At 37.7% G+C, this 72,089-nt stretch overlaps 1 protein-coding gene and 1 long non-coding RNA gene across 3 annotated transcripts; one reads left to right on the top strand and one right to left on the bottom strand.

The window, feature by feature from the left end:
* Nucleotides 1–31,028: 31,028 nt before the first annotated feature.
* On the bottom strand, nt 31,029–47,765 carry LOC136219273 (E3 ubiquitin-protein ligase UPL1-like). Of its 2 annotated transcripts, none has more exons than XM_066006604.1 (17): nt 47,577–47,765; nt 47,000–47,113; nt 44,865–44,960; nt 44,543–44,749; nt 36,450–44,354; nt 36,057–36,374; nt 35,480–35,681; nt 35,110–35,393; nt 34,406–34,689; nt 33,085–34,210; nt 32,841–32,987; nt 32,645–32,725; nt 32,286–32,511; nt 32,058–32,197; nt 31,795–31,901; nt 31,534–31,704; nt 31,029–31,315 (listed from the first exon to the last, which is right to left on the bottom strand). In XM_066006604.1, the coding sequence occupies exons 2-16, from the start codon at nt 47,030–47,032 to the stop codon at nt 31,602–31,604; spliced, it is 11,259 nt and encodes a 3,752-aa protein (XP_065862676.1). In that variant the 5' UTR covers nt 47,033–47,113; nt 47,577–47,765; the 3' UTR covers nt 31,029–31,315; nt 31,534–31,601. The 2 variants fall into 2 exon arrangements, with proteins under 2 accessions (XP_065862676.1, XP_065862677.1); XM_066006605.1 differs by having other exon boundaries at nt 36,450–44,351.
* A 136-nt stretch (nt 47,766–47,901) lies between these two features.
* LOC136219274 (uncharacterized) lies at nt 47,902–48,949 on the top strand. Its single transcript, XR_010684118.1, has 3 exons — nt 47,902–48,170; nt 48,352–48,411; nt 48,642–48,949. It is a non-coding gene; the product is annotated as an uncharacterized lncRNA (long non-coding RNA).
* The last annotated feature ends 23,140 nt before the right edge of the window (nt 48,950–72,089 follow it).

Here is a 72,089-nt window from a genome sequence, read left to right as displayed (position 1 = left end):
CAGACGTTTAGGGCTGCTGCCAAACGGCAGCAGCCCACCCTCGGGCCCGGCCCGAGACCCACTTATGTTAAAACCGTTTTAAAATTAGTTTTAAATATATTTATATATATATGTTTCAAAAATTAATAGTTTTCTGTTTTGATTATCGAATGAAAATTTATTTAAAAGTTTGTTTTACCTATTTGTAAATCAAAAGTATTAAATGAATTGAAATCAAAATAATTGGAACATGCATAAATTAAAGTTTTGTATAGTTATATTAATCTAAAAGGTTAATATAGAAGATACGAAACTTTTAGAAGTAAAATTGGATGGAAGTTAATTTGATGTGTTAATCTAATTAACCTAAATATTACATAAAGTATTTATGTAATCAACCAATTAAATTTATTTAAATGAGTCTATGCATGTTTGGAGTTATGGACATATTTGAACCATCTTTTAGTCTTTTGGTATTTTTGAAATAGGGCCTGCGAGTCCTGCCTTTCTACTATCTATTGTAATTTCTCCTCTCATCTAATTCCCTTCAATTTAATTGAAGTTTTCTTTAGTAGAATAGAAATTAATATGTAATTTCAAGGCGCCATGGAGAAGACGGAGGACCTAAAGAGAAATATGTAATAGTTAGTATTTCCCTAGGTTTGGCCTTTTATTCCGTCTCTGGCTCGACGGAATAATTTAGATAATATGTCCATAACACCAATGTATGTGTCTGATGTATGCTAAAGCAAATCAAGACTAAGTTAGATTATGAGACTTAAAATAAAAATCCCTCACTAATTAAAAGTTAAGTAAATAAGCAAGTTACTAAAATCGGTTGTCCCTCCCTAATATTATAATTCAGCTGGTAGTACTGGGGGCCTTTGGGTTGTTGAGTAAACTCAAGCTCGGGGTCTTATGGTAACACCTGAATTATTGAAAATAATTTGATAACTCGTGGAGAATTTCCGATTAGCTTTCGTCCCTGTAGGGGCGTCGTTGCGTTCGACGGGGGGAAGCTCCGATGCCAAAGTCAGTAACGAGGATCCAAAGAGTAAACTGAATTGACCAAGAGTAAGTAGAAAGTGTGTGTACCTTGATAGACTGATGTATAGGCTATATATATAGTCATGAAGTTGTAACTTGCAGTAACTAGAAAGTCTCCATTAATGTCCCATTAATGGCGGTTACAGGTTACCTTTAAGCTGGTGGTTACTGGTTACCTTTAAGCTGGCGGTTAGCTAATTGATAGCTCATTAATGGCCTTTACTGCCGGGGCGGCCCAGCCGTTTCTAATGGCGAATCGAGGGTTCATGGAGATTCGCCTCATAGGTTCGCCCGCGGGTCTCTTGTGGTAGGTCCTTGGCGAATATCCCTTTTGATCCTTGGGATAATATCACAATGTTATCAGAAGCCCCCCTAAAATGCCGAGAATGCCCTTTAGGGCGTTTGATCTCCCAGGCGTGCTTTTATCACCTTGAATCAGGAGATTTTGATGATGTGTCTAAGGAGGCGAGTGACAAAGCTGATACTGCTGTGATTGACAGCACAGTCCCTGCTATGGTAACCTCGACTAAGGAGAATGAAGCTCCTCCAGAAGGCGTATCTAAGAATGTGAACCTTTTATGAAGGTTTGAACCTTTGTGAAGGCTTGAACCTTTGTGAAGGCTTGTATGCTTGGTATTCCTTTTGAGGGAATCAAGCTACCGTAAGCGTTTGATCTGCTTCCTATCTTTGAGGTGGATCAATTTGCCATAGGTATAGAAAACTCCTCTTTTTGAGACAAGTTTTGAAGGATGTAAAGATCTCACGTCTGAGAAATGTTTTAATCCTGGCGGTGATCAGGGCTTGATCCGCCGTGTTTTTGAAGGATGTAAAGATCTCACGTCTGAGAAATGTTTTAATCCTGGCGGTGATCAGGGCTTGATCCGCCGTGTTTTTGAAGGATGTAAAGATCTCACGTCTGAGAAATGTTTTAATCCTGGCGGTGATCAGGGCTTGATCCGCCGTGCTTTGAAGGATGTAAAGATCTCACGTCTGAGAAATGTTTTAATCCTTATGGTAGCTATTTATTTTATCTTTACGTTTGCGTAAGTAAATATATAAGCGTCTAGGATTTATGTTGGAGTAGGTGGCCAGCCATACTCCATTGCGTGAACCTTTGTGAAGGTTAGAAGCTGTTTTATTCCTTTAGAGGAAGTAAAGCTGCCTTAGGGATCAACTTGCTACCTATCTTTGAGGTGAAGTGATCCGCCTTTAGGACTTGTGAATCCTTCTTTGGGAAGGGTGTAAGAGAGTGTAAAGACCTTGCGTCCAAGGACTGTTTTAACTCTATCTCGAATGGGGATCTATCTTCCAGAGAGGGATCCGCCCATGAGATTTGTTTTCCTATCTTGGAGATGAAGACGAGGCTTCATTGTTTGGAGATGAAGACGAGGCTTCATTACTTACTTGGAGATGAAGACGAGGCTTCATTACTTGGAGATGAAGACGAGGCTTCATTACTTACTTGGAGATGAAGATGAGGCTTCATTACTTGGAGATGAATACTTGGAGATGAATTTCAATATATGGAGAACTTTATCTTCGGAATAGATTTGTTGCATTGATTGAGCCAAGGTTTGAGGTCGGGATTCCTATTCCGCTGACTCCATTGTTTTGTTCTTTGTGAAACTCTATACAATCAAGATTTGGTGATCTTCTGCTTGTTAGAGATCCACGCTCACCGCACCAATTGATAATTCGTGGAGAATTTCCGATTAGCTTTCGTCCCTGTGGGGGCGTCGTTGGGTTCGACGGGGGGAAGCTCCGATGCCAAAGTCAGTAACGAGGATCCAAAGAGTAAACTGAATTGACCAAGAGTAAGTAGAAAGTGTGTGTACCTTGATAGCCTGATGTATAGGCTATATATATAGTCATGAAGTTGTAACTTGTAGTAACTAGAAAGTCTCCATTAATGTCCCATTAATGGCGGTTACAGGTTACCTTTAAGCTGGTGGTTACTGGTTACCTTTAAGCTGGCGGTTAGCTAATTGATAGCTCATTAATGGTGTCACATCTAGAGATAATAGAGAATTGTCTATATAGGTGTTGCGGGAGAATCAGATCCGTCTCTTAATCTTGTGATGCATTTTTAGACCAGATATAGGCCGAATCTATCATGGAGTCCTAAATGAAAGTTCTTTATTATTATCTTACGTTTCCAAGAGTTTTTGGATCGCCTTAATCGGACTCCGTATGAAAAAGTTATGCTGAAAACGGCATATGTTGGTCATTTTAGCGTTAAACCAGAATTTGGTTTTTGCTTTGATTTTTCTCCTTATTTGAGAGACATTGCTACTGGTTTACATGATAAGCTGGTCTTCTTAGGACTATAGGAGATTGAGGAAATGATAAAGTGATCAAGTGAAGATAATAGATATGGGATTGAGAAAGATAAAATATGGAGGTGTCATTTAATGGGTTTGGAGGTTGATTATAAATTGGAGATTATGATAGGAGTTTAACAAGTTATGGAATCTTAATTGGAATAAATAATATCCGAATTCAAAGTGCAGATCTATTGTTGAACTTCATTGGGTTGAGGTTTTATTAAGACTTATATATAAATGATGTTTAGAGAGATACTGATGTGGTGATCAATGATCAATAAAGTGGGAGAAAATCGTAGAGTTCATGATTTGATGATTAATATGAAAATAAATATTGTTTGAGGAAATAATTAAGATATGAATAGTGAGGATAAAATTCTTTGATCTTAAGCACAGTTGAGGATACATATATTGACATTTAAATTTATATAGTACTTTTTATCATAGTCAAGTTATTTTAGTTGAAAGTTGGAGGAGTATAGTGTAAGTTTATATAATGAGAATCAAATGAAGAGTTTATAGGTCAAATAAGGAAATTGAATGACAGTATAAAATTTTAGGCTTTTATTGTGTTTGAGGATATTGCTTGGAGATTTCAAAAACTTTCACATTGCGATTTAAGTAAATCGTATTTGTTATCCATATAGTTTGATGAGAAACGTAAATTTATTTGGAGTTATTAATGGGATGTATGATGATGGGTATAAGAATGATCTATATTGATTTTTCTTATTGTAAGGATTTGATTATAGAGGTTTTACGAAAATAAATAAGTCAAGGTGATATTCATAGAGGAATTATGTGATTGATATAAGGTTTATATTTGATTGATGATGATGACTTGGAGTTCATATTCATCAGGATTGGAGTGAAAAATTATAGATATAAGTATTATTATTATGATGGTATCAGATTATATGCCGATGCAAATCATTATTCGAATTATTTAAAGTTGAAGAACAATATAATATCGTACATATTAGTGGTTCAAAAGTGATATTGTGAAATCTGTAGAACTTGGAGATAAGTGAAATATATTTGATATATATGCAATTGATGGAATCAATTGTGATTTAAATTTATTAAAGTGAGATTTGATGTATGGTAGGAAGATATGAATGATATTTGAAGTTTTATTGTGGATTATGGTGATGGAATTGACTAGGTTGAAATTGAGAGTTACTCATGAAATAATTTTGTGATCTTGGAGATTATTTGAGGAAGAAAATTTAGATAAGAGAACGTGAAGTTCGAGGACGAAATTTTTTAAGGTGGAGAGAATTGTCACATCCGGGTCTAAATTTCTAGAATTTATACCTAGATATTTATTGGGTGTGTGATTTTTATTTGGTGCTATAGGAAAAGTTTGGAGTTAATGTGATGAGTTTATGTGTAAATTAAAAGTTTAGGGTAATGTTAAAATATTATATAAAGATAAAGGATTAAATGTGATATTTAGCGAATTTGGAATATAAATCCCAAATCCATGCGTCTTCCATCATCTTCTTTCTGTTTCTTTTATTTTCTTTTCTGCTTCTTTTGTTTTCCTTTGCCACTTCGTCGTTCTTCGACTGTTTCTCCACCGTTTTTTTGATTTACGAAGATTCGACCGTCCGAATCACTCGAAATTTAAAATATAGTATCCTTATACATAGATCTAAGTCCTAGCCGAAGAGTTTTTGAGTTTCGGTAGTGTTTGGAGGGAAATGGCTTAGACAGAGTTTAGAGGCGAATTGAACGGGTTTGTGGTTTTCAATTAGTAGCCAAGGTAAGTAACTATCAACTATATTTTGAGTTTTATATATACAAATATATATATAATCAAAGAAGTTTCAGAAATTGATATTTTCGGGTTATGCAGGAATTTTATAAAAATGGGGTTTTTCACGATTTTGCTTTTTATTGTGAAATTATGGTTCAAATGAAGCTATTCACTATGCTTCTATATGAATTTCAGATTTTACTTGATTATGTTGATTTAAGGCTTAATTTGGTTGATTTACATATATACATATATGTTTTGGGTTTCAATATAAATCTATATTGAACAAAATGAATTTGATGATTTCTTACGAATTGTGCTTGGATTGAGAAATCTGTTGCGGTTATTATTGTTATTATTTTGGATTGAAGTCCAAATATGATTTTTATCATATAAAAGGGCTAATTGAAGCCAAATGATTTTTGGTTATGAAATAGTTTGGAATTTGATTGTGAAAGGATATTTGAGCACGTTATGATTTTATGATTTTATGATTTTATATCCATCGAGAGCTATCCGGATCGGTGGTTCCATATTTGAAGACCATGTTCAGTGAGGGACTTGGCTTGTGTACACAGTTTGAAAGACCTATTGGGTATGGCAAAGAAGTGTCGGGTAAGACCATATGGGATAGGCAATGTTAAGAGACATCTCGCTTATATATGTGGTTATGGATTGATACTTAAGGGGAGAAACTCGAGAATGGATACAATGTTTTAAGTTCATTTGGATTATGTTTTCGGTTATGATTGATTTTGATATAAGGTTTTACGTTTGATTAAATACGAGTTGGTTTGATAAAACACTTATTTGATTACAATATTGTATAAGGTTTTGAGTTTTGAACTCAAGAATGAATACAAGATTATATATATTTTTTTGGATTTTGGTTTAATCCTTTGACTATATTATGACTTTATGTTTTTAGTATCTTTTATAAGGTTTTGATTAAATCCCTTTATAAATGTATATATGTAGCTATGTTAAGTAAAGTTGATTTTTATAGCTGATAGTTTCTTACTGAGCTTTTTGTCTCACCCTTTTCAAATGTTTTAATGTTTTTAGCTGAGAAAGTACAGGATATTGAGAAGGTTACCGACCGTTTAGGCGGGGTTTGGAAGTTGGCTGCTTATTGTGAGAATTATGGTTAGAACTTTGGTAGTTCAATTGTAATATAATGATATTTGGGTTAAATTGGAGACTCCTAAGTATTGATTATGATCTTTCTATTTCATGCCCGATGCCGATTGAGGTCATTTAGGGTCGGGTGTGACAAATGGCCTTTACTGCCGGGGCGGCCCAGCCGTTTCTAATGGCGAATCGAGGGTTCATGGAGATTCGCCTCATAGGTTCGCCCGCGGGTCTCTTGTGGTAGGTCCTTGGCGAATATCCCTTTTGATCCTTGGGATAATATCACAATGTTATCATAATCTTTTCATGAATATGAGGTAATACTTAAATTAGATTATGATAATTGAATGAGTAAACTCATGTTTTCATAAACTAATGAGCAATATGGTTGGGATTAATATGAATAACATATTAAGTTACTAATGTGGTTAGTAACCCAAGAACCTAGGAATCACATCAAAGATGTGATTGATTACATGAATCTACCTAACAAATGAGACTAGCTTGTTGAGTAAACTCAAGGCAAAATCTCAGGAGTTAGGATCCTAGCTCACTAAAGGATTTGCGAAATTCTTCGAATTAATATGGAGGGCTATTAATTTGGTAAAATAGTGGGAGCAATCTAAAATAAACTAAAAGACCTATAATTTTAGATTGATATACTTTAAAGCAAATGAATAACATATGTTTACTCTTTCTCACTCTCAGGTTTAATTAAACACTCTTAAAATCATGACTAAAACCAATCTGCAAAACATTCCGATAATAAATTGAACGGTTCAAACTTCACCGACTGGTTTCGTAACCTTAAAATCGTTTTGAAGTTCGATAAGATAGGGTATGTGCTGGTCCCTTGTAAGGTTGCAAGTATAGTTCCAAGGGGGGGTTAGGAACTATTTGAACTTTTTGCAATTAGGGCAGACTTCTTTTTCTAAGGAAAAAGGTTTTAACAGTAGCGCTGAGTAAATAGCAAGATACTGGCTTAGTCAACTGGTGACTAGGTCAGTTTCTTAGCTTGAGTCAGGAGACAGCACTTAGAGTCTATTCCTGAGCTCAGACGTTCAACGCGCACAACTCAACTTGACCTCTTTACTTGGACAGTTTTTGGTTATTTTAAGCAAGCAATATAAATAAGGAGTTAAAGGTAAGAAATACTTCACTCAGCAGATTTATCCAGGTTCGGCTTCTTCTAAGCCTACGTCCTGTCCCCGGAACACGTTCCAAGATTTCGAATCCTCTAATGAGCTCTTTAAAGGTAAAGCCTCAAACCTTTTACAATATCAGCAACTGAGTATGACAAGAGTACCTTCCTCTATACCTCTACTCAATCCTAATCTCTCGCTAAGTACTAAAACCGAGTACTCAGCCTCTCCTTTCTATCTCTAGAAATGATAAGTGTTTTGTCCTATACAAAGATTTGCTAAGACACTTTAGACGATTGAAACAATCACTCTAGACTTTTACACAGATATAAGAATTGTAGTGTAAGATTTTGCTTTGCTTCTTTGCTTGCAGAACTTGTAGAAATTTGGTCAGCGTAATGGCTTAATCAAGTTCTGTGATGAGTGAAGCTTCTGATGGCACTATTTATAGAGACGTCTGGGCATCGGTCATTTCGAATTTCGAAATAACCATTGGAGGGAAACGGCTACATGTCGTTGTCATCCTGACTTGCTCAGAGCTCTCGGCCAATCAGAATTGTGTATCTTCTGTCCTCGGTCAGCTCAGCAGACTGTCTCTCCTTTTATGGTAAAGTCAACTGGACAGCATACTGTGTCGTCTGAACTTTGCCCAAAAGGGAAATACTTTGTCTGGAAGTTTTGCTTTGCCAGCTGCTGTCTTGTACGCTTTGTCGAGACTACTCAGCAGCTTCATCTTGAAGTTGTTCCCGAAGGTCTTCTAGATCCTTCCGTTTGCTGAGTTGCGTTTTGTTCAAAATGGCAACGTCTTGACACACGCGGGCCGAGTTGTACTGAGCTGTTTGACTTGGGCCTTGACTTCCGTATTGGGCTTGGGCCTTTTAATCCTTATGTCTTATAACAGTTTTAACTCAACATTGAACAAACACATTAGTGGAATAAATCAAAGCATTTAAACTTAGTGTGTTTAGAATATGTATTTTAAATTATACTTAAACAATTTTGTCAAATCAAAATTATGTGGAAAGGTGTTTCAACAAACTCCCCCATTTTGATGTTGGCAAAACTATTCAACGAGGAACTCAGTATGAGCTCCCCCATAATAGTTGACCTAGTATAATTGAGCAAACTCCCCCGTAAGGGTTGAGCTACTGACTTAGTTTTACTCAAAACATTTAAAGGTTTAAATGAGTAAGTCTAAGGTCAGTTTTCAGATATAGGTCAGCTATATTAACATATTCTATTTACTCAGTATTAAGCAGAAGTTTTAGTCATATAGAGCGCGCTGAGTAATTTGTTGTTCAATGAGTTCTTATCAGAATATTTTATAAACACATAGATCAATGTCAAACATGTTATCAGCATATCATTTAGTCAATAAATGTTACAAGTATTAAACATAGCTGATTTAATTGAAGATACATAATGACTCAGTACTTAATAACATATATCATAACTCAGGATTTGAATAAGAGATGCAAATATGATATATAGATAGAAGTCAGTAATTACACAGCAAAATTTTTATAAATAAGGCAAATAGAATTAGATTACAAGTGACTCAGTCTAAAACTGGGCTAGCCTATCTGTTTCTTTTTCTTGTGATGCGATGACTGACTTCGCTCATGCTGAGATCTTGCTGCATGTTCTTTCTCCCCCGTTTTGTCAACTTCAGGGAGTCTGAAAGCATCTGTTAATACAGCGCGAGTCAGTTCTTGGGATAGCTCCTTAAGCTTCTCAGCGCTTTCATTTACGCCATAAAAAATGGCAACTCCATCAGCTGATACCTCATCGGGTACTTTGAGATCAGCAGCACTGAGCATATTTACACTGAATGCATGAGCTTTGCCTTGCCAGATAAGAGCTTCAGTAAGGCCAGCAAAGATTTGGTGGAAGGTTTTTAAGAGAGCTGTGTCGTAATACTGACGTTGAATGTTGTTATGACGAATGTGGTTGAAAGTTTGTTGTGCGAGAGTCATCATCTCGTTCTGCTTCATTGCGTCAGTATCCATCTCTTGCTTATTCAGATTAAGCAACCTTATAGCCTCACCAATTTGATCTACTGAGCACTGACTGTACGACACCATTTGCTCGTTGGTCTTAAGTTGCTCAGTATGAAGCTGAGCAAAGAGCATTTTGATTTCAGATGAAGTGGCATAGTCAGTGTTCACAGCTGACAATTTCTGGACTTGTTGATGGAGAGAGTTCAGGTGTTGCACGGTTGTCAGCTGGATCTCAGCCAGCTTGGCAATTGAATCCTGCTTAGCTTGCTGTGCTTGGAAGGATAAGACGACATTCAGCAGATCCTTGAGTCCCTTAACTTCGTTGAGAAGCTGAGTGACCTGGGAGAGCTGGGTGGTCTCAAGAATTGAAGATCCAGCAGCAGGAGAAGTGGAATGTTGAAGGTCTCTGATTAATGCTTGTACTGAGTCAATGATCTTTTTGTCGGACTCAGTGGCATTCAGATGGCTCTGTGAACCTTCAGGGACATCAGTATGACCAGAAGGAAGTGGAGTGAAAAGAGTAACCAGGTCAGTGACTGGAATAGTATGCTCAATCTGCACTTGAGTTGTAGGAATTGTTGATTGATCGGCAGAGAGTTGAGTTGGAGAAGTTGTAATGCGAATACTGTCTGTGCTGACGGTAGAGGTGTGTGGAGTCAGCACCATGCTTGAGGAAATAGCATGAACAGTAGACGGCTCAACCTGACTGGTTGATGTTGCAGAAGTATTAGCGTCGGCATGTTCCTATTGAGAAGAAATAGAGGCTTGTTTTTCTAATGGCGCCGATGTAGTGGAAGTGGATTGGCGTTTGAAAAACTTGAGTTGGACGGTAGAAGGGTCCTTAGTTGTCTTTGAGACGATAAAATCAGGAAGAGTTGGTAGTTGCACAGGAGGTTCACTGATTAGCTTCTCACTGGCCTTGACCAACTTTCGCCTTCTACGAGGTGGAGTGATAGTATGATCAGGTTCTTCTGAGTGAGAAGGGGAAGATTCTTGTCATTCAGTATGAGTCTGGTCAGCTTGCTCTTCAACTTGATCAACAGTGTGTTGGTCAAGTACTTGCTCAACTCCCGCAACCAACTCAGTATTGGCATGCTCATCACCAGCAGCTAACCCAGTATCAGCATCCTCAGCCTCATACTCACTGGCTGTTTCCTCAGAATCCTCAGCGTCATCCTGACCGCTGGCTTCTTCCTCTTCTTCTTCAGTACTGTCACCGTCAAGTTCTTCCTCAACTTGAGAGATGAAGTGATCATCTAGTTGAACCTCATTTTCATCATGCTCAGCTACACTACCTTGACACTAGGTGAAGTGAGAGTCACCCGGTACAATGAAATCAGTAGGTATAGCGTTGAGGGGAGACAGTGTTGAAGGCTTCTGCTTCTTCTGAGGTTGCGCAGTAGCTTCCTCAGTTCCAGGCTCACCTTGCCTGCTTCTTTTCTCAGCTGACTTACCAGCTGACTTCTGCCTCTTTGCTGGAGACTCAACGTTTTTGGTAGGAGTCTCAGCAGTTTTCCTCTTGCGGGAAGCTGGGGCCTTAGTCCTTCGCCCTTTCTTAGGCTCAGCAGTTCCCTCAGCTTGGCCAGCAGCAGCAGCTTTACCTTTCTTCAAGGGCTGTCCAAACTTCAATGCCCTCAGTGAGGCAGCTGTTATCTCAGATCCTCGATTTTTCTCCTCACCTTCAAGATCAACCTTATGGTCAATGAGGATTCTGGTGATGAGTGATCCAAGCCGTATCGTGCCAGTGCTTCGAAGGAAACCAGCAACGAGGAAGACCGGCATGTTGATGGGAGTGTACGTCAGCATGTGCCATATAAAGCACTGCTCGAAATTTGTTGCTGATGTAGTGCAGTTGATCTTCGGGTAGATGAAGTAGGTCAGCAGGTAGTGAGCCATCTTCTGGTACTGACCCATTGATGAAGCTGACACTTCTCCTGAGTGACCCTCAGGTTTGCAAAAGTTGTGTGCATAGTCAGTTTTGTCCTGATCTCCCGATCTTCTCAGCTTTGCTCCCTCAGTTTTTAGCTTGAGAAGATTTCCTATGTAGAGAGGGTTGATAAAGATGGTTTTGCCTTTCACCTCAGTGCACAGGTAGTCAGTGTTGTCGTTGGCAACTTTGAGGTTGTGGTAAAACTCCCTCACTAGGTCAGGATAGGTTTCATCCCTAACCGAAAACAGCTCCGTCCATCCGTTTTGTGAAATCCATTCGCAGAAAGGTTGTTCGTTCTGTACGAAGTGTTCTGAGACCCATCTGGAGGGCTCAACTTTCCATTCTCGTACGTTCTCAAAAACTTTGGAGTAGGTTCATACTTTCACAGTCTTTCCTTGACCAGAGGTTTGGCCAGTTTTTCCTTTGCTCGGCGTAGGAGGATTTCCAGTAGGTTCATCGGAGTTAGTCTTTTGGTGGCCGGCACCGGAGACGTTGTAGGATACCTTAGTCATTTTCGAGGATGGGGAAGGTTTAGAAGGATTTTGAGAGAGAAAGAATTTCTTTGCCTTAGAATTTGATTAAGCGTAAAGAATAAAAAATGGGGAATTACCCATTATTTATAGATGGAATGAGCGGTGTGGATTTAATCAAATCCATGTGTCAGTTTTGCCTTGGGATTGTGTACCGACAAAGATCCTGGCATTTATGACACATACGGCGAATACGTCATCCTAGGGCTATACGCGTGCTTTTGCATTCATTCTAACGGATCTAACACTCAGCGTGTAGAATACTAAGCGTTTGATATTCTGAGTGGTCAGTATTGCATTTACGGATGATTTTAAAGTTTAAGTTTAAACTAATTTACTCAGTGTGCAAGTTTACTCAGTATTTGATGTTCAGTCAGTTTCGATGAGTTACTCAGCAAACAATCAATCATTCAGCATAATAATTCACTCAGCATTCAAATTCATTTAGCACAGGAATTTACTGAAGAGGATTAAACATACCAATTGCTTCTCTCAGTATGCTGAACTGCTCACGGGCCAGTGGCTTCGTGAAGATATCTGCAAGCTGTTCGTCCGTTGGGACAAAGGTCAGCTTGATCTCACCCTTGAGTACATGGTCTCTAATGAAGTGATGTCTGATGCTGACATGCTTCATTCTGCTGTGTTGAATTGGGTTCTTTGAGAGATCAATTGCACTTTTGTTGTCACATTTGACTTCAATTGTCTTCGTTTGAACACCATAGTCTTCAAGCTGTTGCTTAATCCATAGGACTTGAGCAACACAATGACCAGCAGCAATGTACTCAGCTTCAGTGGTAGATAAGGCTACTGACGCCTGCTTTTTGCTGAACCAGGATACAAGACAGCTTCCTAAGAAGTGACATCCTCCAGAGGTGCTTTTACGTTCTAGCTTATCCCATCCATAGTCAGCGTCAGTGTATCCGATGAGTGTAAAATCATGAGTATTTGGATACCATAAACTTGCGTTCACTGAGCTTTGCAAATATCTAAGGATTCTTTTTACAGCAATGTAATGAGATTCCTTAGGGTTAGATTGATATCTAGCACAGTAGCATACTGAAAACTGAATGTCCGGTCTACTGGCTGTTAAGTAAAGTAGAGAGCCTATCATACCTCGATATAATTTGCTGTCTACTGACTTACCATTCTCGTCAGCGCAGAGGACAGTGTCAGTGCCCATAGGAGTGGATATTGGCTTGCAATTCTCCAAGTCATATTTCTTTAATATCTCCTTGGCATATTTGGCTTGACTGATGAAGATGCCATTCTTTCCTTGTTTAATTTGAAGACCGAGGAAGAAGTTGAGTTATCCCATCATGGACATTTCAAACTCAGTCTGCATTTGTTTGCTAAACTCCTTGCACATTGATTCGTTAGTTGCACCAAATATTATATCATCAACATAAATTTGGGCCAGCAGGTTATCTTTACCCTTTTTCTTAATGAATAAGGTTGTATCAGCTTTGCCCCTGACGTAATTTCTAGTCAGCAGAAAACTGGCCAGCCTCTCATACCAAGCACGTGGTGCTTGCTTGAGGCCGTACAGAGCCTTTTTGAGTTTGTAAACATGGTTTGGGAACTTAGGGTCCTCAAAACCTGGAGGTTGATTTACATAAACCTCCTCATTTATAACTCCATTAAGAAATGCACTTTTGACATCCATTTGGAATAATTTAAAGTTCATGTAAGATGCATATGCACATAGAATTCTAATTGCCTCTAGCCTTGCCACTGGGGCAAAGGTCTCACCGTAGTCAATACCTTCTTGCTGACTGTAGCCCTGAGCTACAAGCCTTGCTTTGTTCCTGACTACGTTTCCTTGTTCACCCATTTTGTTCCTGAAGACCCATCTTGTTCCGATGGTCTTTTGACTCTTTGCATGAGGCAATAACTCCCATACATCGTTTCTTCTAAATTGATCGAGCTCCTCTTGCATTGCGATCATCCAGAATTCATCGTACTCAGCTTCAGCGAAATTCTTCGGTTCTTGTAGTGAGACGAAAGCAACATTGCTGAGGTACTTCCTGAGTTGATTCCTCGTCATCAGGGTATTCCCAGCAGAATCAAGGATTGAACTTTCTGAGTGCCCTCTTGGAATCCTTATCTCTTTAGGTAGATTTATGTCTTGTGCTGTCTCTGTTTCAACAATCTCTGCAGAAGTAGATGGGTCAGTAAAAGTAATCTTAGGTTCACTCTTACTCTTGGTCAGCCTTTTCGTGAATGACTCAGTAGCTGGTTCTTGGTCAGCGGTGGTTACTGAGTGTGGATCATCTTCGGTCAGCGGCTGGTATCTATCTGCAGGGTCAGTTTCGTCGAACTCTACATGTATTGACTCTTCTAAAACTTGAGTTCGCTTATTAAAAACTCTGTATGCTTTGTTGTTTGTTGAGTAGCCCAAAAAGATAGCCTCATCAGCTTTTGAATCAAACTTTGCTAAGCTATCTTTGGTATTTAAAATAAAACATCTACAGCCAAAGGCACGAAAGTATCCAATATTTGGCTTTCGTCCTTTCCAAAGTTCATAGGGGGTTTTCTTGAGTATAGGTCTAACTAGAGCCCTATTAAGAATATAGCATGTTGTGTTAACAGCCTCTCCCCAAAAGTACTTTGGAAGCCTATGCTCATCCAGCATTGTCCTGGCTATTTCAACCATAGTTCTGTTCTTCCTTTCTACAACCCCATTTTGCTGAGGTGTTCTAGGAGCAGAAAAATTGTGGTCAATGCCGCTGGCTTCACAGAATTCAACAAACTTTTGGTTTTTGAATTCTCCACCGTTATCACTACGGATGTGAGCTAATTTTAGGTCTTTTTCATTTTCAATTTTCTAACCAAATTTGAAAATGTCTCAAAGGTTTCATCCTTGCTGGTCAGCAAGATGACCCACGTATACCGAGAGAAGTCATCTACAATGACCAAGAAAAATCTTCTTCCACCCAGACTCAGCGGCTGGACTGGACCAAAGAGATCCAAGTGTAGCAACTCTAACGGACGTTTAGTTGAGACAATATTTTTGCTGTGAAAAGATTGTTTGGTTTGTTTTCCAGCTTGGCAAGCGTGGCATAATTGATCTTTTTGAAATTTAAGTTCAGGCAGTCCCTCAACCAATTGCTTTCTTGCTAGTTTGGCCAGGAGGTCCATGCTTACATGACCAAGTCTCCTGTGCCATAGCCAGGAAATTTCTTCCTTTGATAATAAGCACACAGTTTTTGAAAACTTTTTCTCTAAATCTAGCATAAAGACATTATCTATTCGAGGGGCAGTTAATATTAACTCATTTGTTTTACCCTCGTATATTTTACATCCAGTAGCATCAAATATAACTTTTCTCCCATTGTCACATAGCTGAGCTACGCTGAGTAAGTTATATTTGAGTCCGCTGACTAGGGAGACAGATTCAATAGTAGGATTACCTCCGATGGTTCCTGACCCTACTATCTTACCCTTCTTGTTGTCTCCAAAACTTACGCTCCCTCCTCGTTTACGCTCAAACGTGATGAACTGAGTTTCATCACCCATCATATGCCTTGAGCATGCGCTGTCAATATACCACATCTTTGACTTATCGGCACATCTCAGGCTTACCTGCATTGTAACTAGTTACTTTTAGGTACCCAATTCTTTTTGGGTCCTTGCTTGTTAGGTGCAACAGGTAAAGCATCATATTTTATTTTATGGCGGCATACATGGACAGTATGGCCATTCTTTCCACAGAAGTCACAACTGACCTTCTGTTTAGGATGTTTCACTGACTTGTCAGCACCCCAGTGCTGAGCGTGCTAGCACACCTTAGTGGTGTGTCCTAACTTCCCACAAAAGTCACACTGGACTTTTCACTGGGGATTCCATCTCTGCTTAGTACCTTGGTACTGAGTTCTCAGAGGACTGTTTCTTTTATTTGGAACCTTTAGTTGGTTCTGGATAGTTGTGACGTCCTTACTCAGTTTCTTTGAAACTGACTAGACTTCAGAGACAGACTCATGTATGATCTTCATGTTATCATGCAGAGTTGTATTGTCCTGAAGAAGGTATCTGAGGTCACTCAGTTTGACCTCTTCCACTTCGTCACAGCGCCTGCTGAGTGCTCTAACTTTCTTATTACACTTCTTGACAAGTGTATAGAGATCACTCAGGGCATTAACCATATCGTTTCTGAGCTGGGGAAGAGAAATTACCTCATTTGATTGCTCCTCGTCTTCTGATAGGTCAGCATGCTCAGAGACGCATGGCTCAGCAAGTTTGTCAGCCATAAAGCATATCTTCGCTGACTCGGTGGCCTCAGTTTCTGTAGATGAAGACTCATCGCTGTCGCTCCAAGTAGCCACCATTGCTTTCTTCCCACTTTTCTTGTCTTTCCTCAGCGTGGGGCAGTTTGACTTAATATGGCCAGTTTGATGGCACTCAAAGCATGTAATGGGCTTTGAGCTGTCCTTTTTGTATTTGCTGTCACTTGAGTCAGCCTTATACTTATCAAACTTTCTGTAAGGCTTTTTAGAGTATTTGTCACTCTTCCTGAATAGCCTTTTCATCTTCCTTGTGAACATAGCCATCTCCTCATCGTCAGTTGAACTCCCGTCAGTGAAGTCAGCTTTCATGACAAGGGATTTCTGCTTCTTATCTTCAGATTTTTCCTTCACCTCAAAGTTTTTCATGGATATCTCATGGGTCAGCAATGAACCGATGAGTTCGTCATATTTGTAGGTGGTTAAATCCTGAGCTTCCTCAACTGCTGTCTTATTTGCTTGTCAGTCTTTAGGAAGACTCCTGAGAATCTTTTTGACTTGTTCTTCCTCAGTGAAGATTTTCCCAAGTCTCTTGAGCTCATTAATGATGTTGGTAAACCTTGCATTCATGTCTGAAATGCCCTCATCATTGTTCATCTCGAACAGCTCGTACAGTCTCATCTGCTGATTCACCTTGGACTCCTTTACTTTATTGGTTCCCTCGTAGGTGACTTCCAGCTTTCTCCAGATCTCTTGTGCCGACTCACAACCTGAGATTTTATTATATTCTGCAGCATCGAGCGCACAGTGAAGCATATTGATAGCCGAAGCATGGTTTTGGAGCTTCTTAAGATCATCCTCTGTCCATTTGGCCTCAGCTTTTACAACTGTTTGGCCAGCCACAACCTCGACAGGTACAAATGGGCCTTGGACTATAGATAGCCAGGCACTCATGTTTGTAGCCTGAATGAAGTTTTTCATCCTATTCTTCCAGAAGGTATAGTTTGACCCGAAGAATAGGGGAGACCTAGTAATGGACAGCCCCTCAGGCAGTATTTGAGTTGTTTGGTTTCCAGGGAGAAACCGAGTGCTGTTTTCGCCCATGGTAGGGATCAGCTCAAGGTTGTTCGAGCTTTTAGAGTGAGCTTTTAAGCTCTGATACCACTTGTTGGTCCCTTGTAAGGTTGCAAGTATAGTTCCAAGGGGGGGTTAGGAACTATTTGAACTTTTTGCAATTAGGGCAGACTTCTTTTTCTAAGGAAAAAGGTTTTAACAGCGGCGCTGAGTAAACAGCAAGATACTGGCTTAGTCAACTAGTGACTAGGTCAGTTTCTTAGCTTGAGTCAGGAGATAGTACTTAGAGTCTATTCCTGAGCTCAGACCTTCAACGCGCACAACTCAACTTGACCTCTTTACTTGGTCAGTTTTTGGTTATTTTAAGCAAGCAATATAAATAAGGAGTTAAAGGTAAGAAATACTTCACTCAGCAGATTTATCCAGGTTCGGCTTCTTCTAAGCCTACGTCCTGTCCCCGAAACACGTTCCGAGATTTCGAATCCTCTACTGAGCTCTTTAAAGGTAGAGCCTCAAACCTTTTACAATATCAGCAACTGAGTATGACAAGAGTACCTTCCTCTATACCTCTACTCAATCCTAATCTCTCGCTGAGTACTAAAACCGAGTACTCAGCCTCTCCTTTTTATCTCTAGAAATGATAAGTGTTTTGTCCTATACAAAGATTTGCTAAGACACTTTAGACGATTGAAACAATCACTCTAGACTTTTACACAGATATAAGAATTGTAGTGTAAGATTTTGCTTTGCTTCTTTGCTTGCAGAACTTGTAGAAATTTGGTCAGCGTAATGGCTTAATCAAGTTCTGTGATGAGTGAAGCTTCTGATGGCACTATTTATAGAGACGTCTGGGCATCGGTCATTTCGAATTTCGAAATAAACGTTGGAGGGAAACGGCTACATGTCGTTGTCATCCTGACTTGCTCAGAGCTCTCGGCCAATCAGAATTGTGTATCTTCTGTCCTCGGTCAGCTCAGCAGACTGTCTCTCCTTTTATGGTAAAGTCAACTGGACAGCATACTGTGTCGTCTAAACTTTGCCCAAAAGGGAAATACTTTGTCTGGAAGTTTTGCTTTGCCAGCTGCTGTCTTGTACGCTTTGTCGAGACTACTCAGCAGCTTCATCTTGAAGTTGTTCCCGAAGGTCTTCTAGATCCTTCCGTTTGCTGAGTTGCGTTTTGTTCAAAATGGCAACGTCTTGACACACGCGGGCCGAGTTGTACTGAGCTGTTTGACTTGGGCCTTGACTTCCGTATTGGGCTTGGGCCTTTTAATCCTTATGTCTTATAACAGTTTTAACTCAACATTGAACAAACACATTAGTGGAATAAATCAAAGCATTTAAACTTAGTGTGTTTAGAATATGTATTTTAAATTATACTTAAACAATTTTGTCAAATCAAAATTATGTGGAAAGGTGTTTCAACAGTATGTACTTGATACACCGATACCCCCTTACCTGGCGGATGGTGCTCCCTACCAAGAATTTTATGCTTACTTGAAGCATAAGGCTGATGACGATCATGTAGGAGACATCATACTTGCATCAATGACACCGGAATTGAAAAGACAACATGTAGAAATGGATGCCTATTCCATGGTCGCGCGCCTGAAAGAGTTGTTTGTGAATCAAACTCGGTGCGAACGCTTCGAGATAACAAAGCAGTTATATAGATGCAAGATGCAGGTGGGCACATCTGTAGTGGCACATTGTGCCAAGATGATTAGCCTTATCACCAAGTTTTCTAGTATTGGAGATGCGATGGATCATGAACTAAGTGAAAACTTACTTCTTCAGTCCCTCCCCGAGAGTTACTCGCAGTTCATCATGAACTACCAAGTGAGTGGCTTGCAAACCTCTCTTGAAGAGCTTGCAAATATGCTCGAGACAGTCGAGCCCAATATGAAAGAAAACGAGGGGATACCGGCCCTTGCTATTGAAGGATCAAAGAAGAGGAAAGGGAACTCTCCCAATCCAAACCATCCTAAGAACGGCAAGGGGGCTATGCTCACCAAAACAAAGGGAAAGGAAGTGAAGAAGCCCAAAGGAGAGTGCCACTTTTGTGGTGAAGAAGGGCATTGGAAAAGAAGCTGTTTAGTGTACCTAGCCTCCCTCAAGAAGGGAAAGAGCGGTGCTTCAACATCTGGTATGTTTTATATTGAAATAAATACAGTTTCACAGTCTGAATCTTGGGTACTTGATACCGGATGTGGATCTCATATTTGTACAAATATGCAGGAACTAAATCGGACTAGGGAACTGAAGAAAGGAAGCATAAACTTGCGAGTAGGAAATGGAGTAACAGTTGCCGCCCTCGCCATTGGAGATTATGCTTTAAATTTTCCCTCTAGGCTTGTAATAGAATTAGGGAACTGTTTGTATGTTCCAGAAATGTCTCGTAACATTATTTCTATTAGCCGTCTTGTTGACGACGGTTTTCATATTTCAATAAAAGACAAACATTGCGATTTTTATATAGATGGGATTTTCTATTTTTCAGGAATATCACAAAATGAGATTTATGTGCTAGATGACAAAATTTATGTTTTCGCAATTGATACCAAAAGACATAAGCTAGATAATTCAACTTACTTGTGGCATTGTCGTTTAGGCCATATAAACAAAAGACGCATGCTTAAGCTACATCAAGATGGGCTTATAAATTCAATTGATCCCGAATCATTGGAAACATGCAAAGCATGTTTAAAAGGTAAAATGACAAAAGACACCCTTTAACAATAAAGGTGAGCGTGTATCAGACACTCTAGGATTAATACATTCCGATGTATGCGGTCCTATGTCAGTCCAAGCAAGAGGAGGATTCAGATACTTCATAAGCTTCATAGACGACCATACTCGATATGGTTATATCTACTTGATGAGGCACAAGTCCGAAGCCTTTGAGAAATTCAAATGCTTCAAGAATGAAGTAGAAAATCAATTAGGAAAGAAAATAAAGATACTTCGATCCGATCGAGGTGGCAAATATCTTTCAGATGATTTTCTGAATTATCTAACTGAATGTGGGATATGCTCACAATGGACACCTCCCTATACACCACAACACAATGGTGTATCCGAGAGGAGGAACCGTACCTTACTAGATATGGTACGATCCATGATGAGCATAGCATTACTTCCAAAGACATTCTGGGGCTATGCCTTAGAAACCGCCCTCTTCACCCTAAATCGAGTACCAAATAAATCCGCTAGTTCCACACCATATGAATTGTTCATTGGTAGGAAACCCGTGTTCTCATTCATGAGAGTATGGGGTTGTTCAGCATTTGTCAAACACATTGCGTCCGACAAACTAGATTCTAAATCTGATAAATGTTTCTTCATTGGATACCCTAAGGAAACTATGGGATATTACTTCTATCATCCAGATGATCAGAAAGTAATAGTATCCAAGCACGCAACCTTCTTAGAGAAAGAGTTTCTCGAAGAAATAGAAAAGGGAAGCATGATTGAACTTGATGAAGTTCAAGAACAAGAAACACCGACTGAAACAACAGAGGCGGTTGAGGAACCCGATGCAGTCCCATTAGATGAGACTCAAGTGCCACCCCTTCGTAGATCACAAAGAGTTCATGAACTCCCTATTAGATATGGTTTTCTAGTGGGAGATGATGATGAGGTTCCCGTGTTAGACGACGAACCCGAAAACTACGAAGAGGCTCTTAACAGTCCAGATTCTAAAGCATGGCTTGAAGCCATGGATTCTGAGATGGATTCCATGTACACCAACCAAGTGTGGACTTTGGTTGATCCACCCGAAGGGATAAAACCCATTGGGTGCAGGTGGATCTTCAAAAGGAAGACTGACATGGATGGAAAGGTTAGCACCTACAAAGCTAGGTTAGTAGCGAAAGGATATCGTCAGAAGCAAGGAATTGATTATGACGAAACTTTCTCTCCTGTGGCTATGTCCAAATCAATCAGAATAATGCTTGCTATTGCCGCTCACTACGATTACAAGATTTGGCAAATGGATGTGAAAATAGCTTTCCTAAATGGAAACCTGCTTGAGGATGTATATATGATGCAACCTGAAGGTTTCATATCAAAGGATGCAAACAAGGTTTGCAAACTACAGAGATCCATTTATAGGCTCAAGCAAGCATCAAGAAGCTGGAACAAGCGTTTTGACGAAACCATAAAACAATTTGGTTTCGTAAATTGCGAAGAAGCTTGCATTTACAAGAAAGCAAGTGGGAGCTCAGTTGCATTTCTGATATTATATGTGGACGATATATTATTAATGGGAAATGACATAGCTCTACTACAGTCGGTAAAAGTATGGTTATCTGGTAACTTCTCAATGAAAGACCTTGGTGAAGCAGCTTATATACTTGGTATAAAGATCTATAGAGATAGATCAAGAAGACTGCTTGGTCTTTCACAGGCTACATACATCGAAAAGGTGCTAAAGCGGTTTAGCATGCTTGAATCGAAACGAGGTAACTTACCCATGATACATGGAGTAAAGTTAAACAATCATCAATGTCCTAAAACCGATGATGATAAGAAGCGCATGGCTGTAGTCCCGTACGCCAGCGCAATCGGTTCGATTATGTATGCTATGCTATGCACTAGACCTGACGTAGCGTTCACGTTAAGTATAACGAGTCGTTACCAAGGTAATCCGGGAGACGAGCACTGGATTGCCGTCAAAGACATTCTTAAGTACTTGAGAAGAACTAAAGACATGTTCCTAGTGTACGGAGAAGGGGATATGAAAATAGAAGGATTTTCGGATGCAAGTCATCTAACAGTTGAGAACGATTTTAAATCCCAATCAGGATACCTGTTTATCTTGAATGGGGGCGCGGTCAGCTGGAAGAGTTCCAAGCAAGGAAGCGTAGCTTTCTCTACGACCGAGTTAGAGTATATCGCTGCTGCGGAAGCAGCAAAGGAAGCGGTTTGGATTAGGAAGTTCATTACTGAACTTGGTGTGGTGCCTGACATTGTAAATCCTATTACACTGTACTGTGATAACAATGGAGCCATTGCGCAAGCAAAGGAACCACGGTCTCATAATACATCTAAGCATTACCTGAAGCGATACCACATTGTAAGAGAAATTGTGGCAAGAGGAGATGTGAGAATAGAAAGAGTACCTACTGAGGACAACGTTGCAGATCCGTTGACAAAGCCCTTAACCCAAAAAGTACATGATCGTCATCTAACTTCTACTGGGATAAGTTGTAGAAACAATTGGCTTTAGTCCAAGTGGGATTATGTTGGGGTTTTTGTGTCCTATAGACAATTGTTCTAGGATACAAACTTAATGTAAATGAAGTGTTCTTTATATCGTTTGTTTTAATGAGATATGGTTTCATAACTATATAAAGGCAATCCCTTTTAAGAACTAAATAAAGTCTAATAAAAGGAAATCCGTAAGTTTGTTTAAAGTGATTATAAAGTGTTCATACAAGCATGAAGTGAGACGAAACTTTATAATAAACTAATAAACTTAAAACCACCCCAAGTCAAGTAATATGTTTAGGATTGACATATCACTGCTGAGACTTGCATGTAACAATGTCTTCTGTCGCGACAGAAAGCTGATCTCACAAGCTTCATATATACAGATATCTGGACAGTTACATGGATCCAATGAAAAGAAGTTCATTAGGATTGGGGACCCGACTTGAGATAACAGGATGGGTAGATTCATCCTTGTCACCTGTTCATCTCATTGGTATTAATAGGTATAAGTAATCCTCAGACTCAAAGGAATGTTAATTAGTAATTCTGGATTACGGAATGTTAATTAGTAACTAGTCCATGGGGTACTAAAATTAACCGAACCGAAACTATCGGTTTTTTAACCATATAAACCGAAACCGGTCCATGCATATCGGTTAACCGTACGAACGGTTAACCATTAATTTCGGTTAGGTTTTTCGGTTAACGGTTTTTAACCAATTCTCATAGGTTAACCAAAAATCAACGGTTAACCATAATTTTTACCCAAACCTAAATTTTTAAATAATATTAAAATATACATAATTCAAATATTCAAATGAAATGAATTCACATCAAAATTCAAAATTCAAACACAAGTATCTAATTAAACCGACAATCCATTAAGTTTACATTTAAAACATAAAAAAATTTAAGACTTTCCATGTTCAAAGGAGTACTTGAAGTGCCATCAGTTGTTTTAGTCTGCCGTGCTAGACATCTGAAAATTATATGGAAAAAAATCGAATCAGTAGTGACCAACAAATCTAGGATATTGGGAAATCATAATAAAATTCAGTATGCTAACAAACAATTGAAAAACAGGAAACAAAGTAGACTAAACAGAGAAAAGATATTGACTTAAGTATGCTCACAAACAATTGGAAACAAATATTATTCATTTGAAGACAACATACTGACTACTGCCAAATAAACGAAAACAACATACTGGTTCATGCAAGTATGTCATATAAAAGATAACACCAGCCGCATTTTTAAAATTGAGGACTACTTTTGGATTTCTGATACAAGACAAAAGATACACTAATGCATTCAAATCAAAGTAGTTTATGAATGCATACAAGACAAAATTGAGTACTACTTTTGGATTTCTGATACATAACTTAGATTTAGAATTAGAAGTTGATACAAAAGATACTTAAATGGGTTTTTTTTTGTTAAAACAATATTGTAGAAATGGAGCAGAAGAAAAGATAAAAAGCTCATACAAAAAAAGTATAGACAAAGCCACTAAACTCACCCATGTATTGAAATTAAAATACAGTTCTTCTCTTAACCATAACTCTCTTTACACTTACATTATGGTCTAGCTGTTTCTTGTATCCGGAGATTCTGGGTTTCTTTTCCTTTTGTTTATTCATTTTTTACTAATAAAAAAACATATAGCCCACAAGACATGATTTGGGTTCTCCCATTTCCCCATCTCCCTAGGCTCAAACCCTCCTTGTTCAAACTTGATACTTAATGCATTCAAATCAAAATAGTACTTAGATTTATTCCAGAAACAAGGAAAGCCACAAACAATTTAGTTTACCAGAAACAAGAAAAGCCATAAACAATTTACTTTCCTAGAAACAAGAAAAACCATAAACGTTTACCTTGGCGATGTGCTAGGATGCAATGCGACTTCGTTAGACGGTGCGAGATGGAAGCAAGATAGGAAGCTGCTGCGCTTGGTGGTGCGAGATCGGAAGCTGCTGCGCTCGGCGGTGCGAGATCGGAAGCTACTGCGTTCGGCGTTGGAGAGAACAGACGAGGGTTTGGATGAAGCAAGGTGTTGTGTTTGAATGAAGCAAGGTACTGCGTTCGGCGCTGCGAGTGCGGAAGCTGCTAAGTTCCGCGGTGGAGAGAACAAAAGAAGGTTTGGATGCCGTTCGGCGCTGGAGAGAATAAAGGAGGGTTTGGATGATTTTGCTGTGCTTTTAGATTTTAGGTTAGTTTAGTCGTTTCTGTGTTTTCAGATTTTAGGTATAAAAGATATACAGATTAAAATAATAAGTTAAGTATTATATGAATGTATTTTATTTTGTATTTTATTTTGTATGTATCTAATATACATACAGTAAATATTTTTTTTTAAATATATATATTAAACGGTTCGGTTAACCGTTAACCACGGTTTTTATACACATCAAACCGAAACCGAAACCGAAATCGGACCTATACTATTTTTTCAACCCTAAAGGAAAACCATCGATTCGGTTAGCCACCTTTTCCGGTTCGATTTGTCGGTTTTCGGTTCGGTTACCGGTTTGACCGGTTTTTTTGCCCACCCCTAATTATACTTGTCCAGGTGGAATTAACTTTGAAAAGATAAGTTAAGTGAAATCTCCATTTCTACTCTTAACTCTATCACCTTGCAAGGATTTCAGTCAATTCACCACAAGCGGCCCTTTGGATATATCTCCTATTTATTAGGAGTGACGAATTAATGATTGTTTGAGACTGAGGATTACTTATACCTACTAACACTAATGAGATGAATAGTTGACACTTAGACAAATCTATCCATACTATTATCCCAAGTCGAGTCCCAAATCAAATGAGCTAATTATGAACAACAATTTATCACTGAAAATTAATGTATTTTCATCAGTTCTTGATCATGCTATAGCTAATTATGAGTAACAAAAATATTCCCTTTACAATCTTGATTTGTGTGGGAAAATGCGGGCGTGCCAAAGAATTAGGTTCTCAACCTACATTTAAGAAAACAGTTTTTATAGATATGCGCATGTGTCTAATGGATAACTGACTAATAATCAAACAATTGTACGGGAAAAGCAAGGATTGTGAAAATATTTTCCTGGGTTCCTAGTTGCCGTCAGCACAACTTTAACTAGAATTGGACCAATAGTTTTCAGTAGTTAAAAATGTAAGAATAATAAAGCAAACACAAGAATTTTGGAATTTTTTTCTTTATATTTACTTTAAAATAAGACTTTTGGGTTACAATAAACTGAATAGCAATAATTACATCCAAGACAAATAGCAAATTTAATATCCACAATGTCAAAAAGCAATAAATATGATTGTAATTGAAATTGAAATGAACAATTGAAATGAATTAACCGAAGCGGTGGGCCGTTGCGTCGAAGCGTCGGCGTCGCGTTGAAACGTTGTGTCTGCCTGAGATCGTTATCCCGAGACCGATGCGTGTTTAGTGGTGCCAATTGATTGGGCTTGAATATTTGGAAATTGGGATTGCTATGATAAGATTGATATTTTGACTGGGAAATTGAGTTTTTGGATGTGAATTTGAGTAGGAAAACGAATCGGGTTTGTGTTTGGTCGGAAAAGAGCAAATTATACCGAATCAGGGACCGAGAGGGACGATTTTAGTGGCTAAAATCAGACAAAAAGGGGGCTGCTATAAATTAATGTTCGAATTGATGAACAAAAGCTTGAGATTATAGCGATTATAGCTAAAATTGATGATAAGAATCAAGGATTTGATGATTGGAATTGGCTCGGAAGCTTAAAAATTGTGTTTAGTGATGAATATGGACTGAATTGGGACCGAATTTGGCTAAAAAGATATGAATAGGCTGAATATATTTGAGAATTGGATTGATATGTGTTGTGTATTTGTTGTATTTGATTTATTGATTGATTATTTTTTGTTGTTGATTTGGTTGTGGGGGGGGGGGGGGGGGGGGGGGTGGTGAATGAAGAGGAAGAAAGGTTATTTATAGGAAAGATTTACACCCACCAAGCACACACTTACTCACTACTCATGCCATGATTTCATTTTGCACAAAATGGAGTAGTGCTTCCTTGTTTTTAGGCCTCAACTTGGCTTGTGTAGTTTGACCCAAAATTGCATTGTGTTTCTGCAGCTGACTTCGTAAAATTCCTACTCTCTATGTGTTTGTCCTATGGTGATGCTGAAGATGGATCCAAAAAGCTAGGGACGTCTATTTTCTGAATCCGAGCTCACTTCTGATGTTCTTGAACGTTTGGCTCCCCGAATAATTTAATCAAAAGTGGCCAGTGACCAATTTCAGATTTTTCTGCATTTAGAAGTTAGTTTAGTGGCATTTTCCCACTTTGTCACCCACTAACCCACATTCTTCTCTTCTTTTGACTCTTTTTTTATTATTTTATATCTTTTTTATTTCTTTTATTTTTGTATTCTTTTATTTTTCTTTTTATTTCCTTTATTTTCACACTAAAATAATAAAAATGACAAACTATAGGTTATAATTATAACCTATGGTTTGAATGCGAATAAATGTAAAAATTGGAAAACTTAGGTTATAATTATAACCTATGGTAAAAATATAAATAAATGTAAAAATTAGCAAACTTAGATTATAATTATAACTTATGGTAAAAATATAAATAAATGTAAAAATTACATTTACCCCCAACAATTACCCCCCTTCTCTTTTATGTAATGGAATTATATAATAAGAGAAAGTATATAACAGAATGACTTCGCGAGCTGTTACTAGCAGAAGCTTAGACATTCATCCAGTGCAATAAGAAGTCAGGTTGAATACTGATATTTACCTTTCCGTATTAGGTCCAGTATAATTCGATCATTCATCAATTATATCATTCAGACAATTCTTATAACTATAGAACATGTCATGTTACATATAACTAAAAGTCTATTATACTTGTCCAGGTGGAATTAACTTTGAAAAGATAAGTGAAATATCCATTTCTACTCTTAACTCTATCACCTTGCAAGGATTTCAGTCAATTCACCACAAGCGGCCCTTTGGATATATCTCCTACTTATCAGGAGTGACGAATGCTCAATCTATCATTAACTATCCTGCGGTTACTTTATGTGATACCCAACCCTGCACTCACACACCCCAAGGCCTCCCCTGTAGTGGATCGTGCTCGCACAAAATCAGAGCATCACACTCCATTTCCAGAATCACTAATTAATGATTGTTTGAGACTGAGAATTACTTATACCTACTAACACCAATGAGATGAACAGTTGACACTTAGACAAATCTATCCATACTGTTATCTCAAGTCGGGTCCCAATCCTAATGAACTTCACCGGATCCATGTAACTGTCTAGATATCTTCATATCTAAAGCTTGTGAGACCAGCTCTCTGTCTCGACAGAAAATACTGTTACATGCAAGTCTCAACAATAATATGCCAACCCCTTTAACATATTACTTGACTTGAGTTGATTTTAAGTTTATTAACTTATAATAAAGTATAATCTCATTTCATGCTTGTATGAACACTTTATAACTACTTCAAATTAAACCTTGGATTACTTTTACTTACAAAAGATTAATGTCTTTCATATATAGTTTTAATCATACTATATCTTATTAAAACAAATGATTTAAATAAACAATTTATTCATTAATATTTATATCGTAAAACAATTGTCTATAGGATATAAAACTCCAACAGGAATGACCTCCTCTTTCTCTAGCTCTTTTCCCACAACTTGCTTTGAGACTGAGTTATCATTTGATTGCACTTCTTTGCCACTCCTCAATGTGATAGCACTAACATTCTTCCTAGGATTCACCTCGAGTTGGGATGGAAGATGTCCATAATCTTGGATTCCAACTTGCTTATTGAAGTCGCCATTTGGCTCATCTGGTTCTCCAAGTTCTGGATGATTTTCCTAGTATCTTGTTGGAACGTCAAAGTGTTTTGCTAAAATTGTTGCACATTAGTAGCTATAGCAGTAACAATTTGTTCTAAAGTCATACCTTGCTTAGGATGAGCTTGTTGTATAGGAGCTTGTGCTATAAGTTGGAAACCTTGTTGTTGAAAATTGTGTTCTTTGGACTATAATCGAAGTTTGGGTGATCTCTCCACCCGGTATCATAAGTAGGTGAATATGGGTCATATCTCCTTTGATTTTGCTGATTTTGAAAATTCCCCATAGCATTGACTTGTTCTTCCTCTCGGAGAGTGTGACAAGCATCAGTTGGATGGTTTGGACTCGAACAAATTCGACAAGTTTTTACTTGTTGAGTGTTTCTCTATAATGCTTTCTGCACAAGTGAAGTAAGAATATCAAGTCGTTTATCAAGTCGTTTTTCAACTGAAGAGTTACTTACCTCATTCACTTTAATTCCAGACATATCCTGGCGAGAGCCAAACTGTTGAGCATTAACTCTTGTAATTAGATTCCTTGCTTCAGTGAGAGTTTTGTCCACTAAGGCTTCACCACTAGCAGCATCCCTGTCAGATAAGATTAGACCTTTATAAAAATATCGAATTAAAAGTTGGTCACTTATCTGGTGGTTGGGACAGCTGGTGCACAATTGATTGAACCTCTCCCAATACTTATGAAGATTTCCTCCAGTGATTTGGCGAATTCCAGATATATCCTTTAGGATTGGAGTAACCCTTGAAGTTGGAAAAAAATTCTCATTCAAAGAAGAAGGTAAAGAGTGACATTTACGTTTAAAAAAATGTAATCTAAACAACAATAAAAAGACATTAAAATAAACGAATATGTCATCTGAAAATAAATCCATTGACATTATTGATTAAGACCTATGCCATTTGAAACAAGCTACAACAACAGAAATTATTATAAAAATTGTTATCACGAATACCAATATGCCAATTTCCCATATATCTACTTGACGTTTTCAATTATTAGTATGTCATGTGATGACATTAAAGGTGATGATAATAATAAATAAGCTGCATCGTAACAAGAGTAATATGACAGTACACATTCGTGCCTTCACATGACAGAACGTAACCATCGTCTGAAGATGCATCAGACGGCAGCGAGCCCCGTGACAAATTTATATCTTGCGGGATGACGATTTTTAACCGTCGTCTGAAAGGCTATTTGGTGTAGTGAAATGATTTTGCTCTGGGTTCGGCTGGTTTGAGTTTGAAAACTTAACTTCCCTCCAAAAGTTAAGAGTTTCATGTGGAAAGCTTACACCAACTATCTCCCCAACTGTCTCAAAGGAGTTCCCATAGAAAATAGGTGTGTTTCGTGTGACCAATTAGGAGAGCATAAACATGCATATTTTTATGGACTGTAAGTTTGTAGAGGATTGTTGGAGTTCAATCTGCTATGATATCACTAATATTCAAGTCTATGATTTCTCTAGTTAGGTCTCAATGATGCTATGTTGGTTCTTGTTGCAATTGATGAAGGAGCAGTTCTACATGGTTCTATGGGAAGCTTGGAATCAACGTAATAACTAGCTTTAGAATGGCAAGATGATTTCAGCGCCCCGATTTGTCTCCAATGCGTTTGATTTTCTTGTTGAGTTTCAGTCGAGATGTCAAAAGGGGGAAGGGTAGCTAGTTTAGTGGCTATAAGATGGAGGTTTCCGGCAACATGAAGTCTGCATGTCAGTATTGATGTTGCAAATAATGATAGAGGAAATTAAATGATACGAGGAGAGTCAACAAATTTTGGACTCATAATTATAGGAATTGTTGGTCAAAGTTATTTATGAAGACGCTTTGAATTACGAATTGTTCGACTCACTTTTTTTTTCCAACATTCTATAATTTCCAAAATTTTAAAAATTCTAGCATTCTAATTTAATAAATCTTCAATGTAAAACTTATTTTATTAAAAAATGAATAAAAAATATTTTTTTCAGTAAAATTATAGCCTTATAAACTTTATGAATATGCTATTGTAATATTAATTCGAAAGGTGCCTTCTATGATTACTTTGTTTTTGACAAAGTACAATTACTTCGTGTGTTTTCACCATTGGATGATGGAACATAAAATTAATCCAATGGTGAAAACACATAAAGTAAAGCTTACTTTGTAAAAAACAAAGTAAGCATAGCCTTTACCTAATTCAAAAATATTATAATATTAAATAATAATAAATAATTATGTTTCAAAAAAAAGGAAAAATAAATAATTAAAGTTGATAATCTAATATGCACAAAAATATATATATATACTACAAAAGTTTTAATTATACATATACTACAATTTTATTATAAATATGTAGACTAAAATAAGGATAAAGTAAAAAAAAAAAAATACTTGTAATTTACTCTATTTGCAAATAGAGATCTACTCTATTTGCAAATAGGAATCGATGGTTTAAAAATTTACAAATAGAGTTATGTGGTACATTTTCTTATGGTTAAAAAATTTACAAATACAGTTATGTGATACACAGTTATGGTTAAAAAGTTTTTAAAACAATTATCAAGGAATAAATTTGATAAAATTAAAATTGAATGTCATAAATGAGTTTTAATGGTTCTCAATATTATCAATAGCCAAACAAACCATAATACCAAATTCTTAAAAAAATGTTAAAAAGAAAGAGTAGGAATCAAAATTGAAATCTGCGGATGCAAAGGAACGAAATGAAATATGACATGCAATTGTGCAAAAAACGAAACGAAATGAAAAGGTTAGCAACTACTTATTTTGAAACTAAGTAATAACTAAAAAAAGCAAATTTCCATCAGAAATATTAAAGAATATTAGTAAAGATGAACCTAAAAATATATAAACATAGAAATGTTGTATTTGCCAAATTGTATTGCTCTGAAAAGAAGATGGAGCTGAATGACATGCCAAGAACCCCAAAAATGATATACATTTTCCAACCTAAGCTTCTTTGCCCCAATATCGCCATAGCAGCATATGGTCCTATTTTGATGAGAGCATTAACTGTTGCTTTTCTCTATATTATTCTAATTCCTATCAACCAGAGTAAATCCCCCATCTGGATACCCAAAAAACAAAACAAAAGAAAAAAAAAAAAAAAAAAAGTGTTAGTAACCTAATTAAAAAAAAAAAAAATTGCAGTAAAGTCAGCACTCAAATCATAAGAATCAACAAGTCAAATGAACCATAAGTGATAAGAATAAACATTGTAGTAATGATAACAATTATATAAACCAACCCTCATTGCAAGAAGTCAAGTCTAAAATCAAGGCTTACATGTACATATAATCTGAAGGCAAAAAGCTGGAATTCCCCGCCAACAGCATCAAGTTTCAACTCTATGGCTAACCAAACCCAAAACCTTCACTAGCTTCATGTATAGCAAGCAGCAAACGTTCTTGAAGTTGTCCCTTGGAGGTGTACTCTGGAAGGTCAAGTTGGTTGAAGCTGAAAACACAAAAACGTTCAATATTATAATCATTTCCAGCATTAGAAGCATATTATGTGCTCTCAATACGATCTATATTCTGAACCAACCATGTGTGAGCTGAAGGTAACCGCTCAGGAGCTCCATATGCCTTGTGAATCTGAAATCTTTGAGGACCTGAAATGCCCTGTAACGCTTTGAAACCCTCCAACGGAACCTGGAAGCGAACAATATCTCTTAGAAAATCGATCTACCAAAAAACTATTTTAAATACAGAAGGACAGAATGGCCAAAACAAATCCAATCCAGCGAGACACAACGAAATCTGCATGCAATTGTCGAGTAACAAAGTAAGCAGAAGTTCAACAATTACCTTTGATGTTCCAGTAACAAATTGCAGCAATCTTGCCATGTCTTCCTTATTGAAAACTTTAACTACCTCCCAAAACCATTGAACAACACTAGATGCTGAAGTATAGCCAGTATACTCAGTATTGGCTTTTAGATCATCCACTGTAAGGAGAATGGCATCACTCATATACCCGCAAAGAAAAACCAAACTGAACAAATGTAACACATTAATAAAAGGAAGCCAACTTACAATCAATTTCAGGAAGTCCACTGATTAATAGTTCAAGCTCTTTATCATTAAAAATTGAAATAAGTGCCCGGGGAACCAATTCATTGAAGCCCTCAAGGAAGGAATTGATTTGAGGACGAATAGCATTTGTCAAGATATGGTCAGCAACAAGGTCAACATACTCATGTTTTGTTTCTTCTGTAACCCGTATGTTTCTTCCTCCAGGTTTGAGCTCATAATCAGTTACCTTTTTCAATCACAATAATGTAAATAAATCAAAGGTAATACTAAAATTCATGTTTAAGTTGAACACTAACAGCCTAGAGGCTCATACAAACACACAAGTGCAAAAGAATAAAGGTTTAACATCACTAAATTACCTCTGTTTTCTCATAAAGGATGTGCTTTTCCTCATCAGCATCCATGCTGAATGTCAAGTCAGGTATGTCACTCACATCATTCTGAAACATATTATATAAGGATAGGAGCATCATTTGTCAGAAAACATTCTTCCCATGGATAAAGTATATGCATAAAAACAAGACAGACAAAACATCAGGTATTGATTTCACTCACCTCCAGCATCCACTTCAAGTTCTTGTAATAATCAGGATCAACAGCCTCTATGTCATGGTAAGTAACTTTTACCCCAAGAATGTGCTTGTAGAAAGATCGTGTAAAATAAACATCCAGAAGTTGCCCATCAAAAAGTGCCTTTGCAACCTACAAAATGACCATCACATGCAAACGTCAAACATCTTAGAGAGACGGTATTATTTGCAAATCCATAGCTTAGATATCTTTAGTTTTGGAGAATTACCACTCGTCCAACAAACTTGAAGTATGAAAGGTGTTCAGTCTGAAAGACAGAATTTGGATTTGGTTGGAACGTCGCATTATTCCCCACAGTGGTAAAAAGTAATGCACCCTTGTCAAATATTACCCTTGAAAGTAGTTGATACCATTCTCTGGTCAAACCTCCAGCATCAATACCTTCCTCACCTTGAAACTGTACATTCAACCGTCCCTTCAGATCTTGACTAGGTCGCATCCTCAACTGATTGTATGAATCCTCTAAAACATATGCCCGTCGTACACTTATCCGCAGAGGACCAGAGAGGTGTTGCTCATGCTGTTGCCTTATTCTTGAGCGGAAATATGCTCTCTTGTTGTCAAACTCAATCAGTCTCGGAGCTTTCAGCATCATAGAAAGTGATGTCTCCAACAAGCCAGGATTCTGTCTTATGAAAGTATTCAATAGCCGACGGTGCTTCTCTGCAAACTTGGAAAAAGTGGTAGCACCATCCAACTTCCTGTGAAAATCTGCAGTTCCTGTTGTGGTTGAGGAAGCAGAACCACCAACTGACTCTTTGACTTCTCTAGCAGTTACATCAATTTGGTCTTGCTGCATCATGGAATAGTTTGCTTGTAGCTTTTCACACAAAACAAAGAACGCTTCAATAAAAGGAAGCAATCTCTGGGTCCCAGGGGGAAGAGGAGAAGAAGATGTTCCCTGCACAGGCTCCCCAAAATTCATATTTGGCATAGTTGGACTAAAGGATCCCTGACCCAGCTGTGTCTCAGTAACACTGATGCATTCACTCAATTCTCGCCACAATGGGTCAAGTGCAACATTTAAGTTCCACATGGTGATTTGCTCCTCTTGTTCTTCATCACCTTCCAGCACCACATTCTCATCAACACTGGAAGAGGTAAGTGAGCTGAGTGCCTGTAGCACACGAAGAATAGCAGCACCAGCCATGGATCCAGCACTGAGACCCAACATGTGTGTATTCCTCAGGGTGACAAGTTCACTGACAGCTGAATTGCTTAAACTATGAGCTAACACTGAAAGTTCAGATGTAAAGAACTTCCGATGTGATATTGCCACTGAAGCCAACTTCTTCAGCACTTCTCCAGCTAGCATATAAACTTTATCAGACTGCCTGAATCAGTTAAAATAAAATATTAGTTCTCACTGTCGGCTACATTGCATTGTAACAACAAAAAGAGAATTGGAGAAAACAGGGCAGGAAAAGAGAAGATACAGAAGCATACGACTGGTGCATTTCTCATCATCACAAGTTATAAAAGAAAAACAAGACAGAATATTCAGATATAAGAAGCAGTCTGAACAGTACCCTTCATGACCAAGAAGGCTGCACAGATTGTGCAAATCAGGTAGTGGCAGCTGCAGGAAAATACTGCAAGTATCGATTACCCTCTTCCCATCTGAAGTAGACAACTCAGCTTTAGACTTATCTTCTTGACTAATCTCTGTTTCCAATGGGGGATCTTTCTGAATATCACCTGAAGCTTCATCGACAGTTTGCTTTTCAGAATTTGCAGTTACCTGTCCAGATAAGGTCCGAGACTCTACTTTTTGAGCAGCTGTGTAAATTACCACTTGAAGCAATCCCATAACCTGGACCGTGAAAAGAAAATAAATTACCAAAGAAAATACTGTGGTCATATGAAAAAGCTACAAAAGATTGCTAAAGCAATGATGTGAACATAAATTGGAACATTTTAATAATCTCAATTGCATACTTAGTAACATAAAAAAGAAAATTTCAGAAAATTTTCTGTTTTCATTAATTTATTAATTTTACTAATAAAAAATCATATATGGAAAAAGTAAATAGGAATTAATACTAGTAATAAATAAATCATTAATTAATATTAGCAAGTACTAATGGAAAAAAAAGTAAATAATATTAAATATTTAATAATAAATATTAATGAGTTTAAAATTCAATACAATTTAAAATAAGTAGGTAAAGTTTAAAACAAAATTCAAGGAAATTTATTTTTATAAAACAGTCAAACAGAGATTTTGCTTTACCTGTTCAAGGTGCGCTGTGCTTCGTAAAAATAGTGGTCGATTCAAGAGCTTCAAGAACAGTATCAGAGGAACATCATCTGCATTTACGAAAGGTTTTGACGGAACATCTCCATCCTCAATTTTCTCTTTACCCTTATCTATCTTAGTCTCTATATGCCTATAACTTAACTGCTCCGGAACAATTGACGGATCCAAGTAGAACAACATATTTCCAATATATGAATGATTAGTAGCCAAATATGTCAAAATTTCAAGAACTCGATGCAAAACCAATGGTGGAAGACCTGTAGGGTAGAAAAAACCTGGATAAGTTGATCTAATACATCAAGTCACAGATTACAAAAGATTTCTAAAGGACCAAAGAAAATACCATCCAACAACTGTGATCGACCATAAACGACATTCGATGGACAGCCATAAAGCCTTTGGGAGTTAATTGTTGCCAATCCACTAACTGACCCTTCAGCCTCAGGTTTAATCATATCAAGCAAGAGACGAACTAAAGTTGCTCTCGTAGTGCTATGCGCACAAAGATTTAACAGAAGTCTTTGCAGAAGGCCTTTTCCAAGGGGCTATGCAAACCAAAAAGAAAAAAAATATTAATGTTGGTACTTATAATTTTTGAGAGACATGACATTGCAAAACAAATAAATTGCTCTAGCTAAAGCTTATAACAATCTTCCCATTTAATTTTAATAAAAATATTTAATATAATTCAACCTATTGTTAATATATAATACAATTCATGTATTTAATATAAAATTCAATAGAATTTTAAATTTGACTTTTCATAGTTATCACCCCACTAAAGAAGTATCTTGTAATAGGTCTTGTTCCCGGTCGGGACACTAAACATGAAGTAAGAATTCTACACATTAAACATCAACTTAAGAATTAAATTCTTCATTAGTATTAAACATCTACTAAGAATAATGAACGTCAGTTACCTGTGCCAGACGTAGAAGGTGGATCAAAGCTTTCAAAGCATTGGCATCTAGAAGTGGCGTGCCTTCAATTTCTTTCACTTTCATGCTATTTGTAATGGAAGATGCTGCTCTCCGCCCAATGGTTACTCCAACGCCCCTGTCCATCACTGTCTGCCTATCAAACCCCAAACCATTTCGACGACTAGACAGCCTGTGGCTGCCTCCAAACAGGCTACGAGCCTGATAATGGCTCATTGCTCGATCTCTTAGCATTTGCGCTTCAGCTAGCAGTGGAGACGGTAATGCCGATAAAACTGCTTCAGAAGAAGTCAGAAGCACCTGGATAAAAAGAAAAACATGAAAAGGGTTATCACTGGTCAGTACAAGAAAAATCACAAAGATGAAAAGACGAACCTCTTCGCGCAACTCAGCAGGGAAAGTAGCAATTATGGAAGCATTATCCATGTCAACAGGTTGTCCTTCAGCCTGCTGGGCAATCCTCTGGGCTCTCTGTTGTGCTAGAACTTCAGCTTGGATATCTGGGGGAAGGGCAGCCAAAAACTCAGGATCAATATCATCAACAGCAGGTGGAGTATAAGTTGGAGGTTGAACAGACTGGGCTTGCTGGGAAGCTAGAACTTCTGCCCGTAAATCTTCTGGCAAAGCCTCTAAGAATGTTGGATCGATTGCACTTGCACCCGAAGCCTCGTTATTTGCACTAGCTTGGTCAGCATGACTAGCTTCCTCAGAAATCAGAGTCTCATGCCGAGACAGTGGTGCATCCAAAACATGCTCTGTAGCAGGAAGACGCTGCTCAGCTTGGTTGCCTTCAGCATCTATACTATCCATATCAACATCTACATTTGTATGATCCAAATTACGAATCACCAAACCAGAATCCCTTATTCGCCCAGAAGCATCATAAGCTACAGTCTGAACAGGCACATCATGGAGACTTGCAGGCACTTCAGAAACCCCTGCACATTGCAAAGGAGGATGGCAACCAGTGGATGAGTTGACAAGCTCGGGCATTATCTCTACTTGATCACCAGCGTTGTCATTGCCCTCCCTAGTTTCCATATTATCCTGACCATTTGGTGTACTGTTAAGAGAAATTGTTTGAACTAACATTGGCACCTGCACATGTAGGCATTCACCTGCATCTTCAACCGAAGATGGGGGATTTATTTGCTCTTGGCAAGAAACAGTTTCAACTGCAGGAGCAAGTTCATGTATCACTTCATTACCATTTTCTTGTTGTTGAACTTCCGTTTGCTGACTGCTAGTGTTATCACCTTCAACCAATACTTGCCCATCATTGGATGGAGGATCATTTGATGGTTGACTATCCTGCAATCCTGGATGCTGGGACTGCCTTTCAATAGGATCACTTGCAGGAGCAAGACTACGCAACTGAGATACAAACTGCCCTTCTACAGATTGTGCAATCACAGTAGCCTGGGAACTTGCTTGGGGAAGACCATCATCAGTCCACCGACCATCAATTGGACCTCGTCTACCCTGTATATGCAATGAATCCATTCCTGTAGAATAATCAGTCAAAGGTGGGGGTGCTGCACTACCCAAACGATCACCAAAAAGACTACTTGGCACGTGATCATATGGAATAACAGGAGCATCAAACATGTAAAAGTGAGCCACATCAAAGCTACCAGATGATAGAGCTTCCAAATCCCTAAATGAATGTCCACCTGATGACCACATAGAAACCAGATCCCCAGACTGTGATGGCCTTAAGAGAAGAGGATGTTGAAATCCATTTACTTCTCTAACCGATCGCTCAAAGGAAGACCTACCACTCTGACGCCGACGCTCAAAACCCAAAGGCCTGCGAAGACCAAAAAGGTCATCCACATTCACCCCTTCAAAAGGCTCAGCTGCAACATCAATTAGATTGCTAGCAGCACCAGGTTGGCCTAGGACCTGCAAATGATCTAGCCCATCCAGAGCTTCCCTCCACCTTACTTCTATCACGCGATGCTCATGAAAATCATCATCTTCATCAATCATGTCATCATTGAAGTCATCACCCAGACCAGCATCATCATGGTCTTCGACGTCAGTATCTGCAAGAGACATCATGCCAGCACCATCTTCAGCAATATCCTCATCCTCGTCCTCTCCATCATCATCATCCTCGTCTTCCTCACCCTCATCTCCCATATCATCATCCTCATCATCACCCATATCATCATCTGCCCTATTCTCCACCCGAAAAGTCATATCAATTTGATCAGTGTTGTGTAACACACCACCTTCTTCCATCTCTTCACGCAAGAAATCCAACCCAATCTCCATAGGTGGGTTGTTCACCATTGTTTCTTCCACTTCTATCCGCATTTCTTGCTGAACAGACTGATTATGGTGTGCATCTTGATTACCCTCGTTTTGAGAAGGAACTTGGCATTGCAGTTCTTCCGTCTGCACCGCATTAGGCACATCTGCAGAGTTGTTAACATTCTGATTTTGCTCTACTGTTCCAGCAGCTGATGTAGTTGTATGATCATCATGCCTCCCATTTGATTCGATACTTCTCTTCTTGTTCAGACCCTCAGATTTGAGGACTTGCTCACTTGAATTAGCAGCTCTAGTAAGACTTTCCAAAGCCTTCAGCAAAAGATTAACGATCTTGGGAGCATCAGGATGATCCAAATCAATAACTTGAAGAATACCTGTTAGACACTGTACCATTCCACCATCTATCATGCTATTTGCTATATCTGGTGAACATCCAGAACCAGGCAAGTTGCCAGATGATGTATTTTTTGATAAAATAGAATACACCAAATCAGCAAATGCAAAAACCTTTTTGTCGGGCAATAAAAGGCTTTTACTAGAATTGCTTGCAAAGTTTGAGAAAGACGACATTGCTTTCACAAGTTCATTAATCACTCGCCTTCGTCCTTCTCCAGATCGGCCACACAAAACCACCAGAAACCATGAAGCCTTTTCAAACAATTTGTCTCTCCATTCATCAGGCCCTGCAGATTTGTCAGTCGATATTGGAAGTAACCAATGTAAGACATGATGAATTATCCCACCATGTCCGGAACAATCTGCTTGATTAGATCCTCGGAGTTGGCATTGTTCTGAATCCCGCCTCAATATCACTCCCACTGCATGTACATACATAAGTAGGATATCACTGAATAGCTTGAGAACAAAAGTCACCTTTGCTAGAACAGCGGATTTTTCAGAATCAGAGCACAATTTTCTTGCCTCATCAACCTTGGATTTTCCTTTCACTTTGGTGGCAGGTTCATCCACCTCCATAGAAGTTGAATCACTAGCACAACCTTCCTCACTTCTTGGAGGAGGGTATTTCAAAACTATGTCAAGGAGCTGATCAATTACTTGAGTGAGATTGACAGGAATCTTTTTATGGCCTTTGACACATTTACCCGAACCATCATGTACCTTGTTCTCAGAAATCCGAACAGAATCTTCCACGCCATGTGCTTTTGATTTTTCCTTCTCCTTTTCCTTTGACAACACCACAAGAGTCCTCCCTCCTGATGATTCCAACTGACAAGCTGCAGCTGCAGCTTTCATAAATACCACAGGATCTCTAGAGATAACAGGTGCCATTGTTGTCAAAAATGTCCGTGGGTTAGTACGTCCTGCATGCCTGTTTCCAATCAAAGTTTGTCGAATTTCCAATTCCATAGCCGTTTGCAAAGTCTGAGGGTCTTCAATCAGGTGTCGAACAATAGCAGAAGCCACTGTATCATATCCAGGGAAAAAGCAAGTCCTTGGAAGACTAAAAACTGCAGCTAAGCCTCCATTTTCAAGAAACTGCAGAGCTAGAATATGAGTTTTTGTCAAGCGAGCACATAACTGTAAAACAGCCTGCATAATGACAGCAGGAACATGCTGCTTTATTAAGTCACAAGCAAGTTGCAGCACCATATGACTCTGTTCGATAGTCAAATAACCTGTAGACTTCCCCAAAATTTTCTCCAATGATGACTCAGTTTCTCTTACAGGAACATCTGAAGCCAAACTCCCATCTGTAATTGGGGCAGCAACTGAAGAATCTGGCAAAGAACCTGTATGAGTCCCCTCCACAGCTTCAGAAGATATTCTGGGCCTAGACTGTAGCATGTTATCTAGTACAAGCAGTAAAGAACTAATGCATTTTGGGACAAGAATCTCACTTGCTGAGGCATTGCTAGCCTTAAAATTCATGAGGACATCAATTGTAGTAGGTACAATACCATTCTCTGCAGCAATTTCTCGTACAGTTCCATCCTCAAACACAAGTAATGCTAAAATATGTGATATCATACCCAAAGCATTAGAATCCTTTGAGAAATCCAAAGGACAAAGCTTTAATTGCTGAATAAGATAAGATGCCACCTTTGGACGGTCTTCTCCTTTGTTCCGATTGCAAAGGGTCACCAACAAATCTGTCAATGAGAATGCAATTGTATCAATACTTTGAAACAGCTTCAGTGATGCAGCAAGAATATCATCAACAGGAGGTGCCTTCATTTGTGCTTCATCTGTCAGTAGATCTATTGACTTGTCCACATTGTCAACTTTAGCTCCTTCAGATGAGCTCCCAAGTGAGAGAGCAAGTGCCCGAGCCAACTCATCATCCTCCTGTACAGGATCCTCGGCATGACTGAACAACCACTCCATGGCAAGTTCAACACTATTTGTTTCTACTCGTCTCAGTGCTTCCTCTGCTCTTGCCCTTGAAAAACCCATTTCAACAATAGTTGCAATAGTACCCTCATCAGGTGGCGGTGGCAGAAATCTCTGACTTGTGCTTCCTGCAACACCATTGCGATTCCGTTTGACATCACCAACACCCGAATATATATGTGTCACAGCTGAAATAATAGAAGCAACAAAACCCATACTACAATTTGGAAACGTAGGATGGTTCCAAACAGGCAATATTACATCCAAAACCTGAGACTGCAACATCCGTACGAAGACTTCCGGATCCCTCGGAACAGGAAAGAGACCAATTGACAAACCAACTGCAACTGGTTGAACTAGTAGCTGAGCCTGGGACGTGGAGGATGCAGGTAAGAGTAAAGAGGAGTTGACAAAGCACTCAAGAACACGACAATAGCTTTGTAATGTGTCAAGCAGCCATTTACTGTGAGATAATTTACTTCCTTCACTAGCCTTCTCATGATCTGCACCAGGTGTTGGAAAAGGGTAAGGTAAAGTCCACAACAATTGACTTGTGGCCTCAAATGTAGTAAGCAGCTCCTTAAAGGTCCCATGTACATAAAAATTATTAACCATTGCTGTGTAACAAGTTCGACGCCTGCTGTCAAACGTAAGTGTTGCCATATCATCCACAATCATTCCAAGATATCTACATTTCACTGACAGTGACATATCAAGTCCAGATGTCGAATACCCAGAAAAACTGAGAGCCTCAAGAAATATTTTAGCAAGGGCAGTTCCAAGGGTTTTTGCAGCTGAACTCAATGATCCTACATCAGCTCTCCGACGGTTTGGTGAGGTAAATCCCTTAACTAGGGCTGTGAAGAAAGAGCGAAATGTGGAAACCAACTTGTTCAGAATTTCCAAGACAAGAACATCTGGACTTGTTTTCTTGGCCTCTTGTGATGATGTTTCTGGTAAATTTGCTGGAACTTCAGAATCAATGTTCAAAGAATCCAGATGTTGAGCACTCCTCCCGCCACGCATATGTTGTGCCAGCGCATGCCGACCACGATGATGTAAGCCTTCACCTGAACGGAGCATTGCAAGATATTCACGCTCTGCACCTGAGAGGAATCGAGAACCATTCCGAACAGAAACTGGATTCATGTATCTCACAACCGGAATATTTGCATCATCATCTATTTCTCTTCCAACAACATTGGAAGAAGACGTATCTGCACTATCAGTTTCTTGATCTGCACACCTCTTCTCATCCACTTTGGAATCATTACACAGAGAAATTTGCCAAATCACCTCCCGATATGTCTTTCCAAGATCCTTCAAAACATCAGCATCTGCAACACCAAATTCAGAGACAACAGATGTAGTTCCCTTCAACAAGAAATTAGAGAGAGACAATATACCCTCAAGACTAGACAGATATCTGAGGACCTTTGTTTGTTTAGCAGATTCAACTGCTAAAAGCTGGGTTCCACCAACTGAAACTAAAATTTCATTTGTAGATCTAAGATGCTCTCTCAAGAACGAGCATACTGCCCGAGCTAAAGAAGCAGAATGCTGTTGTGAGAAGTTCTTAAAGGCAATGGATATACTCTGACCGATTGATGCTGAAAGGGGCATTAGAGGCAAGTTAAATAACTGCAGAACAGCATCAAGTCCCTTCTTCTCAATAAAAATACGGCATGTGTCGGCATTTTGAAGGATTGTCTCAAGAAGTCGAGCAACATTGCCAACACAATCAGGAAGGAATAACTCTATATTCGCCAGTGAAGTATCAAAGGGAAGCTCAGGAGTATGCTCTGAACCATCCATCCTGGTTGCATCCTTATCATCTGATGGAACTGAGGACCTTTCTTCAGAATCTGTTTCCATGGGAACAGGAGTAGAGCATGAAGAAGGATCTGAGGATGAGCAACAGGCATCAACTCCACACCCAATTTTGAATATTGAATTCAAAATTTCAATAACCATATCCACTCCATGACCACGTAGTGAGGAAGCATGGCGCATTAATTCATCAAGTCCAGTAGACAAGGACCCTGGTGTCTCACCAGCAAGGGCACGCAAATATGTCCTAGATGTAAAGATTTTCACAAAGCATCTCAAAGCATTACGATCTTTCACAGCCTGAAGACCATTATTGTTGAGGCACAAGGCATCCAAGCATTGAGGAATGCACATTATGGCTTCTGAAGAGCATAGAACACCATCCATTATAGCATCCAGAAATGCAGCAGGCAGACCAGCTGCATCTAATACAACAAAACAGGTAGGATCTTTGTGAATTAGATCACTCATGACAGTTGCAGCAAGTGAAAACACCCCGCCACCAAAATCTTTTGCTCTTCTAAAAATTATGCATAAGCATTGTGGCAATAAACTCTCCTCAGATCCATAGAAACGAGATGTATTACCAGGGGCATATGTTCCAAGTGAGATAGCACGTAAGAGAGCTTTCATAAGTAACCGCCGGTGATAGGTAACCAAAGCCACAGAATACATAGGATGTACATTATCCAGCTCAGCGGGAACACCTGAAACTACTTGTAGACTTCTCCCCACCAGATCAGGATCTCCAGCTTGTTTCAACCCATTTTCCAAATAAGATACTTCTACTTTCAGTCGGGAGATAGTATCATCTAAACCACCCAACTCTCTAAAAAGTGTGGCAGCAGGGTTGCTGAAATCCATGAAAGTTTCTAGAATATGCACAGTAGTGGCAACCAAATGCAAGTGTTGTGGATCTGTATCCTTAAGGAGAGGCAGAAGAGTAGGGATAAACCCAGCCTCACGCATGGCTGAACAACCTGATGATGATGAGACTAAAACAGTGACGAGAGACAATAAAGCCTCTGCAAAAACAACAGACCATTTTGATGCGCCACTAATAACAGAATCAATAGATTTCTGCATAAGGCTAGATAAGATGCCACGATGCCCACCAGATGTGACAGCAGCCAAAACTGTTGGTTGGCGGGACCGATCTTGAGAGAGAGCCACCAATGATAGGAGACATAAAATTCGGATTTTTTCAGGTACTGCATCTTCATAACTCAATAATGAGACTAACTCGTTAACAAACTCTGGCTCTGAGTTAAAGAATGAAACTAGATCATCAGCATCACTACTTGCTTGAACAAGAACAATGAAGGCATAAAGTCTAATGCATGTGTACTGGTGTCGAGAAGTTAAAGAGCCAAAAGCTCTTGCAAACCGCAATCTTGTCAGCAGAGAAAATCTTAAACTAGTTGGTACTTTGTACTCTGCAACTAACTTATTCAAAAGCTCTAAATCTGTTTCAACGCAAGCATTGACATCGGGTAAATGAATAATTTGTAGACCTTGGTAAGACTTTTCTTTCACATGGCTCTCGCTCGACTCATCCATTGCATAAAACTCAAAATGCAAAGTACAGCCTAATTCATAGGCAACAGGATCGCACCCATTTTCAACAAGACATGCAATCAACCCAAGCCCCTCTTCCTTTCCACCCCAGCCTTGAGCAAGAGAAAATAGCTTTGCATTCAGACCATTATCTCGGATGGAATATTTTCCAATAGTTTTCTTAAGAAAAGCTGCGAAAGTCTGCAGGCAAGCCTCTAGAATATCTGCATCGGTGGAAGAAAGGAGGAAAGAAAGATGCTGCTGCAACAACACAAAGAACATAGCTAAATTTAAAGGAGCATGGTGGAAAAGAAAGACCTTTTAAAGTGTACAATTTACATCTTCATTAATCTATTGATTATTGTGGTCTAGATATAAAAGAAGTAGAAAAGAATCAGAAAAGCATTCAACACAGATAAAATACTCCTAAAGGATAAAAAAATTTGTACCTCATAAGAACTATAGAAATGTTTATTCGTGCAATTCTCCAAAATGGTTCTGATAACATGGAGAATTTGAAGAACAGCTTCTCTTGGGAAGGGAGGATCAGATTCCAAAAAGTTATCCTCTACTTGCAAATCTTTTCTTGGTTTAATGTGCTTCTCAAAATATGAATCAAAATGGTTAAAAAGATCAACCCAATGATGAAAATCTCCCTGCACCAAAACCAAATTTTGCAAATAAATTAGACCATTCAAGAAAATAATTAAAATTAACATAATATTATATTAAAAAAACCTGGATTCTTATAAGATAAATCCACAAACTAACCTTGTCAAACTCCCAAACAAAACCTTTTAGGGGTTCTTCAATATTCTCAAGTGGCGTAGAAGTAACACTGCTGATAAATGATTTGATTTTGGGAGGCTGAATACAAACAACAAAAGAACCCAAAAAAAGCTGTTACAGCATTTGCAAAAATTATAAGTTCCAAGCAAAACACGGAACAAAAATAAAGAGCACACGGAAAACCAACTCATACAGGATATTAGATGACCTAGAAACTCCAATTTTCTCCACATGAACGCAACAGGTAAAAACATAGACCTCAACAATAAAATTTTATAAACTAATTAATATCTATCATTAGTTCTGGAAATAGTATAGTTCACAAGCATTTAGCTTGTTGACTGGTAAAGGAAAGCAAATTCAAAGGCAGTAGCAAAAAGCATGTTTTCCAACTATCATACTCCCATAAAGTAAATTCCTTGCAGTTTTAAAACCTCCCAATTGATATACACGCCTGCATTCGTCATTACTTCTCAGTAATGACCAATCCAGCCTCCAGAAAAATTGACCCAAAAAGGCAATTTTAGATGCCCTGTTATGTTTCTAACTTATATCGCAATAAAAATATTGGGTAAAAATAAAATAAAGAAGAAAACACTAAAAACCAAGGAAATTGCTATAAAACTAAGTACTAACACATAGAAATAAGCATAAAGGCACTAAAATGTGTGAGAGTTGACAAAATTCCAAATTGGTACTTAGTTTCATAGAAGTATCTTATCCGCATAGTGGACCATTCAAGACTTGAAGTACTAATGTAAGAGGAATGGAGAGGAATGTCCACAATGATGACTAGTACTTCCAAAATTGACAACTACCATCAAAATCAGAAGACATAAACAAAAACTGTTAGAATCGAAACTATTCTAGGCAGTAAAAACAATCAGATAATAGAGATAACAAAACCATTATGAATAAGCATGATAACTGAAGCATTGAGTTAAATGACAACCACTTAATGCACCATATCACTACTGAAGTAGTGCTGGTTCTCAAATTATTCTCTAAAATGATTCCAAGGCCATTGCAATTCCTTTAAAATAAATTCTGGGTTTATACACCACATTACCACAATCATGTAACAAAACAATCCTTAAAGGAAAATAAGATAAACAAAATAAGGCTATGGACAGAAGGCGAAAAATTGTGTCTATCAACTTTCAGTGTCAAATGGGTTGACACCAACACAATACCATTAGCTACTAGTGTAAAAAAAAAACAACACCAATGCAACACAGTGAATAAACAAATAACACAATAAGGCACACCTAACCCATTTAACATGATAACAATACTCGATCTGTTAACATGAACCAACCTATGAAGTATTAACACAATCTAACATGACAAGAATATGCAATCTGTTAACATGGTCTATCGACAAGACTCAAACTTATTGGCACGACAAGAAAATCAAATAAAAATAATCTACATCAGTAATTTTTATACAAACAAACCAAGCATACAAATGAAATTCAAAACAAAATAATCATACAAATACACAAAATAATAACTATTACATTGTCAATATTTTTCACAAATAAAAATAAAAATAAAGTAAATTTGTGTTTCAACATTTAAATATATAAAAAAATAAAACTTTAAAAGGTACATTAATAATTTTTCTTAATCATTTTGGTCAATAGGTCAACCCTAAACATGATTCATTTGACACTAATACTATCTATCAAAAGTCAAACCCATTTTTATTTTGTGGTTTGTGTATAATTTTGTCACCCCAAAGAGTCATCCCGCATCAGCAACTACAACACTCAGCACTCAAATCACTAATTTATAGTCGTTTAACTAGGAATGTTTCAGCCGTTCAATCAATCATAATCTCAAATAAAGAAAACGATTCAGAAACAAAATGACCGGAATCAATTTAACAAAAAGATGCAGAGACAAATAAGTAAAAGAATACAAACTATATACCATCTCAATTATCAGCATGCAACTATGACTGGACAACAATAACATAATATTCCATAGGAGATGAGGGATGGCAAAAAAAAAAAAAAAAAAAACTTCAGAGAAACAAAGTCGATAAAATTCACAATTAAATAAAACCTAGGACAAAATAATATCATAGGCATAGTACTGATATATACACTAACCACTTCCAAAGACCTCCTCCGCTTGAGCTTCATTTTGAATCAAAGAGCATTGCAGGCACAAAAGAAAGCGATCACGAATCGATCAATCCTCTAAAATAAAAACCGATGGATGTTCTAACAAAAGAAGAGGAAAAGAGAAGAAATTAGTAACAATTGAAGACTAAAAAATCAAATTTGAACAGTAAAAAGTAGGGTTTTGCATCCACTGTTAATAATAATCGGATCCCCGATATAAAATCATAAAAGAGAGGGAAATCAGAAATTACATAAGAAAAAAAAAAGATAGATTCAGCCATCGAGAATTAGGGATTCCGTATGAGAACGATTATGTGATATATAGAGAGAGATAAACAGAGGTTTTAGAAAGAGGGACAGGGAATTGAACAAGAAATCTAACTGAGAAGAAGAAGAAAGCTGAGGAGTGTTTATATTTATATCAGAGACAGTGGCGGAACCAGAGTCCCACATGACCCAGGGCTAAAATACTTGATTTACATATAAAGGTTCTTTAGGTTTTTATCAGCAGCATTCAAAGAACAACTAAGCCTTGCCTTCATATTCAATTGAGATTACTAACCTGCCTGACCGTCGGAGTTGATTCCCGTTTCCGTCGAAGAAAAGAGCAGGTTGTGGTGGTGGAAGGAGCGGCGCCGTCGGTGGAGGAAACTGGCAATCAGTGGAGTGTCGGAAGAGAAGAGCTCTCTCTCCGATTTCCCTCTCGCGATATCGCAGATAACTCGATGGAAAAATTAGGGATTTGTTTGCAGGGAATAACAGGTGGTGTATTTTGTTGCTGCAATTCCCACTCAATGAAACGACGTCGTTTTCACGTAGAGAATAGGAAACAAAAATTACAAAACAGACCCTCTAAACTGAGCATGCCTTTGATGAATTAGAATGGATGCCTCTAGTTTTCCAAATTTCCAAATGAACTGTGACTTATTGATTTCGGCAAATTAGAAAAGGCAAAGCGACAGTGCAGGGGCGGGAGCAAAATATAGCAAGAGTACTGTGCTCTGCTGCTTTCTGTAGCTAAGAATGTCACACTTACTTTCCCTCCATGTTTATCTTTCTGTAGATACCCGCAAAACTGCTCCTTCTACTTCTAGGCCACCCAATTTATCCAGGGCCAACGCCAGATTCAATAAATCGATTCCTGATCCTAGAAAAGGTAAGACATCTCTTCTAGAACGGATAGCTCTTTAATCAATCTGATTTCTGGTATTCTTAACCCTTACATGTTTTTATGCGGCTTTATCAGAATACACCTTATCCTGATAATGGCTGTCTTGTGACTTTGAATTTGGTTTATTTGATGGTATTAGTTTTCTGTTTTCATTGTGATTTTGCAGGTAATTCCACTCCCCACAAAACAAACAAATTGAATTTGGAGGTCTCACCTCATAGAGCTGGTAACACTCTTTAAATGCATGCCATTAAATAAGCTATTTACTGTTTTGATTATGTCTACATATCATTGCGCCTTTTTATTTATTTTTAATTCATTTATTAAAAGAACTATGGGAAATAACTTTATTATTAATTATAAGTACTTGAACTTGATCAGTTAAGTTTTTGTGCTTATCTGCATCCTAGATTTCACTCTTTTGTAATGTTTAATTTTTGTTACTGATGAGGTCAGGAAAATTGGCAAGCTGGATTACTTAAACAAGGTCTGTGTTCAGTTCAGATGAGAGTGCAGGTTGGTTTTCATTCTTTACTTCTATGGTGCTTGACCAGAATGGAAAAAGAATCTTGATACTTTTGTGTTGCACTGTTGTAGTTATGACTATATATGTATGATTTTTTCTGCTTGTTGGAGTTAACCTGTAGCCTTAAACTGTAATCACATAGGGATTATTTGAAAGTGTGTTTTCTTGTATATCTCAAAGGTATCACAAGTATATATATATACAAACAACAATTAATTCCCAACTACTTATTCCCCAACTACTTCCTTAAATTGTAACTACTAACTATATCTAATTAATACTTTAACACTCCCCCTCAAGCTGGAGCATAGATATTTATCATGCCCAGCTTGTTACAAATATAATTGACTCGAGTTCCTGGTAAAGCCTTGGTGAACACATCTGCTAATTGACTTCCGGTTCTGACATGTGGAGTTGTGATTGTACCATCCTCCAACTTCTCTCGAGTAAAATGACAGTCAACTTCTATATGCTTTGTTTTTTCATTAAACACATAGTTATTTGCAATATAGATAGCTGCTTTATTATCACAATATAACATCATTGGTTTTATCTGGTCAAACCCAATTTCGCCAAGTAGACGACGTAACCACACAAGTTCACACGTAGCCTATGCCATAGCTCGGTATTCAGATTCTATACTAGATCTAGAAACTACACTTTGCTTCTTACTCTTCCATGAAACTAGATTTCCCCCAACAAATACACAGTACCCAGTAGTAGAACGTCTGTCTGACAAATCTCCAGCATAGTCTGCATCGCTAAAGCCTTCTGCGATGTGATGACCATGATTTTGATATAACAAGCCCCGTCTAGGAGCTCCCTTTAGATACCTCAGGATATGAGTAACAGCATCCCAATGCGTTGTCCTAGGTGAGGACATGAATTGACTTACCACACTCATAGGAAATGAAATGTCAGGACGAGTAATTGTGAGATAATTTAGTTTGCCAACAATTCTCCTGTATTTCTCAGGTTCTTTGAGTAAGTCGCCATCATCAGACTTCAACTTCACATGGGGCACCATTGGAGCATCACAAGTCTTTCCCTCAATTAGACCTGCATCTTTCAACATAACTAAACAGTATTTTCTCTGATTTAAACAAATTCCTTTCCTACTGCGAGATACCTCTATTCCCAAAAAGTATTACAAAGGACCAAGATCCTTTGTCTGGAAGCAAGTACCAAGGAACTCCTTCAACTCCTTAATCCGAGCAACAACACTTCCTGTAATTATGATATCATCAACATACACAACCAGTAGAATGCAACCAGAGCTAAAATTTTCTGTAAATCGTTTACTGTAAATCGTTTACTGTAATTTCAGGTAGCATCAAGCGCTCGAGGAGTGCTACAGATGATGACTAGGTTGTGAAGGCCCCCGTCCCCGGGGGTCCATTTGATGGTGCTGTGATCCCGAGCTTTCTAGGACATGTTGCATGTGCTATCTGGGGTGGTCCGGATAGGTGCGTCCTTAGGTGTCATACCAGATCAGGGTATTGCTCGAAGTTGAGATTATGGTACAGTGGTTCTTCCAGGGCGATTCAGTCACGTATGGAGTCATCTGGGTTGTTCCATCTACGTGGTATCATGTACAGTCACATAGATGCTGCTCTGATCACGGCATTTGTAGAGCGATGGCAGCCAGACACGTCATCATTTCACATGCCGTTCGGCGAGATGAGCATCCTGATGCATGATGTGTGGGAGATATTGCACATCCCCGTAGATGGTGCCATGGTGACTGCTGAGGCGAGTACGGACGAGCTTCAGTCTTGCGTGATGGATTTGTTTGGGATGACTCGGGCTGACTTGCTGGTCGGTCACTACTTCTCTGGCGGTATACGAGCCGCTTCCGTCTTTGAGTATTGTAGAGGTGATCGGATTCCCGACACACAGGCTATCGTTTGGACGTAGCTGATGCTTGGTTCCACCTTGTTCGTAGACAAGAGTGTTGACCACATCCGACCTTCCTGCCTGCTGGAGGTGCAGGACTCGGTAGTTGGAGCCACTAGACTCTCTTAGGGACGGCTGCACTAGCATATCTATACCGTCATCTTGGTATTGCTACCAGAGGAGATGTCGGGCAGATCACGGGTTGTCTGACACTGCTCCAGGCATGGATTTATGAATTGGTAGTTTAGTGTTTTTATTATTAGTTGTACGGTTATTATTTTAGTAACATTACAGAATTGTAACAAAATTGTAACAATACAGAATTCATCCACAACAAACCTGTAACAAAACTGTAACTAAACTATAACCTTACAGAATTCTTACAGAACCTTACAGAATTCATCCACAACAAACCTGTAACTAAACTGTAACATTACAGAACCTTACAGAATTCATCCACAACAAACATGTAACAAAACTGTAACTAAATTGTAACATTACAGAACCTTATAGAACCTTATAGAATTCATCCACAACAAACCTGTAACAAACCTGTAACTAAACTATAACATTACAGAACCTTACAGAATTCATCCATAAAAAACCTATAACCAAACTGTAACTAAACTGTAATAATACAGAATTCATCCACAACAAACCTGTAACTAAACTGTAACATTATAGAATTCTTACAGAACCTTGCAGAATTCATCCACAACAAACCTATAACAAACCTGTAACTAAACTGTAACATTACATAACCTTACAGAATTCATCCACAATAAACCTATAACAAAACTGTAACTAAACTGTAGCATTACAGAACCTTACAGAATTCATCCACAACAAACCTGTAACAAAACTGTAACATTACAGAACCTTACAGAATTCATCCACAACAAACCTGTAACTAAACTGTAACAGTATAGAACCTTACAGAATTCATTCACAATAAACCTGTAACAAAACTGTAACAATACAGAATTCATCCACAACAAACCTGTAACTAAACTGTAACATTACAGAATTCTTACAGAACCTTACAGAATTCATCCACAAAAACCTATAACAAACCTGTAACTAAACTGTAACATTGCAGAACCTTACATAATTCATCCACAACAAACCTGTAACTAAACTGTAACATTATAAAGCCTTACAGAATTCATGCACAACGAACCTGTAACAAAACTGTAACTAAATTGTAACATTACAGAACCTTACAGAATTCATCCATAACAAACCTGTAACTAAACTGTAACATTACAGAATTCTTACAGAACCTTACAAGATTCATCCACAACAAAATTGTACCATTATAGAACATTACAGAACCTTACAAGATTCATTCACAATAAAACTGTAACTAAACTGTAACATTACACAATACCAATAATTACTAATAGCCCCTAATTTTGGCCAATCAGGTCCACTGTGCCGCCCTATCCTCATAGAAGCGCTCCCATCCTACAACGCTTTGAGCACGGTGCCGAAACCACTATGCTAGTATAAGGGGTACCGGAAAATTAGGAGATAAATTTAAACGTATGTAGTGTCGGTAGTGATTCCCTAAATAAGCTATACATATCTCATGTGTTGGTCTTGTAGCAGTGGATGCAGCATACAAGGGTAAGATAGTACCACATAACTGCAATGTCTGCCCACCCACGAAGCCGAAAAATATGACAGCAGCATTATATATTGTAGCAATCGGCCACAAGTCATCCCAAACGAGCATCCAATACTCCGGCGTACAACCTGCACCGTCCCAACCTATCCTATGAATAGCTGCATCAACACTATCAATAAAAACTCTTTCATACAGACAACGGTTAGCAATTACTTCATTTCTAAGGTTATGCCTAACTGCCTGCCACGAATCTTCGCTACCAAAATTGTGAGATGAAACCGCACGGAAACCATAATTTCCATCACCTACCACGTCGTAATATGATTCGACATATGGCTTAATTATGCCAACTATTTTATCGGCATGTACGAAGTCACAACCATAATACGTATTTCCATCTGCATTCACGTATTTTAGTGTAAATGAACTATAGATTGCCAAACATTTACAAAAAGAAGTTGGGTTTATCAAATAAACATTACCTGATGAGGCAGCATTATGGACCGATGATGAAGAGCTAATTCTACGACTTCTTCCACGACTCTTAGATGAACTAGTAGAAAGAGCATGTCCACGATGAGTTTCATTGTATTCACAAGAACTCGGCATATGTTTTGTGGATTTGCTCGCCTTAGGTCGTCCTCGAACGTGAATTTTGACATCGGGTTCAGTGTACTGAGCTTGATCAGGGTGTAGTTGATCATGGATAAGCATTGAAATATTACGCATAAGGGCTGGGTCGCCTTTAGAGACCTGGTCCACTAAGGACTAAAAATATCGTTGATCCTCGTTCTAATCATTACACCCTGCATTTTCATCAGTGTGACCATAATTGATTAAAAGTGTTCTCCAGAACATATGAACACTCTCAATACTGATCATTTCATTCAGATCACAAGCTCGTTTGAGCTCGCATGCACATGGTATCTGATGCGAGGTTCTCAATACACAACCGCAATGCACGTCCACTTCATGGCGCAACCCTCTCATGCGCTTTAACTCTTCATTCAGCAACTACATGCAGTGGTGGGAGACATTGAATACCAGGTGGTTAAATGGGAATCAGGAGAACGTGACTCCTTTATGAAGCCCGGACTGCTCAAGCATGTACCTAAGAAGAAGACAAAATTACTATTAGTTAGTGAAATGATACATTCATAAATGCAAATTCCTAAACTGCATTAGAACAAATTGCAAATACCTGATATTAGTTGCTTGGGATTCAATCTACTTATGAACCTTCTGCCATACCGTGTCGAGGGATCCAGTTGCGGTATTGAGCCATTGCTTTAAACTAGCATGTTCGCTCTCCACTCGATAAGAAGTTGTGTTGCCAAAATGTAGAAAATCCTTCGTCCAAGCAACAACAAAATTCACCTTATGCACCAACCACGTGTCCTCAACATACGAGATAAGATTTTTGTACCTACTTATCCCATCCTTCATCTTGCTAAGATTGGTCTCGTACTCCTCAATGGTTAAAGATTGTAATATTATTCTCCATTTTGCATTCTTGAATTTAGAGGCATGTCCTTTATCTCCCAAAATTCTATACACACAGTCTTCCATATCCTTATTTATATGCCAAGTGCATAGCAAGTGCGCTGCTTGTGGAAAAACTTCTTTGATCGGCTTTAATAACCCCAGCTCCCTATCATTGACAATAACAGTCGGGTTAAGATCAAACCCAATCAAAATCCTCAGCCTCTGCAAAATCCAACGACAGCTCCCTTCAGTCTCGTCTTTAACTATAGCATACGCTATCTTGAAGTTGTTATTGCATGGCGTCATCCCCACAATCTCAAGAAACGGCATTTTGTACTTGTTTGTTTTGTACGTTGAATCAATGCCGATGTACTAGTGGTAAGTCCTGAACATATCAACTGAATTTGGATGTGCCATAAACACATGCGTTATCACACCAGAATCAACCTGTGTGTAATTGACATATTTGTTCTCCACAATAATATGGTAGAATTGACTAGCCAAGTCTCTACCTTCGAACCAATCCTTCCTCATTTTGTCCCTGTAATTATATATGTGTTTAATTATTGGGTTATCTTCTGGGTGTTTTTCTTTAACTGCTGCTAAAATAGCACAAAACTTTGCTTGAGCTGAAGTCATATCACGCACAATTATTTTAGATGCGATAATGAGTCCGGTCATCTGCCGACTTCCCTCTGGATACACATGCAATGTATGATTATGCATTCCAGTTGACACAGCCTTAGCCTGTATCCCCTATCCAGAAAGGTTTGCATGTTGATAGGCTTTAATCTGAAATTTACATCTGCAACTTTAGTTTTACTTTTTCTTACTGCATGATCTTCATCAATTCTCAGAACACCTCTATAGCGTTCACCTCGTGAACATCTCAACAGCCTCTGTTTTCCCCCATGTTTGTGCGAAGATATTACAATCTCAAACCCATTCTGAATAGCTATCTTTTTTGCCCAATCAATAGCATCTTGACATGAAGGGAAAACGGTGTCCGTTATGAAACGCGAACTATAATCAATGCCATCGGGATTCCAATCTTATATCGGTACCTGAATATACCAAAAATGCATAACAGGTTATCATAATGTACATAAAAAATAATAAAAAAATAGTTCGGGGCAATTTCTGCCCTTTTTTTGCCTGAACGAGCAGGCTGCCCGTTCCACCATGGGTGAGAATGGGCAGCGCGTGCTGCCAGTTCCGTTGGTGGAACGGGCAACAGTACTCCCGTTCTGTAGGTGGAATGGGAGGCGCGTACCACTCGTTCCATCGGTGGAACGGGTGGTGTATGCTGCTCGTTCCATAGGCTGAATGGGTAGTTCATCCATTCGGCCTACGGAACGGGCAGCATGTGCTGCCCGTTCAGGCAAAACACGAAAAAAATTAAAAAAAAATCAGAATCGTATTTGAGGATCGTAATATTACCTCGTGTTCAAAATCAAAATCTTCGGGAAAGCTCGGATCCATTTTCATAAAATCCGGGATTTTTGCTCGGGAGAGAAAGGGAGAGAGAGGTTTTAAGGTTTTGGTTGAAATAAAATGAGAAGGGCGCTATGGTAAAAGAGGGGACGGTAGGCCAGAATTTGGGTGCGGTGAATAATAATACCCATAAGAATAGAATACAAAAGCATGATTTAAAAACTCAGACTTCAGATAAAGCAAGTACAGATTACTTTAGGTAGAGAGAGAGTTACCAGGTGAAGAGCTCAACTTATTCAATAGCTTCAGCAAACTAGGGGAAGAGCCGACGAGTTTCATTTCATTATCAAAATTTATGACAGTAAAGCTGAAGTGATTATCGATATTTAGAAGAGCATTGATCGGAGGAGGAACAGAGCGGCGGAGAGAGAGAAAGGGGTTCAGTGGGAGTTCCAAGCAAATAGAGAAAAGAAGAGAGTTGTTTTGACGTTATGACGAGGTTTTCGGGAAGTGAAAAGGACAAAAATCAATATTGGGTCAATGTTGCTTCGACTCGTGATTTTTATTATTAGGGTATATATCTCTTAGCTGTAATTTCGTCTTTTGACGATGGCGGCCAAAGAGGTAGGTTCCAGATGGGTTTGGTGCCTTCTACCCAAAAAAGTATAGTTGGCCGAGCCAGGAATGGCTATCGAAAATGGTGTAGATGTACTTTGTCCCGGAGATGTAGGCTTGTCCATATACAAGTAATTAGCTGAGTAGGGTGTCGAATTAGAAAAGAGAGAACTGCAAGGAGCTAACCTTAGTACGAGAGAACTGGGTTGGCCGTTTGTTATGCTAATAGAAGGCCCGACAACTAAGTTGGTATGGAAGAACTGTGAAATCCTTCTCTATATGCATCAAAGCCAAGTCTGGGCTGATGCGCTGGTTATCAAAATTTTGGGAAAATCTGTGGGTTATATTGCTCTCAGGAACAGAGTTTCAGAAATTTGGAAACCAAAAGGTGGATTCAATATGATGGACATTGGGTACGGGTTTCACATTGTCATATTCGATAGCATGAAAGACAGAGAACATGTGATCTGTGATGGACCATGGATGGTGCAAGGACACTATCTGAACGTCCGAATATGGTCACCGGACTTTGTACTGCAGCAACAGTTGTTTCAACCATGGTATGGGCCAGATTTCCAGAATTACCGCTGCAATATTATAATGAGGACTTCCTAATGCTCATTGGGAACTCGTTTGGGAAAGCTGTGAGGGCTGACAAAAATACTGCAGGCAAGGAACGTGGAAAATTTTCGCTCGGGTTTGTGTTGAAATCGACCTCTCGAAGCCCCTTGTTGCCCAGTATCGACTGAATGGAACTAATTATCATAGTGAATATGAAGGGCTATATCTAGCCTACAACAACTGTGGTAGATATGGTTATACGAAAGAAGCGTGTTCCTATCCTAGCATCCTGCAATCCAAAGAACCACCTTCTACTCGAGATACACATCCTGCTAATGACCCGAGGAAGGAGTCTATTGATCCACTTGATCCCATTCTTAATAGTCCAAACTGTAAGTCTACTACCAATGATAATGTTGAAATTGTTACTGGTACTTATGACACGGAAAGCTATGCTCCCTGGATGATTGTTCCTCATTGACGATATACTCCTCGAACACACAAGCCAGCACCGCTAACTTCTAAATCCCCGTCCGTCATAAATACTAGCCCCCCAGAACCTCACCAGACTTCTTTAAGCTCGGCCCCTAGAAAGGATTTCCATAGCAAGAGTGTTGCACTGATGACCGATATAATCCACAATAAATTCAAATTCGGTGTGTCAGATTTAAGTAGCTCAGCAACAACCAAGCCTAGCTCCTGTAGACCTCCTGGTTTTCGTGACCCCCTCTTACGAAACATTTTTGGTGAATTTGGCAGTGAAGTTGAGGACCCCTCATCAGATCTTTTACAAGCACAAAGTGATAAAGAGAACTTAAAGCCTACTGAGGATGCTAGGGGCTGTAATAAATAAAGTCGAGTTGGTGCAACAACCTTGAGCCCTCTTGTAGTGAAAGATCTAAATGTGGCTATGCCGTTGGAAGTGCAATCAATTTCCCAAGAGCAGCAGTAGCTAGTGTCTCCCTGTGTACATAACCATCTTATTCTCTCATGATTATTTCCTGGAACTGTTTTGGAGCTGGTGCTAATAAGTTTCACTGGGCTCTTCGCCATTTGCTTATTGATCAGAAACCTGATATGCTTGCTCTGCTGGAAACTCATCTTCCTTCTCACAAGGCGGAGGATTTGCGCAAAAAATTCATGTTCTCTAATGTTGAAGTAATCGACACGAACGGTTTTAGTGGAGGAATCTAGTTATTCTGGAACGCAGATAAATACCTTGTGGAAGTGCTAATTAAGAATAAACAATTCCTCCATACCAGGCTCACCTGCATTGGAGGTAGTTTACATGATACATCTATCCTTGCCTCATTTGTTTATGTTCGGCCTCAGCTAGCTTTAAAAGGCAGTTTATGTCGGATATGCTAGATCTCAAGTCTCGAGTCTCTGAACCATGGGTCATCCTAGGAGATTTCAACTGCATTAAAAACCTTAATGAGAAACAATGAGGTCCGGCTAGTGTCATTGATCGTTGTAATCTCTTCTCTAATTGGATAAATAATATATGCTTGATTGACATGGGCTTTTCAGGACCTTGCTACACCTGGTTTCAGGGAACTTCTCTCAGGACTCGTACCGCTTGTCGCCTGGAAAGGGCTCTTTGCGATGATCAGTTCCGCCATCTCTTTCCTGAAGCTGGTATCTGTCACTTACAACGGAATGGCTCCGACCATGCCCCTATTTCCCTTCAGTTAAATGCTCATGTTATGACATGTGGAAACCGTCCCTTCCGCTTTGAAGCCGTTTGGCTGAATCACGCGTCTTTTTTGACTCTTCTGCAATCAAGTTAGGTCAAAACGGAGAGCCTGGAATTCAACCTGTGGAATTTAGTTTCGATTTTGTGCAACTAGAATAAACGAATTTTTGGAAACATCAGGTTCAGAAAAGATCAGTTTCTTTGTTGCCTTTGTGGAGTTCAGCGCCAAATGGGGACTCGTGTTCATAATGATTTGATCAGACTTGAGAGGTCTTTGCAGACCGAATTGAATTCGGTTATACTTCAGGAAGAAATTCACTGACTCTAAAAGTCTCGTGTTTAGTGGCTGTATTTTAGGGACAAGAACACCACCTTCTTTCACACTTCTACAGTCATTAGACGATGCAGAAATAAGATTGAGGGATTAAAGAATGCTGATGGAATCTGGATTTGGGATGGAGATTACTTGAAAAGTATGATTTCAGATTACTTTAAAAAGCTCCATTCTGATGACAATGAGGGGGGGAACTCTCTTATTACTTCTCACTCATACCTGAGTCTTTCAAGGGACGCGAGTACTGCCATTGCTCATCCCTTCACTTATGATGATATCCAAAGAGCTCTCTTCAGTGTCAGTCTGTTTAAAGCCTCTGGCCCTGACGGCTTCCAAGCTGGCTTTTTTCAGAAGTTATGGCCTCAGTTAGGCATCTTTGTCTGTAATTCAGTTTCTGAAGCCTTCCGCACTGGCCGAATTCCCCCCGAATGGAACGAGACATTCCTCATTGTCATCCCCAAGGTGCCTAACCCAGAGATGGCTTCCCAGTTCAGACCAATCAGCTTATGTACTGTCTTATACAAAATTGTGACTAAGTGTATTGTGAATAGGCTTAAACCCTACCTTCAGAAGGTGGTAAGTCCCATGCAAAGTAGCTTTATCCCAGGCAGACAGATTTCAGAAAACGTGATTCTTCTACAATAGGTAATCCATTCTTTCAAAAAGAAGCAAGGGCGCAAAAGGCTAATAGTGTTGAAGTTTGATCTGGAAAAAGCTTATGACAGACTCTCTTGGGACTTTCTTAAGGAGACCCTCACAGTGCTTGGTTTGGAAAACTCACTGATTGAACGAATTATGAATTGTGTGACAGGTGTTACTATGCAGATTCTATGGAATGGGGAGCAATTACCTCAGTTCTCCCCAACTCGAGGACTCAGACAGGGTGATCCTTTGTCCTCTTACTTGTTTGTACTCTACCTCGAAAGACTTAACCATCTCATCCTGGATGTTATTCAAGAGGGTCGCTGGTCCCCTATCCATCTTTCTCGTGGAGGTCCTGCGCTTTCACGTGTCTTTTTTTGCAGACGATATCGTTTTACTTTTTGAAGGAAATACGACTCAAGCCTCAATAATCCACAGTGTCCTCCATAACTTCTGTGCAGCTTCAGGGCAAAAGGTCAGTCTCAATAAATCAAAAGTCTTCTTCTCTAATAATACCTCTACTGTTGCTAGGAAGGGGTTTGTGACATTTTAGGCTTCACTAGCACTACTGATCTGGGTATCTACTTGGGAATGCCACTCATTCACAAAAGGGTTACCAAGGAGACTTACAAGCATGTTATGGAATTGATTCACCGTAAGTTCTTAGGCTGCAGAGAAAAATGCCTCAATTTTGCTGGATGACTAACTCTGATCAAATGAGTTGCTTCTGCCATCCCAAGTTATACAATGCAAACAATCTTGCTTCCAAAATCTCTTTGCAACAAAATTGATGCTTGCAACCGTAGATTCCTTTGGGGCCCTACTGGGGATCGAAAATGGACTCATCTGATTCACTGGGATTTTGTTTGTGCTGAGAAGAAAAATGGAGGTTTGGGTATCAAAACCACGCGCAGATTCAATCTCGCAATGATAGCTAAACTCGGTTGGCAATTGTTGACAGATCACAATTCGCTATGGACTAGGGCGCTTCGAGCGAAGTACTGTGGTCAGAGGGAGGGTTTTGACATCTTCAGGGCAAGTCCACATCACTCCTATACTTGGAGAAGTCTAGTTGCGGGTAGCTGTGTGGTTAAAAAAGGTGCTAGCAGGCTCATTCTTAATGGTAATTCGACTAAATTTTGGCTGGACAAATGGTGTGGCACCGAACCTCTTATTCACTTTTCTTCTTCCAGGCCCCCGGATGACCTTCTTAATCAATCGGTGTCTCATTACTAGGACAATGGGAGGCGATCATGTAATTGGGATCTTTTGAATAACTCTCTGAGCTCCTCGTCTCTGCTGCAAATAGCGTCGCTGGTAGCTTGCCCAGAGAGTCCTATGAATGTTTGTTGGTTCTGGCCGGATAGTAACATGGGTGATTTCTCCATCCGCTCTGCCTATTACATTATAGGATATGATCCACAGGCCCCGAGATTTACATAGTCTAACATTTGGAAGCTGGAAGCGCCAAGGAAAATTCAGTGCTTTATATGGCAGTTAGCGTATACTGCTATTCTTTGCAACGTCAATAGGGCTCACCGTCACCTCGTTACAGACTTGGCTTGTGTTAATTGCCAAGAACCAGAAATGTTGCTGCATATCCTTCGCGATTGTCGGACTGTAAGAACTGTCTGGAACATGACGGTTTCGGCACAAGATCAGACGAACTTTTATAATTCCACTCTTATCAATTGGCTTTAGACGAATCTCACGCATAAAGGAAACTTCAGAACAATGCAATGGCCATCCTTATTTGCCTTTGGTGTCTGGTGGTTATGGAAGTGGAGAAACGAAAAGGTTTTCAGTTCTAATTTTCCTTATACTTATTCAATTGATAAACTGACGTCTTTCTGTGAGGAATATGTTCGAGCCCATCGATCTCTGAGTAATGGTCCTTTACTTGGTCAACGCTTGATTTGGATCTCCAGACCCGAGATGGACTAAATTAAATACAGACGGAGCTTGCAAAGGTAATCTCGGGTTAGCCTCTGTAGGTGGATTATTGAGAAATGAATTCGGCTTATTGTGTGGTGGCTTTGAGTGAATATTAGTTTCTGCACCTCCTTAGCTGCGGAACTTTAGGGGCTTTTCTTGGGTTTACAACTAGCCTTGGACAAGGGAGTGAGGAACTTGATTGTGGAATTGGATTTGAAACTAGCTTTGCAGTTCATGACTGGTGATATATGAGATCGTCATCCTTTTTCTTGGCTTATCAGCATGTGTAAAGCTCTGAGGGACATGCAGTGGAGTGTCGTCTTTGTGCATACGTATCGGAAAGGAAATAGGGCAGTTGACTGGCTGGCGAATTTCGCAAGATCTTCTCCTTTGGGTCACCATGAGTTTGGTGTGCCTCCTGCAGGCCTCCAGGAGATCCTTGCATCTGATTGCAGGGAACCTGTTCTGAGTCGAGTGGTTCGCTCTTAGTTTCTTCTTTTTTCTCTAGGCTAAACGCCTTCATTGTATTACCAAAAAAAAGGTAGAGGTTAGCATGTTGATTCAGAATCTACCAACCTATGTTCTCTATAAAGTCATTTATGTAGTTTAATTAAAAATAAAATAATACAATATAATAATTATATAATTTGACAAGAGAAGACTTTCATGGTGGCTACTACAATAAAAAAATATCAACAATAAATTCAAATGATACTATTTAGTATGTGAAATTTTCTTAAAAAAATAAAGCTAAATGATGATATATTTTTGTGTGAGTAATGTGACCGAAAACCAAGAACTGCAATTCCAATGTACAATTTAATAATAAAATAACAATGTTTTGTCATTCAATATTTAAAAAGATTATAAGGATATATATTTTTTTCACAATTGCAGATATGAGCTCAAGATAGTAGCTCAAGACTTAAGTGATTCTACGATGTTTGTATTTTTCGACAGAGAAATTATGTAGAGTTTTTTTTATATAAACTATTCTTTTTTAAAACTCAAAATTATTTAAAAAAATATGGTATATCATTATATTTATATATATATATATATATATATATATATAATTAAAAAATATTAAATTTATGTTTAAAAAATTTATCGACTCGCGCAACGCGCGGGCACAGTACTAGTTTTATTTAAAATGATAAGTTTACTCTCCTATCACTAGTTAATTTTTATATATAAATAATTAAGGTTTATATTTTAAAAATGAAAAGTAATATTAGTAATAAAATTATATTATTATTTATATGTTTTTATGTTTTTTAGAAAATGTATTTTTAATTAAAAGTAGATAAATAATTTTTTAATAATTTAATAATTTAATTTAAATACATTTTTCATATAATATCTATTATATTTATGTGATAATTGTTATATTTGCACTTTCGAATTTATTAATTAATAAATGAAAGACAAGTTTATTTGTTTTTTTTTTAAGAAAAATAAGCTTCATTAAACGGAATCAACATACAAGGAATGTAAAATAAAACCTGGAGAGATAATACCCTACTCCATAAGTTCTGACAAAAAATGAGAAGACGTAACGAAAGTATGCTTGATGAATATGTTCCACCACTCACATCTCATCTGACTCCACTTCCACATCATCCAAACACTTGAGTTTGATCCAGCTCAAAGCCTCTCGAATACCAATAGCTTCACCTTCCCTAACCCAAAAAGTTTCTAGCAATACGTTTTGAAAATGCACCATAGAAGCGACTGGTGTTGTCCCTAAGCACAACATCAACGCCTAACCAGCCTGACCCATAAATAATTGAAGCATTTATGTTTACTTTGAGCTTACCAATGGAAGGTTTAGACCAAATAGCACTCATAGGGTCTCTAATGTGAAAACCAAGCATCCTGTAAACATTATTTTGCAATAATTGTGCATATTGCCAGTCTTTAAGTCCAACACAAACCAAATGAAAGACAACAGTAACGTCAGTGCTCCGGACTTTCCACACCACCTCATTCCTACAACACTAAATACCCTACACAATTGAAGCCCATAAACAACATTGTTTTTTAGTTAACACATTAAACACAAACTCCAACCAAAAACAAACGGCTCCCTTATTAAATTTGAAATTATCCTCAGCGAGAAACATTCCCAAACTATTGTGGTAAAAGGGCATTTATAAAAAAAAAATATGAATGCTAGATTCTAGCCTCTTTGCATAAACAACACAACTAATCAATATTAATACATCGACGAATTAAAATTGACAGTCGTAGGTATCACATCTTTACAAATTCTCCAAATTAAATTACACACCTTTGGTGGAATTTTGAGACGCCAAAGTTGTTTCCAATAACTCCGACACAAATTCAAACCTCCATTAAAGATCACCTTGTAGCCACTTTTAACAAAATAATTGCCATGATGTTCATACCTCCAAAAGAGAGTTGTTTTGACGTTGCGACGAGGTTTTCGGAAAGTGAAAAGGACAGAAATCAATATTAGGCCAATGTTACTTCGACTCGTGATTTTTATTTGGGTATATATCTCTTAGCTGTAATTTCGTCTTTTGACGGCGGCCAAAGAGGTAGGTTCCAGATGGTTTCGGTGCCTTCAACCCAAAAAAGTATAGTTGGCCGAGCCAGGAATAGCTATCGAAAATGGTGTAGATGTACTTTTGTCCCGGAGATGTAGGTTTGTCCATATACAATCAATTAGCCGAGTAGGGTGTCGAATCAGAAAAGAGAGAACTGCGAGGATCCAACCCTAGTACGAGAGGACCGGGTTCGCCGTTTGTTATGTTAATAAAAACGTCAGGCAGCTAAGTTGGTATGGAAGAACTGTGAAATCCTTCTCTATATGCATTAAAGCCAGAAGCAAAGATAGAGGTTAGCGTGTTCACCCGTTGATTTAGAACCTACAAGCCTATGTTGTCCTTGTTTACTCATATTTAGTCAAGAGTTTGTTCATATTACACTCATCGTTCTGTTTTCAAAAAATACACTATAATAATTATTTTTATTTTATTTTGGGATAAGATGCGAAAATACCTCTAACATTTGCAGTCAAGAGCAATTTTACTTCTAACATCCAAATTGGTGCAATTTTATCCTAACATTAGCAACTAAGAGTAATTTTACCCCTAATGTTATTAAATTGGTCAATTTGAGCAATAATTCATCAAATATTTCATAAATTATGAAGTGAGTGAATATTCCAAATCTATAATTTTCACTGCAAACGCTAAGCACATAAACAAATATAAGTAGATTTCATTTCATTTGCATACCTTTTTGTTGGAATTTTAGGGAGCTAAATCTATTCTTTTCTGATTCTCTGCTTCACTACTCACAGTCCATTGGGGAAGCAGAACCAAAAGCTTATCTAACCATAAGTTTTAGATCTTCTTTTTCAAGATATTTCGTTTTTTAAGCTAATTTACTCAAATTTCACCAGTTTTCAATTGTCAACGACGTGGTTGCCTGCTAAATTTCCAAGGCTCTTCAAACATACACATTTACCCATCAATTATTATTTTATCGGTATCAATTCAACTGCGTCGAGTTCTTCCTTGTTGATTCTATGAAAATGCAGCTCCATTTATTGGGAGTTTGAGTGCTTTCTCCCTCTCTGATCTATAAGTCATGATTAATATCTCAAATTCACCAACTTGCAAACATTAGGAGTAAAATTGTCATTGACCGCCAACACCAGGGCCGGTTCTGACAATTTATGGGCCCTAGGCGGAATAATAAATAAAGGCCCCTTTAATAAAAACATTTTACATAAAAAAAAATTAAAATATATTTCAATACATGATAAACAAAAACGTATTTCATTAATTCCTTATTATCTACATATTAAATCTATTTGCTAAAAAATTAAATCAATTGCTACATGTATATATTACGTGTCAAAAACTGTGTCATTTTGCAAAAAAAAAAAAAGCGATTAGTTTTTCATTCAAAATAGATTAAATGTCACACTTATAGAAATACTTGAATGGGAAAATGTTACCAAATGGTATAACAAAATTTTGCATACCATAAAGACCAAATATGAGTTTAATTCTTAAATTAACTCTCAATTTATATTCAATAAAATCAATTTGACATCTTTTAAGTTTAAAATATTAATTATTTGGACCCTTTAAAACCTAAATAATTTTTTAAGGTTTACATAAATATAACAATTGGTTACAAAATTACAATTAAATCTTATGATCAAAATTACTTTTCAATATGTTATTATTTTTTATATATAAGAAATAAAATTATATTTTATACTCTAATTAAAAAAAATTAGACCCAAATTCATAAATTCTAAACCTTACTAAATATATTCTAAATCTTTAATTTATAAATCTTAATCTTTAAAATATACTTTTAAAAATAATAATTTTATTAGTTTGACATAATTTAAAGTATTATTTAATATAATTGTAAATGAATTTTTAATTGACATAATTATAAATAAGTTTTTAAAAGTGGATTTTTATATAAATTTTTTAATATTAATATTTGTCTATATCTATTTATTTTTAAGAAAGCCAAAATAAAAAATTCTGCTTAAAGAAGGATTCGAACCCTCTTCCATGACTAATGTGTGCTATATATATTTATTTTTAAGAAAGCTAAAATAAAAAATTCTGCCTAAAGAAGGACTCGAACCTGTTAAGAAAGCCAAAATAAAAAATTCTGCTTAAAGAAGGATTCGAACCTGAGCCCTCTTCCATGACTAATGTGTGCTATATATATTTATTTTTAAGAAAGCTAAAATAAAAAAGTCTGCCTAAAGAAGGACTCGAACCTGAGCCCTCTTCCACGACCAATTTGTGCTTAACCGTTGGAACAATTACTGACTTTAGTTTAAATTCCGTTTTACACCATATATATACATATAATAAACAAATTTTGGGCCCCCTAAAAGCCATGGGCCCTAGGCCAGCGCACTCCTGGTCTAGGCCCAGGGCCGGCCCTGGCCAACACTAGGGGTAAAATTGCACAATTTTAGACGTTAAGCATACAATTGCTTCTGGCTATAAACGTTAGGGGTATTTTCGCGCCTTATCTCGTTTATTTTTAAAAAACACTATAACAATTACAAGATCTCTAAATTTTTATAAAATTAACTATCTATCTATAAATTTTATTTAAAATGATAAGTTTACTCTATTATCACTAATTAATTTTTATATATAAATAATTAAGTTTTATACTAATCTATATATAATATAAAACAGTAACGACGGATCTCATATGTCACTTCCTCCTTCTTTTTGATAAAAAAATATAATATAATATATAAATTTTAATTATATTATTATATTTATCAATAAAATGATTATTTAAAGTAAATATAAAAATAAAATAATAAAAATTTAGATAACACCTTGATGTCATTAATTTTAATTATTAAATTAAATATTTTTTAATATTTATATGTCAATATGAATCTGTTCCTTCCACACCACCTCATTCTTAGGACATCAAATACCCTACACAATTTTTTTTTGGCAAGAGGCTGCTCCTAAGACTCGTACCTGTGACCTCTCAGTCACATGACAACAATGCTTACCGTTGCACCAAGGCTCGCGTATTGATAGGTCCATATTTATACATATTTTTATATCTTAATTCCTTAGGGTTTAGTTTTAGTTTAGTTGTTTTAGGTGCAAGTTTACCTTATTTTCTTTTTGGTAGGTGTTTTTGAGACTCAATTTCAAATTGATGGTTAAAATGGTGATTCTATGGAGGTTAAAGAGAATTTGAATTTTTTTTGTCAAGTCATGTGCTGAAAAAGAGTTTTAAATGATGATCTGTCCTAACCTATCCCTATGGAGCAATAATAGTCTAAATTTGAGCATTTACTGGAGAATTGACGACTTATGTTATGAGATTGTTGACATATATAATATTTTCCCCCACACTAAACCTTGCTTGTCCTGTTGAGCGATTTCTGCAAGTGCACGATTTCGTTTGTAGTAATAAAAAAGATATCGATCCCACAGGGAAAGTTTTTTCACAAAAACTTATTTTGGTATAGTTTAAATTACGTCTTTAGGTTTATATTATAGTAAATCGTTTAATTGAATTAGATTGAATTGAATTGAATTGATCAGAATCAGATGAGAAATATATGTTGAAAATTAGAATGCAATTCTGTCTCGAGATTGGATTACGAGACAAAAACTTTCGTGTTTAAAGTGAGAAAAGTATAAAACTTACTCGCATTGAGCAAAGAAAACAACTTTAACTTTAGTAAGATTATGAACATGTAATAAATCGTAAATTCGTTCAATTAACAGGCTTTGAACCGTAGAAATCTCTCTGGATCGGAGCAGATTTCTACCTTAATCAAATTGGTATTTATATCCGATAAGCCGACTCAACGATCATATCTTCCATAAAAACTAATTATTTCAAGTGTTCAACTAAGTTTCCTTGTAATTATATGAAATTAAATACGTTTTAATGAAAACACCAGAACCTTATTTCGAAGATAACATCAAAGTAACAACAGAAATATTTATTGAATAAAGTAAACGTTTTATTATAGAATTGTGAATCTTCACAAGTTAACAGAGAAAAATAAACATGCATAGCATTTTAACTAATTTGAGTTCCGGGTCGTCAATCCTTTCCTCAAACTTCGTAGGTTTGTCAGACCCTGGGGCGCTTCAGCCGTTAGTTCTTCTCGCTGAATCTTCAGAATAGAGATTTCTGATCTACTAACAGAATGAGAACTCGTCTTCGTACAACTCTTAATCTAAACTTAATCACTACTGTGTTTGTAATAATCTAAGAACAATCTTGTGTACATCAAGTTTGCTTTACAAAATTGAAAACTAATCTCTAAGTCTTTTCTGACTCAGAATCTCAACATTATATCTGCTCTTTAAAATCTTAATTAACCAACTCTCTTTGAACTCTGAAATCACCTCTTTATTTATAGATGTTGAAGAGTCGTGTTTGAAGGGTCGTGTCCGCTATGAAGAGACATTTCTATCCACCCAAATAGACGCGTTTCTTGAATTTCTGATATGTGAAATCAGTGCTAAATTGACTGCTGGTCATACCGAGATTCTGAAATCTCAGTTGCGACCTGGGGAGCAATTTTTCCTCAGAACAAACTTTGACTTCCTGCCTCGATTTAGTGTGTCGCGACCGAGATATGGGAATCTCAGTCGCGACATGGGTTGTTCTTCCCGGTCTCGCTCCGTTCCCATCTCCTCATATCGGTGCGCTGATTTTCTCGTACTTTTGGCTCGTAACTTAGGGTTTTTCTTTCGTTTTTGATCCGTTTTAGCTCCTATTTGGATTTAACCAAATAATTAAGTACCTTGCATCAAAGAAACATATATAGATGTAAAAGTACTCTAAATAGATATAATTAGTATGATTTCATGATAAAACTGACGTAAATATTAATGATATTTTAGGTATATTTTGGGCTTAACAAATCTCCACACTTAAGCTTTTGCTAGTCCCGAGCAAAATTGCACTGAATTTATCCTTTAACTAATCTCTTCATGAAAATAAAACATATATCCTTGTATTCCTTTTTAAATTAGTTAAACCGAAAGATTAACTTTGTATGGCAAATTTATACGCAAAATATCAAACTAAATAGTATAAAGGCGATATATCATTCGTCTTTTATTTCAATTTTTAAATTGAAGTATTCGGGACGATATAAGCACGCATGTTTTTGAGTCTTTCATCTCAAGGCATTTCAAAACACAAAATTTCTTTTCCCAAACCTAAACTATTATATGAATATGAAATAAATAAGAACGTAGGTTTAATTTATTTGCTTAGTTACGCCCGTGATAAGGGTGATCTCGATTGTAACTTTATTTTAATTGTTTTGTCTTCGCTTAAGAGGTACCGACCATGCCATGGATGGACGCAATCATTACTTTAAACTTTAAACACGTTTAATTTTTGCTTTAATTTTTAACGTTCATTCCATACCTCGATTGTGATAAGGGTGGTCGCAATCGTGGCCAAACGTACCACTTACTTATTTTTCTTCCCTTTTATACCTCGATTATGATAAGGTTGGTCTCAATTGTGGCCAAAAGTTAAGAATACGACTACTTGATTTACTTAACACGAGTTATAAAATAAAAAATTTAAAATGGGAAAGAAAAATAGCACATTATCCTATATTGACTTAAAATTCAACATGTATTATGGCTAAAGTTTCCTTAAAAATTTCATTTGGTGTTAATGTAAGACGAAATCAAACCGAGCTAAAAATTGTTAGTTCAATTTAATGCCTATAAACCTAACTGAAAATTGAAAATAAGATTTATTGTATCATGAATTTGCATGATATAAAATAGAGATTGAAATAAAGAATTTTTTACTTAAATACATTTACTCGAGACGTTTTTTGATAAAATCGTTTCGGAGATTTGTAAAAAATTTGAAAATAGTGCCCGTATAGAAATATTATTTCTAACGATAATGATAACCTAAAAATAATCATAAGTTAAATATTTTAAACATATGAAAATGTATAGTTATAAAAATAATGTTTGCATTAAAAATGTCAATTTTGAAAAAATTAAAATGTTGCATTTGCATAAAACAAATGTTGCATTTGCATAAAACAAATGTTGCAATTTGTATATTACTTATTATCAAATAAATAGAATTCATCCGCATTCGTTGCATCCATTCGTACTTAAAATAAAAACGATATATGAAATATCTCCTCCCACACTTAATTTGGACCATGTCCTCATTGGTGCAAAAATTGATAAAACACGAAAAATTGTACGAAATAAAGCATACGAAATAAGATATATAAAAATATTGAAGTAAAACATTCAACATAATAAAATAAAAATTGTACCAAACTTAATAACAATAAAAACATTGTACCAAACTTAATAAAAACGAGATAATAGGATAAATGAGTTGAGAAAGAAAAGATAAAACCTATTCTTGCGAAGGTGAACCCGATGGAGATGGTGTAGTCACGACTCCTTGACGACAAAAGAATGAAAATAACCGGCGTCGGGTTGACGTGTGCTCCCTCCTCAAACTATGGATGTTTGCATCCACCGCGGTAATCCTCGAACTCATTTCTCTATTATCTTCAACAATGTCATCCAACCGCAAATTCATTTGACGGTTATGGGCATTCACTTGGTTCAAAACTTGTTGCCAACCAAATTGTTCATCAACATTTGGCTCTTCTTCAACTTGTGCTTGTGCTTGTGCTTGTGTATCAATATGATCATCCTCCTCACCCTCTTCTTCTTCATCATCACCCTCTTCGGTACCTAACCCTTAAGAACTAGAAGCTCCTCCACCCGTGCGACCAACAAGATGCTTAATATGTTTTTCATATGATATAAACACGGGGGGACCAAGTTTATGCACTAAATTGGCTCGCTGAAGAGCCGAAACATCCAAAAGAGGTAAACTACCATGATGAGGGGGGTTTTGATAATCCGCTAATTCACCTCGTGCACCCAAAACAATCCCGGTAATTAAGTTACCCGTAGGCACTTGCCTATTATTGGAAGCGGTGGCACGGTGTAAATTCTCGAATATCATGCCAATACTATCAATTGTGAGACCTTTAAATATGCTATCAAGCACGAACAAATCACAACTTTGGACCTTTGAACTTTCTACCCGACCAAACAACGAAAAAGACAAATACTTGTGAAAATAGAAGACACAATTATCTCTAATCCATTTGCTCGAAGTATTTTTGGGATAGAAAACGTCTTGGTTAGCCAAAGAATTCCAAACGGTGTGTGTATCAAATGTTTTTGGGTTTTTTATAAAAATTTCGAGTAGGAAAAACCGAACATTGCACCCATTGCTTCATAATCAACATCAAATTTAACCCCATTATTTCTAAAAGAAATAATACCCTTTTTCTTATCATAATTGAGAGTGACTAAAAACTCTATAATATACGACTCATTATGCGGAAACCGCATACTAGCAAATCTAGTCCAACCAAGAGTGCCTAAAAATTCATCAATTCGATTGGAGAAAGATTGTTCATTTACCATATCAAAATGTAAGAACGGCATATCGATGAACTCCATTTTACTTCCGTTGAAGTGTAGATAACGTCGGCCCTCCGCTTCAGACTCAATATCGAACACGGCTCCATATTGAACACGAAGATGATTCACCTCGGTTGCTTTGATCTTGTTAGCAGCTCTCTTTTGTCTAGGCATATTACTTAAGATTGGTTTGAAAATGGTTGAGAGAATTTGAGAGATGAAAGAAATTTGAAAGGTTTTGAGTAAGAATATGTGTTTGAATAATGAAGAAGGTGATGAATAGTTGTAAAATATATTGGGAAGAGTAAAAGATCTTTGTATTGGGAAGAGGATTGTGTGTTTAATTGGTGAAAATTGGAGGTGATGTATGTAGGTGTAAGAGATAGATATTATAGAGGTAGAAGAATAGGGTTTTGAATTAGAGTAGGAATAGGAAAAGAGGTAAATTTAGGCTCAACCCATCTTGGAAGTAGCGTGTCGCGACCGAGATTCAGGAATCTCGGTCGCGATAGGAGGTCTGTAAGGAGATGTGTTTCTCCTGAAACTCCATCCTTCGCTGTTCGTATAGAGATTTTAAAAATCCCTACCGAGATTCTGGACCTGGTAGCCAAAAAATGCATATTTCGACGCTAATTTAAACAACTCTTCTTGCAATTAAGTCCTATTAATGAAAAGATTAATACATGTAACTTAAAAACACAATTGAAACATTAAATTTAAGGAAAAACAAAGGTTTTACCTTAATAAATAGGGAATTAATGAAACAATTAATTCCTTTAATGAATTAATAGAAATATTAATGTACATTAATCATCAATGGTAGAATTAATACCTTTATTAATGATAATAATTACATGAAACAACATATATATTTAACAACATATATTCATAAATGAAAAACGATGAAAGGAAAACATATGTACATGAATTAATAAACAAACAAACCTATATACATTTATTTACAATCAAACAAAATAAAATCAAATCAAATGGTATCCTGGTGAATTGGAACACGCATTGCATTAGCCCGATTTATCTTCGCTTGTACGAAGATCTGTCTTTCTTCAGGAGAAAGAAATTGTGGGCCGACTCTAAAAACACGTTTGACAAGTCCCTCACTTTCTAGGAATT

Source organism: Euphorbia lathyris, chromosome 2 (assembly GCF_963576675.1).
Source record: "Euphorbia lathyris chromosome 2, ddEupLath1.1, whole genome shotgun sequence".
NCBI lineage: Eukaryota > Viridiplantae > Streptophyta > Magnoliopsida > Malpighiales > Euphorbiaceae > Euphorbia > Euphorbia lathyris.
The sequence above is the reverse complement of the archived record's forward strand: the minus strand, read 5'-3'. Positions and strand labels throughout refer to the sequence as shown.

Coding starts and splice junctions, on each gene's coding strand:
- LOC136219273 (XM_066006604.1), bottom strand. CDS start 47,032: ATGAAGCTCAAGCGGAGGAGGTCTTTGGAAGTG. Junction 44,750..44,864: donor TTGTTTGGGAGTTTGACAAG/GTTAGTTTGTGG, acceptor GTTTTGGTGCAG/GGAGATTTTCATCATTGGGT. Junction 31,902..32,057: donor TTGTTACTGGAACATCAAAG/GTAATTGTTGAA, acceptor GTTCGCTTCCAG/GTTCCGTTGGAGGGTTTCAA.